This window comes from Uloborus diversus, chromosome 10, assembly GCF_026930045.1.
Source record: "Uloborus diversus isolate 005 chromosome 10, Udiv.v.3.1, whole genome shotgun sequence".
Lineage (NCBI taxonomy): Eukaryota > Metazoa > Arthropoda > Arachnida > Araneae > Uloboridae > Uloborus > Uloborus diversus.
The window spans coordinates 75327413-75399501 of NC_072740.1; the positions used below are offsets into that span (position 1 = coordinate 75327413).

Here is a 72089-nt window from a genome sequence, read left to right on the forward strand (position 1 = left end):
AAATACCAAATCAACAACTAAAATTTATTACTGGAACTGAGTATCACTTTACATCAACATTTGGAGGGATGCTTAGTCTATCATTTGGGATACTTTTTAAGTTGTGAAAAAATGTAATTTTCAACAAGACTCAGCAACTTGTCAGGTGACAAAAACTATTAAGAAAGGGCAGATAAGTTTGCTACAGCAGCAAACACTTTATTATTAATTCTTGATTTTCTTTGTCAACTTTTCTGTCCCAAAGTGGGATCAAATATTACATTTTAAACTATCAGAGTTAGTAAGTGTGCTGGTTAAGAACTCTTAATTTTTCTTTAGGAAAGACATTGTACCTGAGGAGAAAGGTAACATACGTCCTATTCAAAATATGTACCATCACTAGCAATACAGTTTGTTCAATGGTCTTTTGAGTTGCTGTGACTTCATGCAAAAAATGCTCCTGTTTTAAGGTGACTTGGTAATGGAAACAAGTGTTATTTATATTGGGCTAAGCCTGATGAACATTGGGTTGGGCTAGAGTTTTCAGCCAGTGACATGTTGATGGTAGCTAGCAATTTTTGTTCGCACAAGCGATTTTTGTAATTCATGTGGAAATCACCACTTTAGAATTATGTTAACTAACACAAACATGTTTAAATTTATTAGACTGTCATCCTAAATTTCTAAAAGAATATGGTGCCTGACATGTGGTTTTTTCTCGAAAAACAAAATAAGTGCCACAAATGGTTTTATTTAGTTAGAAACTAGAAATGTTAGCAAGAGATATATACCATCATACTAAATCGAACTCTGGCTTATTAATTGCAAGTTATCAGTTAGAGCAACAAACTGATAAAGCTTTTGAGATTAAACTTGCAATTGCTTAGAGCATCATTCAGCAAGAATTATGAGCTGATTATTTGTACACCTAGTAAAAGTAACTAGGTATTTCATTAAACATTGTGTACAAAATCTTGATATTGTTACATTATAAGAACCAATTTGATATAACAAATTACTCAAATGCAGGTATTTTCTTCTTTTCTTTCTTTTTTGTCCATCGCTGTATCTTACTAAATTTCAAGATAGAAGCTCTAAAATGGAAACACTTAAAAAGCAAATAACAATCAGATCATAGCTTTTATTCATAGCTAAATACTTTCATAATATAGCACAAGCCAGAATGGCAGAATCACAAGGAACATGACCCCAATATCTTTTGAAGTTGTATACAAAACTTTTGTTACATAATATCACAATCTTATGCCAAAGAAGTGCCAAAAAATTAACAAAATACCAAGCAAGGCTTTTCAATGCGCCGCATCAATACTGGTTTCAATACTGAGAAGAAAAGAAAATTTTGAAAGCCAAATTAAATCAACATTGATAACTATATTTACAAAAAGAATCCAAAATAAAATATAAGATGATCCAACAATAAAAAGACTAGTTCAAGAAATGTAAATAGGATTTTAAATGCAGAAAGGAAGACAGAACATAGTATTAAAATTTGGAAATAAAGAAATGAAAAGATCAAACTATCCACTAAAAACCAAATGAGCACACAAGCTTAAATGCAAACTAATGAAAAACAAAGCATAATAAAGATTTAAAAAGGATAAGCTTTAACGTGTTTACTATGCACACTGATAATTCCACATAGGAAAAAGTTAAATATGAATTCAAACTGTACACATTTGACACGAGCTGTTAAAAATATGACAGTAAAAAAACTATATAAGACAATGAAAATGTAACAAGTCACATAAAATTAGTCTTTCATTATTATACAGCTGAATATTTCAATCTAAAGTAGAACTTAAAATAATAAAATTTAATGAATAAAAATTAAAAATACACATTATATGGAGAGCTAAAAAATGATTATTATATTTGAAGAGTACTAAAAATATGAAAGCCCAAAAAAATTAAAAAGCGGCACAATATTGCAAGAAAAAGGGTTTAAATAAACTTAAAGGCACTGTAAAAATGTGCTAACATATGTAATAACATATTGCAGCTATATTTTCTTTTTTGTTTCTGTAATATGGTAACTTTAAACAATTGATTGAAATCCTATATATGCCACTCATTCATTTAGTAAATCTTTGTTTTGTGTCAAGGACTTAAAATGAATAGCACTTGAAAAAAATAATAAAAAATAAAAAATTCATGTTTAAAATGAGTCAAAGAATTATTAAAATCAATAACATGTTTTATGTACAATCACATACATAATGAGGCAATTTTATATGAGGTGTAAATATAGATATCTATACAGTTATGCCTGATGTTTGAGTATATATAAATTCCAGTTAGAACACAGACAATATGATACTTTCAATCAATATTACATTTCCACTTTTTGCTAGCTTTAAAATAAAGTCTAAGAAAATGAATAAAATCACATTCAGTTACTGTATCACGTAATTAGCACTGAGATGGATAATACATCCACATACCATAATAGCTTTATGCTATTTATATATTAATTTATTTGCACAAAAAATACTTGATGTTTTCTAGTGATATGATAGCTGTGAAAAGGAAAAAGGATTATATTACACAGTTTCATACGAGACTCATACAGATGAATATTTACAATATTCTAAAAATAAATCTCATGTAATCTACATAAATCTCATATGCAAAACATTTTATGATTAACCATATTACTTGACAAAGAATTTACATCCCTCTCCTATCATGAATTTACAGAATACAACTACAAGGGATTATGGACACAAAGGGTTATTATGATTACCAAACTGTTGCATTGCACAGGAAGGAGATGATATAATATTTATCTAATTAGACATTATTTCATAATTCATCGTTTAAAGAAAATATCAATAAATGGACCGCCTAACATAAGAAATTCATTCTGTGCAAGTTGAGTTCTGCTGGGAACATATGAATGAATCTACAAGGTTTTACCTTATTTATACACAAACAAATATGTAAATAAGCATGATAAATAAATTTGAAAATTCATATTAAAAAGAGCAATATTCAAATGACCTTAAAATAACATTTAAATGAATTCATAAAGACCATTATGCAAATGTTCATCTTAGGTATACAATCATGATAGTCCAAAAATTTACATTTTGATGACACTCACTTTGAAGATCAAGTACGATAATTATAAATAAAAACTAAATTCAAACTTAGTTCGTAGTATCACATTTTTTTCCCTACAACATAAACATATAATTGCTTTCCCTAAAAACAGGTTATAAACAATTACAACCTATTAATAAAGGTAACTTAAATGAAGACAATATCAGTACATATTACTGTTAATGTTTTTTAAAATTTACACCATAGCAACATGCAATGACACTTGTTGCAGAGGCAAAGACATAGCCATGTTGAGGCACACAATTGTTTAATGGAAGCATTTATAAATTAAAACATCACTCTTTTACAGAAATGGATTGTTAGCTTGAGGGCTAGAGGAAAATGCAGTGACATTAGGAATAGATACTACAGGAGTAGGCATGACTGTAGGCGGAACCACAATACCAGGTTGCATTGGTGGGACAAACTGCATTTGAGCTCTAAGTTGGTTTATAGTTGGAGGTGGCGGTCTAATTGCTTGAAACGGATTGTTTACAGGTGGTGGATTTCCAAATGGATTTCCAGACCCAATCTCTGAAATGGTAGATTATTGATTACTTTTCATAATTATTTACAAGACATACATTTTTAAAGAATTATAATGCAATTCCTAATTCATTAAAGCAAAGGACTTTAATGTAAAAAAACATGTTTACCAATTGCAAACAATAGTCAACTAACAAAATCTATTCAACCTAAAATAGTTACTCATTTTTTCAATAAAACAGTCTCATAAAGAAGAAACATTTGACTGTTGCTAATGCAAGAAATCGTTTAACATAACACAATTTGAAATTAATTATTGGTGGTTATTTGAGAATTTGGTATTCATATATATTTCAGTTAGACATTGTACAATGAATTTACAATAATATTATTGATGAAAACTTAAAACAGTAAACCATATACATATTTTTAATTACACTATTTTGCATTCAAACACTGATTGATATAAATATGCATGATATATACAGGCTAATTAGTATGCTACTGTTAGCAATGTGATAGGTGCCAAATATAATCTTGGATTTTTTTAAATATTCAACTAAAGCAGGATTAAGTAACTAACCATCTCATGCTTATACCTTTTATAACAAAAAAAAAAATTACGCACAAAGGAGCTGTCAGATTAAAATGAAATATTACGTACTTGAGGACAAAAAAAAAAAAACTAAAATGAATGGAGGTTTTAGTACTATTTGTCCAAAACATGTCACAAATATACCCTTTAGCCATAATTGAAGATTATTGTTTTGGGTGACCATGTTTCCTATACAAAAGCATCACATGACACATGACATCACACCAACTGTGGGTGTGGAGTGCAGCTGAAATGAAAAAGCACTATTAGGGCATTTACAACAGTTCTCCACAAGCATATATGAGTGTCATCATTGTTCAAATTGAACCTGGATTCACAGCTAACAATGATCCAGATCCATGAGACACTACTTCAAATAGAGGCGAGGGAGTCAAGACACTAATCCTACCTTTGTTTTTAGAGGGCATGCCACACCTGTCATAGTGACACAATCAGATATCATAGCATGTTATAAAAAGTCACGACTAATATCAATTCAAAACACCATGACAGCCAAGCAGCATATTTGTGCCATGCTTCAGTCATTGGCACTCATGGAAGGGTTCCAAGGAGCCTTTTTTAAAACAGGACAATGTTCAGTCACACATAGGAAGGGTGTCAGAAGACTTCTACCACATTATCCACATTATCACCTTCTCTGACCTTCTTGAACCTAATTTCTCACATATCAAGCATATCTAGGATCATTTGAGACACCAATTGGACAGCCTAGAAGTTAGATCTAGTGAATTATGCATTTACAGTAACAATAGTACAAGATCATGCAAGACATTTCACCAGACTAATCAGGTAAAATCTTCAGGATTTTTTCATTAATAAATGACCATTTTGCCTTCATTTTGTAATCACTTTCTAACTTTAATGTTGCCCTTAAGTATGTAAAATTTCATTTCATTCAGACAACTCTGTCCAGGTGCATTGGCTTTTTTTTTATATAGAGCAATAGTTGGCAATTCTAGATCACGACCAGAATCGGTCAAAATTGGACCTCCAAAACTATTTCGAAAGTGAAACTTACACAAACAGATTACTTTAAAATATTCTTCTTCAGATAACAATACTTTTGGGAGCCACATGCATAATTTCAATCATTTATTTTATAAATTTTTAATTGACTGACAAAAGCCTCCCCTTACGAAAATGGTTGATAGAGCTTAATAGAATTCTATAGAAAATTATATAGAAGTCTATAAAGTTCCTACTGAAATTATTTCTATATAATTCTATAGATATCCATATAGAACTTGAGAATGAAGTTTCTATAGAGAATTTTTTTCTATACAGATCTATAGAAACTGCTATAGAATTTGAGCATAAGGTTTCTATAGATAATAAATTCTATAAAATTCTATAGAATTTGATCAGAAAACTTCCGTTAATGTAGAATTTTGTCAAAAGTTGAGAATTCATTCATTTTGTTTACAATTATAGCTTTCATTAGTGTTCATATAATACTTCTAGTTTGGAAAGGCTAAAAAGCCCTAAGTAATTAGGAAGTTTAATCCCTAAAATGAAATAGTTTAATTCCTAATTAATCAATTTAATTTGAAGAATAATTATTTTAACAATTAATTATTTGTTAAGGTCATATTTTTTATTATAATCGCGTATTGTAGTATAATCTTTAATAATAATACTGTTGCATTTTGTCATAGTTCGAAGAGAAAATCAAACTTAATTAAATAAAAAAATATACTCATAAAAGATGAAAATTATTTATTATTTACAATGTTTAAGTTATTTTATAGTAATAATAAAACTTCTAAACATTGAAATTATTTCTAAGTGTGTGAGAAATCGTATAACTTCTTGTCATTGTTTAGTAAATAAAATAATCAAAATTCCAAGATGCAATCTCCGTATTTTGTCACGAGAGCTTGCCAGCAATATTCCTCTCAATCTCTTTGCGCACGCGCCAGTCTGTTTTCCCTTTTCTGCCCTGTACGGAATCGTCCATTTTGCACGTGCGATCGTCAAAGCGTTGCACAGAAATGGCCGAACCTTGCCGAGTTCGTTAGGAAGTATGTATTATTTTTGTGTTATTCTTATATATTTATATTTTTATTGTTATATTAAACCAATTGGGAATGAAAAAAATTATGAATTGTAGTTATAAAACAAAAATTGAATTTTAAATCCAGAATGAACTTCATTATGCATCAGAAATAGCATTTGATTTTACTAAATAAATAAAGCTCATGACTGAGTAATGACATTAATTTACAAGCAATTTTTGCAATATTAATTTATATGTAAGTAACAATAACCAAAAGTTAGGAAGTGTTAACATTGTTTTTTTATACTGATAGGGGTTTTAATATTTAATTAGCACTCCCAAATGGTACCACTGTCCACTTTTATGAAGTGTCTTTATCTAACAATAATGTGTAATCGTTGTAGTCAATTGCAGCACCTAATATTTTTAGGCATAATTTGGCTTTATCAAACGTATATTAATTGTGTAAAGCATTGTCATTGTGTTTTATGAGGCTCTTAATAGGATCTAGAGGCTGTATAGGAAGATCTATAGAGGCTCTATAAGAAATACCAGTATAGAGTTTTATAAAATTATGGTCCAATTTTCTATAGGACATTTCTGTAGGATTCTATAAAAATAACTCTATAGAATTTTGTAAGAAGTATATAGAATTCTATAGAACTAATTTTTATAGAAACCTATAGAATTTTTCACTATAGAATTCTATAGAAAACGGCCTATAGAAAATTGGGCCATAATTCTTTAAGACTCTATATAGGTATTTCTAAAGGTTTGTTTTATAGAATTCTATAGACCATTTTCATAAGGGCCCTTAAATGGCTATTTTGTAAGGTTCACATACAGTTGGGAAACTTTTGAAGAACAAACATTACTCAAAATTTACGGTGACCACTTGAACAATCTCTTTGCACGAAAAAAGTGCTCCTTTCATGAGCTTTACTTTCAAAATCTCAAGACAGTAAATGCAATTTCTCCCGTTGATTTTTAAATACAATTATGTTAATTTAATATTAATTTGTCAGTGAAAATTAAAATAAAATTTTTTATAAGGAATATGATTTTTCCTTCTGAATCTTGATGAAAATTTTTTCAAAAACATCTGGATCCCACTTATAATTACTTGTCAAACCCTGCATCAGTGTAGTTCACCTTACTTTTAGTCTGATTTCTCAAAATCAAAATATGAATTTATTCTTTCCTGTACTGTATCTATTTTAAAGAGTTAAAATGAAAAAGGTCTGGTTCAGGTGCATTTTACTATGCTTAACTATACTAAACTTATTACTAAGGCACCAACATTTACCTCGATCAGATCCTTGGGTGCTAACTAAAGCATCTAAATTTACCAAGTTTGAATTTGGACCCAAGAAAGTTTCAGGTGTTTTTCTCACATTAGCAAAAGAGTGACCATTTTCTTTCACTTGAGATGCACAAGCAGCAAATGATTCCTTTAACTCAGCCATATCAAATGGATTTGGGGTCCCTCGTTGAATACTTGTATCTAAAAGAACAAAAAACATTTTTAACTCTTCAAAACTTTGACTTAATTAGCAGAACCTTTTTTTTAATCAATAAGGATTTGAGGTTATCTCCATACATTTTCAGAAATAAGTTCAACATTCAACACCATAACTGATAAGAAAAAAAATGACAAAAACTTTTGTAGCTAGTGGAAACAAAACATTTCTATAAGTAAACAGATTCAGTAGAGTTCAAGATTTAAAGATCACACTACAACAGGAGTCCCCAACCTTTCTGTACCTAAGAGCATACTCTAGAATACCGGAGGGAGGGTGGGCACCATTAATTTTTTCGAGGAACTATTGATAGTTGGACCTGGTTAATAATACATGCACACTGCAGATAATGCTTTATAAAAAGTTACTCTAAAAGAATGAATTAGTACTTAAAAGATGATATTAATACTCTTGGGTTAAATAAACAAATACTAAATAATGAATATATTACATTCACAGTCCAAAGTTCAGCCAGTTCAGGAATCAGTCAGTCATTCGCATTTTGGCGAAGAGGTTTGGCCAGAGTACGAAATACTTGCAATTAATATTGTATGTTTTACTTCAGCTGGCCATTTTGAGAAGTAGCTGGGAATATGTGGCCGAAATCCGAAGTGATAAAGGTAGTTTGACCGGTAGGCAGCATATTTCGGGAGACAATGTGGACTGGGATCTTTATCATTAGGGCTATTGAGCAGAAAATTGACTAAGGATTACCCTTAAACATAGTTGACAGATTGAGAACTCAGTTTGCCTTTAAATTCGGACACAATACACTCAAGATATAACTTGTCATTTTGAAAGGCGCAAATCTAATCTTCTACATGTAATCATGTTGTTACATAATTTTCGTTCACTGAATCATTTTTATTGTGGCTTTAATACTAGAATGGAATAACACAAGATCATATTTTTATAGATTACAAGCTTATTTTTAACCCTGAGGTGTCAATTATATTTTAACTTGTTTCTTAATCAATTGTACTTTTAAAAAGTTAAAAAAAAAAAACAATGCGGAAGTACATATTTTTAAGTACTTCATTTTCAACAGTGTGCTCAAACAATCTGCTCTTGATTTTATTCTTCCTACTTTTGTCTATCAACCCAAGTCACTTCGGGAATTGGCCAGTCAAAAACTGAAATAAAGAAAAGATCGGACATTGATTGGTAAGTTTACAGCAATATCGACCAAAACATGAATTGACTGGCCAATTCATGAACAGGCCGATTTTGGACTTCGGACATAACCCCATAACAGATTCAAAATCAATGAAGCAAAATGTTCTAAAATAAATTTCAAAGTCAATGTGGTTTTCGGAAATACATTTTACTGGCGATCTCTTCATAATTAGGCGAGTATTACCAGACCTAAGCAATCGTCAAACTGCTCATTTATAAGATGTGATTTGCAGTTTAGTTTTATGATACTTACACACACAAAATCTCTGATTCACAATTATATGGAACCAATATGAGATCTTATTTTATATGCTGCATTTTTAAGAAAGGCAGTATGATTTTCTTAACTATTTTCTAGAAATTCTTATCTGATACAATGAATTTCCACACAATGTTGTTTTGAATACCCAAAATTTCCATCACCAGTTCTTCAGTAAATGGGAACAATTTTTGGAATGTATATGGTTGGATCGGTTACATTTACTTGGTCTTTAAAATTATTGATATAAACGTAAACACCTGAATGCATCTTCAGAGGTGGTATCCTCAAAACCATTGAATTAATGTACCTACTTCAGAACATGGATCGAGAACAGAACGTTCAGGATTTTACGATGGATTCTTGAAAGACAGATTTTCACAAGAGAGGCGAGAATTAAGTACATATTTCTTTTTTTGTATTTATTTTCATGATGTGCTTAAAAATAGTATTCAAAGTCACAAAACTTCCTAGTCAGAATTACAGTGATAGTATGACATAAAGTTCCCAAAAAATTGATATTTTATGCCAAGAGGGCCATATAAAGAAATACTTACAATCCATTGCTGGCACCCAATTAGTGATCATTGCAGCCAGCTTCGGGAGAAGCATATCTATCGGTTTTACATATGTACAAATATTTTATAGATGTACTCTTGTTTTCATGGGTTACATTATAGGGAAACATTTTTAGTAGATCTTAGTTTACAGTAAACACATTAAATACCATTCTTACAAAATTGCTTACTGTGTTCTGTCTGATATGTTTGTAAAGTAGAATTCGTCAAACTCACATACTTCTACGTCATTTTTTAACCGAGTTTGGATGCCCTTTAAAGTATTTTCTTTTATTCTCTCTGTAAAGTCGTCACTAAACAACTCCAATTCTTGTATTACTGTTATAGTCTAAGTTTGTTAAAAAACTCTTGCAAATGTGTCACAAAAGTTTAAAGAAGCAATTGTTGCATTTTTAAATTGAGGTCTATTAAAACACTGTCGAACGGACACTTTTGCGTTTAGGGTTTTTTTTTTCTGATTTGAGGTTTAAATAGAACGTTTGCATTAAAAGTAGCATGAATTGTCAGAAAATAATGCTCAATGTTATGATCTCCTTTATATTCTCCATGCAGTGATAAAATTTGGTGATAATTGGGTTAAGTTAAAGTCCATTGCCTTTTACTATTCCACACATATTAAAGTAAAAATAAGAATATCTTTTAAAAATATTGAATGGAGAAAATTAAGTCCACTATATTAGGAAAGCCGACTCATCCAACATTTTGGCTCCAAAAGTAAACGGGTGATAACACTAGTATGTGTACAAAAATCACATTGAAGAAAACTGGTACCTAAGCTTTAGAATGTGTCACTTGATAGATGTTTGGGTTGAGAATAACAATGCATTTGATGCATTAGAGACACCAAAATGTCTGTAGTGCCTCTAATACTTCAAATGTAACTCATAATTATTACAGGATTTTATTAGATGATCAGCTGGTTTATCTCAACATTTATTCACCATTACAGGGGACACATTTCCATTTGAAAAACAAAAGCAGGAAGCAGTGCGTGTTCCTCTTCCAGAGTCAATCAGGACAAGGAGGATGGTAGTCAGCGCAAAAAAGAAGAAATCCATTTTTTTTTTTTGAGAAAATCATGTGGAAAAAGGATGATATCCAAACTTTATCAAAATAGCCACTGGAAGGCACAATATCCAAAAACTCAAAAATAAAAATTTTTTTTACAAATTTTGAAGGTAAAAGGAAATTTTTCCCGCACTAATTATGCTTCAAATATTTAGGTAGAAATTGATATACAGCACATATTCTTCTTGATATGTCGGGAGACAGAAGAAAAGAGCTATGCATCAGAGTGCGTGACATAACAAGGGGTTACTGTACTATGCATTCTTGAGAAAATTAGTAATTCCTGGAAATTCCAGCTTTTAACCAATACATGATTTTGGGAGAACTGTAGCTAGAAAGTTACTATATTTATTAGTTGTATATTTAGGTATTGTTATAAATTTTTTAGCATAATTCTTAGCATATATTATTGGAGCGTTCGGCAAATTGAAGGACGGAAAGTTAAATCTCTTTCTATCAAGATATTTAACTTTTTCTCTGTCCCCCGTTTATGCTTTTTATTTGTTACTAACATGCCAATTCGTACAAATTTGTTGCAATTGCACACTGTGATTTCTTAATAAATTTAAATTTTGCAAGAGAACAACATAAGGGCACCAATCCTCTTAGCCTTCAAATAAAGGACAGAGGGAGTTAGAGCAGTCTTGCCAGTATCACTTAAGAGTGCCAATTTTTCATATTTTTAGAGAAAAATATCTGGGTTTTAATTTAAAATATTTTTATTTATGGTGTTGAGAATGAAAACATACCTTTTAAAATTAGGTTCATTTGTAAAGCAAGAAATTAGAACAGAGTGAAAAATTAAGAGTTTTCCTTGCATGTATAGCAAGAATAGAAAAGAAAACTATAAGATTGGTTATCCAAGTCCATTTATTGATATTCCAATCAGATTGGAACTCTATAATTGGATAAAAACATTTCATAATACTATTTCAGAATCAAAATAAAAAATTTTAGTTGCCTCATTTAATCACAAAAACCATAAATTCCACAAAATTTTAAGAAGCAGAAAAACCTAAACCATTTTTTATTCGCAAAAAATGGTTTTTATTCTTACTTTAGATACACAAAAAGAGTTACCAAACCAAGTTCCTTTAAAACCCAAAACTGTGGGTGTCAGACCATTTTTTATAGGCTTCGCATAGAAGGTACCAACAACTAAAATACATTTTATAAATACATTAATTATTAAAACCAAGAACAAAACAAGCAGATATACATTAAAACCTTCCTACATTAAAAAAAAATTAAAATCTCAAACAAGGCAGGCAATTTTTGGTGTTTGACAATAGCAGGCTTCCTAAACATAAATTTTTGGCAGAAATTACAGGATGGATTCAAGGGGGTGAAATCAAAAATAAGAAAACAAGGATCAAAAACTAAGAAAAATCAGAATATTTTCACATTTTTAGGAAAAATAGCTGTGAAGCCTGAAAGAGGCAAAAACAAGAGGATATATTTTTCAAGTCCACAGAGAAAGGGAGAACTCCAGCCAAAGGTGGAAAAATCTCTTCCTAGAAACAGGATCTTTTTAAAGCAATGGCATAGACCAGCTACATCAATACACATACAATGCATATACTTGAACCTCGTTAATGCCAAACCCAGTAGCAGAAACTGCGTAACGCTGCAACATATGTCTCAGATTCTAGAGAAAGTCTGCAGACTAACTCTTAGTTGGAGAGGGAATGCAAAATTTTTAAGGGAAATAACTCTCCTGAAAGAGGCAAAAAAAGGAGAAAGGAACCAGAGAAAGGTCGGAACTCCGGCCAAAGGTAGAAAAATCTTTACCCAGAAACAGGATCTTTCTACAGCAATGGCATAGACGAGCTACCTCAATGAAGGAACCAGTGTTACAATGCATATATACTCGAACTTTGCTAATGCCATATTTAGTAGCAGAAACTACATAACATAGCGACGTATGCTGCAGATTATTGAGAAAGTCTGCAGACTATATCTTGGCTGTGTGTGTGTGGGGGGGGGGGGGGACAACCAAAACTTTTAAGGGCGAGAACTCTTAGAAATTTCAGTGAATGAAGATTTTTACTATATTTTTTTGGTTTTGAGATTTAATCCACAGGTAGCATCTCCCTGTACTTTTAAGATTAGCATCTTATTTTTATGCATCTACAATTTATCTAATTTTCATACATATTGAAGACTATTTTTGGGGTTTTCAATCTGCGTTGCAGACAGAGCCATGCAAAAAATTTTGGGACCCGTCACAAATCCCTTTTATGGTTCCCCTCCACATTGTTTACCTTTACGTCTTTTACATATATTTCACCCTTCATTTTAAAAATCTCAGGCTCTCATCAGGCTCGGGCTCGGGCCAACAGGAGTCTTTCTCCCCACACCTTTTCCTTTTTCACTCCAGGGTCCCCCATACCTATCACTATTTGTGGTTAAACCAGTTGGATGGGACTGAAGACAGCTCTGATTTTTGATCCAGATCAGAAACTGGTCTAGCACCTCCAGAGGTATCGTTTCACTTGGAGGACTTTGTGACCACGAGCATATTTATTGTCCCCTCAGTCAGCGTGAATGAGAACTGGATCTTCAACCGGCTGGGATTGAGCCCGGGACCCTACGGTCACAAAATCGATGCCTTACCGATCAGGCCACCACGGCCTTGCGCACGCTCCTGGTTGCATCCTGCTGAAAAAATCAGCTTCTTGATTGCCAAATTGTTTAACATGGAATATACTTTAGCAGGAAATGCTCGTTTGGGAGCAAACAATCATTTAATTTATTAGATAAGTTGAAATCCAGTTAACATAAAATAATTATCATGGTTCCATAAACTTGGTGTTTAACGAGGTTTACTGTGATTATATATATATATATATAGTATATATATATATATAGAATATTATTGGATTTTATTCCTCCAACCAGTCCGACTTTTCATGTTTTATTCTGTAAATAACCGTTTCTTAATATTAGAATCTACTCCATTCCAAACTCTACATAAATAGAATATATTTCACCTGGAGAGCTCATTGCTGATCTTTTGTTCATGAAATCATAATCATCTAATTCGCCATTGGAGCGACCTAAGAGCTTCAAACGAAACACTGGCTGATGTAGACATCCGAGGAGCCCAAGGTTTAGTGGCTAAAATGAATAGAAGAACATTTTACTAAAATCATAAGTTTTAATCCCTTAAAATTACAATGCTACAAGCAAACTTGCAACTAAAAATTTGGTTGGCTTACATTTTTTAAAAAATTTTGTAAAGCAAAAACACAAGCAAGAAAGAACATGATACAAGTTGATAGCACTTAAGCCAAACTTACACGAGGAATATCATGGCACATGTCAATTACAAATAAAAACAGACTTGCATTTGTAAAATGTACAAAAATAATTGTAGATCTTGAGCTTAAAGATGTAGTAGTTTTCTGTAACATAAACACAAATTTTAGTCAAAATTGCTTGAAACTATGTTATTACAAACAGAGAGTAAGATGAGATTTAAGTGAAGATAGCCACAATCTCTCTGTCCTTTTCCACAACTGGCAGGACATATGCATGCAAGTTGTCTTACATTGTGCCCATTTCTACTGTAAGTCTTTTGTGTCAGTTGTTACAACAATGAGTAACAGCCAACAGCTCATAGAATCATCATGGCAACAACCCTGATAATATCCAATGCAAATATGATCTTGTATTATGCCCTTAAATGCATAAAAAGATGCATACCCTGAAATTTTGCGAAAGGGCTAAAGGAGAAGGTTCTAATTACTGGAATAGCTACTAACCAGCTTCCCTAAGCCTCAAATATCACAAAAGCTGAGTATCTTGGGATATGTTATGCTGTCTTTAGTAGTACTTATGAAAGATATAGGAAGTCTAAAGAGCAGCTACAAGCCTTTGAGACTGGTTAACTCTTGTTATGGTTACATATTTTTTGTTCCTCTCTTTCTGTTATCAATTCGTAATTTCTCTCTGAGTGTTTGTGCTGAGTATACTTGTGAATGAATCAGTTTTATTTTATTTACTGCTGCAAAATTACGCCATTAAGTTAACCGAAAATGATATCAAAAATTATTACCTGGAACTGATGGAGGAGATGAAGCACCACCCCACGGGTCACCCTTTCCCATTGCAGCAGCCCCCTTAGTCTGCCAAGGATCTGATTCCTAGTGCAAAAAATAATAATTAATGATAATAGTTATCTTTAAAAAGCAGTTTAAAGGAAATATTTTTAGTTTCTACAAAGATAACATGCAGTAAAAGATAAACTACAAAAAAATAGAAACCTATATTTGGAGCAAACCTATCTTGGCAGCATTTCAAAGGCTACACAAATTCTAATCACAGCCTTACGATGCTGTAAGGCTAGGTTTGCCCAAACTATAAACCTTTCAACATTATGTATCAAATGAAGATGTATTAAGATATGCCTATATATAATACACTTTTAGAAATCCAACTAATTGGTGCTTTCAAAACTTCTCCCCAGTTAAGGTGGGATTAAAAACACCATCTATAATTTTAGCTACCTACAACTATGGGGAAGGATTGATTCTTTCAACATGTTACTTGAATTATACAGTGTTTGTCTGAAAAGTAGTGTATGAGTGATTCTCTCCAGATAGGCCAAATTAATGTCCCAAGCCTGTATCTGATTAGTTTATTGTTGTTTTCAAAATAAACTCAATAGGCATGCATAATTTGATATTTAGAAGGTTTTTTGGTATTTTTTATAATTTAGATACTGTCAGCCCCGCTTAATTGAATATCGTCGGTTCCAAGAAAATTTATTCCATTAAGCAGGGTATTTGATTAAGCGGGGAAATTTTCCTTACCTTTCTAAATTGACAACATTTGTCTCGAAAAGAAATAATAAATAAATAGTTCTATAAAGGAAATATTATTAATGTTATTAACAAAAAGGTTTTGAAATAAGTTAAATAAAAAACAAAATAGTTTAAAAATTAGATAATTAGTACTAGTATATTACCAGAATGTATGAAAATGGGGGAGAGGAGAAATTAACTTACAACTTGAGTATGAAATCTGTTTTAGTACCTTTTTTCAAAACATTCTTTTTTGAAAAATTCCATAATAGTGGATTGCTTGCTCAAGGTCTTTTGAGAACACTTTTCGTACTTGCTTTTTCCCCCCTCCTCATCTACCGTGTTTTAGATTTAATATTTATAATTTGTTATCCTAGCGTAAAATGTGTATTGTGTTATTGAATTTAATTATCAAATGCATTACCTATTGTTTTCTTTTTCCTTTTGTAATGGCAAAGACAAAAGAAATTTTATATAAAATTTTGAAAATGTTTTGACAGAATATGAATGTAGATTTTCTCACCGGTCGTCGGCGAAAAATATTGCTTTATATTTTACATCAGTAATTGATCCTTCTTAATTTACTTCTAATTTATTTACAAAAAATTTTCAGCAAACATATTTGCGAAAGCTGATTAATATTATTCGATTATCCGGGGAAACTATTAAATTAAGCGAGGATCTTTAACATTGAGTCTGTGGGGAAATATTCGGTTCCAGGAGATTTTATTCGTATAAGTGGGGTATTTGTTTATAGTTTGCCCGATTAAGGGGGGCAGACAATATTTATAAATTAATTATTACTATAATTAAAATTAATCATTCATCACTCCCACATGAGGTCCCCACACAACATTTAACTTTTAAAATTGATTTTTGCAATATTGAAATAAGTATAAATGTGCTATTTGTTTTTTAATGATTTGATTTAATTTTCAAATAGGGACTAAAATATGACATTCCAATAATTTATTATTAAAAATATTAACTTTAATATCATTATTGAATGTTGTCCCCACCTTCTTACATCACTCCCTTACTGACCTACCAAAGTTCCCCCAAGCATAACTAGAGGGCACATAAAGCTAGTGGTTGGAATGAGAATGTTGGAAAATGACCAGAAAAAAGATCAGAAAACACTCAGAAAAAATAAATGGAAAAGTGTCATATAGAAAAGACCCTTTGGAATATGGAGAAGTAAATAGCAAGTAAATTTCTATCAAAATCAAGACATTTATAGAAGTTTTCATTGAGTAAAAAACTTTGTTTAATAATAGATCAAGAATGAGCTACTATATATGGAGCTTAGAAATCACTATAAATTAAAATTATAAAAATGCATTCTTACCTTAGGAACAGGCATTCCCCATGGATCAGTATTTAGTTTTGGAGCAGAATGGCTGGTAGGAGATGTACAAATGCCCAAAAGATCTGGAGAAGGATTTTCTTCTGAATTTGATCTGTGATAGTTTTCCTGACTCTCTGTAAGAGCCATTTGAAGCCTGAGATCATCATTTCGCCGTAGTCGTTCCTCTTGCTCAGCTTCTTCCTTACTCATAGCCAATGCCAACTGCAATTGCAACTCTTCTTCACCAGCAGTTTGAGGACGAGCATTTTCTAGCTCAGTGCAAACAGCACCTGTCACGAAATTTTTCATTTTTCTCAATTTACACTAAATAGTGCTTTAAAAAAATGCTAACAAACAGAAAAATATAATATCTTATACCACTAAATGGATAATAAAAAATAGAGTGCACTTCTGTGGCATATATGTTTTATTTCCTCATTTTTTATTTCTTTTCATTTGATTCAACTTATTTTATAATCTAGTTTCCAAATGCTGGTTCAAAGCACATAAACATTTAAAAGTTCAATACTGATTGAGAAATCAGAATAAAATATACATCAACAGATCAAAATTCCAAGCACGTTTTTCCACAGGAATGAAGAGATAATAAAGTAACTATTTACAATTCGTTCAACTTACGATTAAAAATATTGTTTAAAAGTTTCCGAAGCGATGGCTTAAAAAGGCTGTACACATACAATAAAGTCCTCAAACCAACTGGTGTAGTCGTTACACCATTGCAGAAATGATTATCTTTTTATGTTTGCCGTATCATTAAACTTTTCAATAAACTTAACCGGGTCATTTTCTCAAAACAGCACAGTTTGAAAATGGCAGTGAATGGCACACACTGTGGCAGGGCGCCGACATCCCAACAACACATATATGCTTTCTCGAAATGGGATGATTGAATTGAATATTTAAACGATAATAGATGGCGCTAAATGGCTATAATTTTCATCATATTCGAGTCGCATGGTATTTGACCTTCATATACAGGCATCAGTTCCTTATTTGGGCCTCTCAATAAGATAGATTTATTTATGTAGAGAGACAGTGAATCACTGCTTTGTGCATATGATTTATAAGGTCTCAATTGCTCTTGTTTATATCTTTGCTTGTTCTTTTTTTGTTACAAGTAATTGAAAGAGATATACATTGAGACAAATAAATTATGGGAGAGGGGAGGAAGGTTAAAATATTTTTGCGTATGTGTTCCAGACTATTGGGAACTCAATGAAAGTACATGAATGATTTAAAGGAGCACTGAAGTTCACGATTATTTTTTAATCTTTTCTGATTTTGTTCTTTATTTATTCTTTTTCATTTGGAGACTGGAAAACTAAAATGTAAATGGTTAGTGAAGTGAATGAAGGGGAATGTTTTCGAGTGCATTATGAAGTAATTTTGAGACTTGTCGCGTGGGAATTTAACTAATTTTAAATTCGTTGACATAAGTTCTTTTAGTTAAAATTACATTATGTACAGAGTATTATTGCTGCATTTCTTTTTCTTTAATTTCACACTCACAATGTCCAACTTTGTTTTGTGTGCATAGTTAAAATTTTAGTATTCTACTTATTTCAATCCCTTCCAATATTGTTATATTCTTTATATTAATAACTAGTAATCAGTAGTACATTGTTTATGCAATTAAAAAATTCAAAATCATTATTTTGAGATGCTGATTTTATATGAATATTTTTGTAAAGTTCCTGTCCGTTCTCGAAAGCGAAGACTACCACTCAGGAAAGATTCCATTTCAAAAAGAGGCGATAGGTTGAGGATGGGCACTTACCGCTCGCACTTGCTGTCTTTGAACACCTTATTTTGCACTTTTACTTCCGGGTTTCCCTCCCTATTTTGATAAAATCACAGCAGACCTGACGCATGCGCAAATTGGTGCTTAGTCTTGGTTTAGGAAAACAAACCTTAGGCTTAACTGCTGCAAATGCTTGGGCCGAGGCGGCCTTCCATTTCGGAACGTTTGGTCCTGTGGCTGCGTTTTGTTTTCCGTGCGCTGGTCCTCAAGGAGTTAATGCTTACCATGTGTTATTAAAAGCAAAACAAATAACATTTATTTTTATTTTTAATAAAATTACAAAATTTAAAGGGTTTTTTTAACCTTTAAAGTTTTAAGGGTTTTTACACCCCTTTTAAAACGAAATTCTGTGCAAAAAGTTAAATACTGAACCGCTGTCTAAATTTTATTTTCGTTTCAATTCTTTTAAGTTTTTACTCCCCATTTTACACCATCAGTTAATATTTCAACAATGATATTCTCATCAGAAAACAGGAAAAATACCACAAAAATCCCAACTAATTATTTCAATGCTGCAGTTTGTGCCATGACCCCCCCCCCCACCTTTTCCCCCCAAATATATAAATTATTTTACACATTTTGATATTTTGTTTTTACAAAATTTTGAATTTTCAAAAAAATTTTGAATTTTCAAATTTTTGTTTTTTTTTTACAAAATTATTTAGTTTTTCACAAAATTATTTGATATTTCACAAAAAATGGACCCTGTAAAAAATCCTGCACAGACTCCTGTATTAAAGCATTCTACCATCAGTTTGATTTTTATACAAGTTAATTTGTCATTTTTGGAGCACAGGCAAGAATGTCACAGTTTAGAGTAAATGAACCAACAACAGATGACTCTTGCTGAGTGATATATGTAGGTCAGTTGTTGGTGAAGAGAAGAAAACATCTGAGAAAGTCTGAAAATTGAACTACAGAAACTAGAAGTGTTCTGCATACATCATATTTGCTGAATGTTTTTAAGTGCGAAAAATTATATTCAATTTGCGATAACTCGAACTCCAATAACTCAAATATTACTATAACTTGAAGTTTTTATCAAGTCCCGATCCCTTTGTCTTTAATTCCATGCTAATCATTCTCAATATCTTGAAGTTAACTTCCTTTAACTCAAAGGTTTTTCAAAGATGACTCGAAATTTATTTCGGAAGAGTGAAAAAAAAAAGAAAGAACTATGAGAGAAAAATTCATTTACCTTCACTTTAGACCTTTAAAGCAACACCTGTTGAGCCAATGTGCGATAAAGGAGTTACACATGTGGAAATAAGTATAGATTGTTTTCTTTTGTTCTACTGTACTGTTTTCACTTAGACATGTTGCTGGACTATGAATCTGCTATTAAGCTGTCAAGTTGTCAACTCAACTGATTGTACCTTTATTTAAAGGCTAACCTAAGTAAAGATGCGTTCTCCTTCATTCTTTAATTGGATCATTTGCTGATAAGTTTGAGAGAGAGAGATTTGTCTTCAAAAAAAAAAAAAAAAAAACTATTAAAGATGAGAAAGCGAAAGCTAAAAACCTTAGATTTAGAAAGGAAAAGTAAATCTTATTTATGACATTGAAAGGAATCCAGTAATTAAAAAGAAAGATTCCTCAAAAGCGGTACACATCTATGAATCCGAATTTGAAACAAATGAAGATATCCATCTTTCCTGAAGTAGAATCAGCTCTATTCAAGTGGTTCCAGAAGTATCGAAATCAAGACCATGCTATTCCTATAAGTGGGTCTTTGCTGCATGAGAAAGGAACGAATTTTGCTATATTACTGCACATAGAAAATTTCCATGCCAGTGCTGGATGGAGAAGTTCAAGACCAGACACAACTTTGTCTTCAGAACTCTTCACCGAGAAACAACATACCGTGTGAAAAAACTTTCAAGTTCTGTAATTCTGTCTGTTATATGTGCATATTAATTAAAATATTTGATGGTTTTTAATACTAAAATGTCGAAACCGAAAATAGCAGTAAGTCTAATTTCCCATCAGTCGATGTTTTTGGTCAGTCCCTTTAGATTCGAGTTATTGTGAATTGACTACTTTGTAAAGTAATGATGAAAGAGACATAGAGCAAGCACTTGAATTTTTGGTATCTTAATGAAAGATTTAATGTAAGTTGTTTAATGCCAAATTTAAGTGCATTTCATTTATTGTAACACATAGTTACCGCATTATCATACAAAACAGTAACATTTTTGCCTAGAAATTTATAATCTTATGGAGTAGAAAATACATCATATAGGACAATTTGCTGGGTGAACTGGCACGAATAGTTCAAGGTTGAATAAGCATAAGTTACTGCACTAAAAGTTGACAAGGCTTCAGATGCAATTATAAAATTATGAATAAAAATCCAAATAAAACATAATAAGCTTGACACTAGCACAAATTTTAGTACCAAACATTGTAAAAGCCTGTAGTGCTAAACAACTTATTGAGTAAACTATACTACTCATAGATAAAAATGAAGTAAAAAATCCATCTCAAATAACAATCATTCATGCATTTCAATTTGTTGTTTTTGTTTCCAAAAAGTTATTTGTAATTTAAATGAACTATAAAATCCTATACAAAGATCAAAATACATGTACTGTGTGAGTATTTAGTAAAATAATAAAATACCTCTAGCAGCTGAACCATCAGGGGAAGATTCAACGGAATCCTTGCCTCCAGGAGAGCCCTAGATAGAAAAAATCATATTTTACATTTCTAAAAAGGGATTAAGAATGACCATCAATAGAGTATTTCTCACAACTCATAAAAATTAGTACTCATAAGTTAAATATTTTTGAAGTTATTTAAAATTCTTGTTACTACCAACAATTCTAACCAGGGGTGAAAGTTGCAAAATTTGTTTAGTAAAAAGATTAAAGTAAATAAAAAATACGTATATATATAATGATTTTTTTTCTCCTGTTCTTCATTTTTAGTTATGTTTGCCTTGTATCAATTTGTCAAGTTCTCTGCCATATGAAATAAATATATCGAAGAAAAAAAAGAAATACTATAAAATATACTAAGAATAAAAAGAATAATAAATGAACACTTTGAAAAAAATAAATAAAACTTCTATTCTACATTAAGTGTTCAAAAAAAGAGAATATTAACAAATACAATGAAAAATGATTTTTTAAGAAGCAAATAAGAAATTATTTCAATTAATTCAAAAAAGATTTATGTTTCATTATTAGGTAAGGAGAAGCAGTTTTTTCATAAACATGATCACAAAATACAGATTAAGGGGTGGGACCAGATTAGAAGGCCGAAATTTTAGTATTTATTGTGATTTTTTTTCGGCTAATTTAGATAATTATTATTAGAATTATAGGAAAAAAAACCCAGTTAGTTATAAATATTTGATAACCGCCAAATCAACAAACTATGTCCTTATTACCCCTGTTAGCTACCACTTACAAAATTTTTGTACTGGCTAATGTTGAGCACCCCAACAAAATGAAGCTACTAACGGAAAATTAGCTTGTTAGTAATGAATGACGAAAAAGAGCGAGGGATCCCGGTCTATTCTCTCTTCTTAGTGTTAATTTTTGATTGCGGAAGAGTTATATCTTTTTATACTCTAACCAGCTTTTGAGCCAGGCGCCAACAAGCCCAAACTCATGCATTAACTTTTTGTGGCATTCGCTCAAAAAATTTATGCATCCCTTAAACTATCTACTTTTCCTTCCTTTCCTCAGAAAACAACAATCACTACCCCACCACCCCCCCAGAGGCACGGAAGAAAAAGCTATGTCCGTAAGGTTAGTTGCCCCCCCCCCCGGAAGAAAAATGTTTTTGATTAAAAAGCGTTTTAAATAAGCTTGGACGTTTTGTCCCTCGGATGTTTTGGACCTGGTCGTTTTGTCCATGGACGTTTTGGATTTGGACAGGAAAGAAATAATCAGATATTGTTTAAACTTGGATGATATTTTATTATTCATCTTTTGAAGTGCACCTCGTAATTTTTTCAAGTTATTTCCACTAGAAATGGTGGAGCTATTGTTCATGGGCAGTCGCCATCAGAGCTTGTTGCTGGAGGGCATTACCGACAGGGGCGTGCAAAAGAGGGGAGTGGAGAAGGGACACCTGTTGGCCTAGGCTCGAGCCTGAAAAGGTGCCGAGATTTGTAAAATGAGGGATAAAATATACGTGGAAGTAGGGGTAAACAATATGGAGGGGGGCCTTGTAAAAGTCATTTGTGACGAGCCCCAAAATTTCTGTGCAGGCCCGATTACCGAAGACACAATTTTTATCTGCAATCATTACAATTTTTCTTTCTAGTAAACAACATATTTCCTTAGAATATGAACCTAATTGTGATCAAAAAAGTTAAATTTTGAATCTTATAAAATGCATCTCTACTTATACACACTACTGGCCAAAAGTATTTAGTAATTTTCAAAAATTCACATTTTTAAGAATTTCTACAGAAATAAGATATTAATTTTTCTGTAATGTTCATTACATAAAAAGTATGCTTTAGCTCAGTGATTCTCAACCAGTGGTATGGTCTAAACGACTATACATCAATTAGGAAAATTGTGTTCTTTCAGACCCTCCATTGACCAAACAAATACACAATGCGGAACTAGAGAAAATGCCTATACAACCGGGAAAAGTTATTGGAAGTGAGTTTAGTACTTACACAAGTTAATGACACATCTTCATCTATTCGGAGCAGCAAGTTGTGATGGCTTTATACGCACAACATTGCCTTCAAGAAAATGCCAAACTCGAAAATAAAGTGAAGTATAATGTGTAAAATTTCTGTATTACAAAAAAAAAAAACCTTCACCTAAATTTGGGGGATCTGTGAATTCAAATGCAGCCACTTTTTCAAGGTGAATACTAAGTTATTTTCCACTAATTTCAGGAAAATAAGCAAAAGAGGTTCTATAAAACAACCTAAACTGGATTCAAAAAAGAACAAAAGTAGCACGTCAAACTGAAACAGGAGAACAACGTCTTTTGACTATTCACAAAGGAGTAAAAAGAATAAGAGAAACTCCAGAACAAGGCGGATTTACAGCTAAAATTAAAATTAGAGGTAATGAGGAAATTCAAGTAAATAATCAATGGGTAGTACCATATAATCCACTTTTATCTAAAATGTTCAATGCCCATATTAATGTTAAATGTTACAGTTCTGTTAAATCGATAAAATATGTATGCAAATATATTAATAAAGGCAGTGATATGGCTGTTTTTATGGTAACTAATGAAAACCAGCATGATGAAATAGTACAGTATCAAATGGGTCGTTACATTAATACCAACGAAGCAATTTGGTGAATTTTAAGTTTTCCAATACACGATCGAGATCCACCAGTTCTCCATCTATCCATACACCTGGAAAATGGACAACGTGTCTTTTTCACAACAGAAACTGCACAAAAAGTTGCAACGGAACCACCAACTCGAAAAACTTTAACAACGTTTTTTGAATTATGCCAGAAAGACCAATTCGCTAAAACTTTACTTTACTCAGAAGTACCCAGCTATTATACATGGGATACAGCAAATAAACAATTTAATCCTCGAAAACGTGGAATGCCAGTAGAAGGGTACGATGGAATGTTCAAAAGTAACACAATAGGACGAGTCTACACAGTACATCCAAAAAACGCCGAATGTTTCTATCTACGATTATTACTTCACAGTATTCGTGGTCCAACGTGTTTTGAAGATCTAAAAACTCTTGATGGTTACATTTGTGAGACATATCGAGAAGCATGTCAAACATTGGGTCTGCTAGAAAACGACAATCATTGGGAATTAGCTATGAATGAAGCAGCCCAAATGGCAACAGCAAGTCAAATTCGTGAGCTATTTGCAATCATTTTAACTACATGTAATCCTTCAAATCCAAATCGACTATGGCTTAAATATCGAGAATATATGAGTGATGACATCTTAGCTGACTTACGACATCAAAATTCGGACTTAGAAATTAATTTTAATGAAGAAATTTTTAACAAAGCTTTGATATTGATAGAAGACAAATGTTTAGCAATATCTAACCAAACTTTAATACAATTAGGTATTCAATCTCCTAAACAAAGTCATTTGGATGTTATGAACAGTGAATTTTTTAGAGAAACAAATTATAATATCGACGAATTGAGGCTTTACATCCAACAAAACAAACCCTTATTAATTGAAAATCAAAAACAAGCATATGATATAATAATGGATTACTAAAAAAAACAGCAAGGTGGTATAATATTTTTAGATGCGCCTGGTGGAACTGGAAAATTTTTTTTAAATCAATTTAATTCTAGCTGAAATCTGTGCAAATAAAGAAATTGTTCTCGCCTTAGTATCAACCGGGATAGCGGCAACACTTATGGATGGTGGACGAACAGCACATTCTGGTTTAAAATTACCTTTAAATGTAGCTGACTATGAATTTCCGGTATAAGACATCACAAAATCATCAGCACGTGGACAAATATTGAAACAGTGTAAAGCCATTATATGGGACGAAAGCACAATGGCAAATAGAAAATCACTAGAAGCAATCAATAGAACACTTCAAGATTTACGCGACAACACGAATATAATGGGAGGTGTATTGTTAATACTATCAGGCGATTTTCGTCAAACGCTACCTGTAATTCCGAAATCGACACCGGCAGATGAAATTAACGCTTGCTTAAAGAAGTCAATCATATGAGAACATGTGAAAATAATTAAATTAACGACAAATATGAGAGCACGAATTTCAGGAGATGAAAAGGCACAACAATTTTCTGAAACACTTTTACAAATAGGAGAGGGCACCTATCCAATAGACAAAAGTACTGGCCAAATTACATTAACTAATGAGTTATGTAATGTTGTTGAAACACTGGAACAACTTATAAATGAAGTATATTCAAATATTGCTGAGAATTATACCAATTCAGAATGGTTACGCGAACGAATAATTTTAGCAACAAAGAACGACATTGTTAATGGCATTAACAACATTATTCAGGAAATGATTCCGGGAGAAGGGAAAATTTACATGTCAATTGATACAATGATTGATGAACAAGAGAGCGTTAATTTCCCTACTGAATTTTTAAATTCATTAAATGTTCCAGGAATGCCATTACACTGCCTTAAGTTAAAAGTTGGTTCACCAATTATTTTATTACGAAATCTGAATTCACCAAAGTTGTGTAATGGTACAAGACTTTGCATCAAACAGCTACAAAATAACATCATCGAAACCAGTATAATGACTGGTAAAGACAAAGGACAAATAGTATTTATACCACGGATACCTTTAATATCAAATGGATTGCCTTATACTTTTAAACGCTTACAATTCCCGGTGAAGTTGGCTTACAGCATGTCTATCAACAAAGCACAGGGTCAAACATTTCAAATCTGTGGCGTTGACTTAAAGGAACCATGCTTTACACACGGCCAATTATACGTTGCATGCTCACGAGTAGGATCACCTCGAAATTTGTTCATTTACAGTCTGGACAATAAAACTATAAATGTAGTCTATAAACAAGTATTGTAAAAAGAAACTAAAAAGTGCGAATGTATAATAGTATGTAATAATAATAGTATGTAATATATATATATATATATTTGTCATATGTTGTATGTTCAATATAGTATGTAAATAATTATGAAAATAAAACCTAACTTTTCAATTTACTAAGATGTTTCGTATTTTAACTTATAATTATTTCAATTTCAATTAATTAATTAGTTAATAAATTTGTTATACTCTCAATACATCGCATGTTTAAAGGTCGACTAAGTCTCTCAATATTTAAAATAGAAATCTATATTTTCTACATTAAAAAGATAATTCTTAAATATTTTATGTACCATTAAACATGCAATGTATTTTAACCCGAGCAACGCCGGGTTTTGCAGCTAGTTTAATCAAATAAAATTATTTTTTCCAAAAGAACTAGGTGCCTTGAGTATTAAAAAAAACTGCGGTTATTTATGATGGTTTTAGATTTCTTTTTTTTTTTAAATATGACCACTTTACTCCAACCCCATCAAGTCATTAACACACATGAAAAAAAGAAAATGACATTCAGATATTTAAATATTTTTTTTTTCCTTCCAAAAATTTAGTGCAACGTCTTCATTATTAATGAAATGTGAAATAACGACAAAAAAATTTGAAGTTAAGACAAATTTTTGCTTTTTTTAATTACCTAAGTTTCAAAATTCGGATTTTATGACGACTTTACCCCATCAGACCCTACTTTTTACAATTTTAAGTATAAACATTAAATTTTATAAGGAAAACTAATGCTTTAATTTAGGCTAAAATGATGGTTTGGTTAAGATTACTAATGGCTAAAGTTTGAATGTAGTAGAATAAGCTATAAATTTACCATTTTTAAATGGTTATGTAATTGAACACAGGTCAATTCATACATTCAGAAAATTGTGATCAAACTGAAAAAGACATAAAAATATTTGACTTACACTTCCACTAGCTTCATTTCCAGCATGTGAAGTAGCCTGGGCAAATCTTTCTTTTGCTTTTAATGCTCTTGATCTTTCACTTTTTAATCTCTCATCATCCCTCAAAAGTGATACTAATTGCCTTGATTTTTCTCGAACATTCATTCCCTGGTCCTTATTTTCTTCAACATATTGAAAGTCTTTTAATGTTTGTATTGCAAAAATATTTTCCTTGCACTGCTGAGCAACCTTAAAAAACATTTTCATATTATTTTCCAAACATTATTTTAAAAAAAAAAACTTGATACAAAAAACGTAAATAATCTGAATATATGGCATGTCCTTGTTAAACCTGTGAAACCTCTATTTTCCCAACCGTAAGTCCTAGATGCATACTTATAGTTGCAAAAAATGTCCAAATAAGGTGCAGAATTAAGATATTGAAAGTTTGAAGCAAAAAGGAAAATTAGCAAAAATATACGAAATTTAACCTTTTATATGGACCCTAGGTCCCCAAACTTATATTTTGGAAAATAATCTCTATTATAAACGAGCTGATGTGTGCATCACATGACTTCCTTTCACGCCAGTTTAATGATGATAGTGCCTTGGAGTAAGCAAAGAAACTTTAAATATTTTGGCCCCAAGTTTGTAGCGAACTTAAGCAAAAAAAAAAACGTTTTACAGATTATTTTTCCCAATATTAAACATTTTAATGTTATTCAATGGTTAACTCTCTAAATATTGCCAATAGTGGCCAAAATGAAACCAGAATTTTAAAAACAAATGCCAAATTTGTCGTCAAGTCGGCGAAAAAACTTGGCGACCAAAAGCTTGACGATATATTGCCAAGTGTTTGCCAAATTATAACACTACTTGAGTTTGCATTGAAATTAATAATGATTTCCCAAAGAAAGAGGTGTAAAAGACCCCTTTAGAACATAAAAATGCAACCAAAAGGGGAGGTGCACAACTAGACCCCACTAGGTATCTACGTATCAAATTTCAACTTTCTAGGACATACGGTTTTTGAGTTATGCGCGATAAATACGCACACATACGTTCATACAAACGTCACGAGAAAACTCGTTGTAATTAATTCGGGGATTTTCAAAATGGACATTTTGGGTGTTTATACATTCTTAGGCATATATCCATGCATGGCGGGTTGAAAAAAAAATTCAATATTTTTTCGGAGGTGAGCAAAATAAAAATTAAGGCTGATTTTTGGGAGAAAATTTTTTTATGAATACAATACTTCCTTTCCTTCATAAAAGGAAGTAATTAATTCCAACACAAAAAATATGAAACTTTTGCAACAAAAACTGGAGGAGATATTAGAGTTCAAAATTTAAAGGGACAATACAAAAGATGAGATTGAAACTTATTACCCTTTTAGAAGAATGACACATTTTCGATGTTAGAAAGACCAAATATTTATATTTTTCAATGGTATTGAAAACTAAATACAAATGTTATGCTATGATACGTAAAAACACATAGTAACAGCTTGTACAATTTGAAAATATACCCTATGCACACAGATAATTTTACAACCGTTGTTAGTCACTATATTTCCCCCAAAAGACGTTATCGTTTGCGAGTGTAAAGTGCTGTAAGTTATAAAACACTGTGTTTCATATCTTGGTGAATAAATTTTTGTGTTTGAATTATTTATTCATGCCTTTGATTTTCTTAAATGAAATGTATTGGATTTAGGGACCATATAAAAATTTAGACTTCACATTTTTCACTAAATAATTTCGTTGCTTCAAACTTTTCATATCTTGACTCAATATCAAATTTTGACCATTTTTGCAATTGGAAGTGCATGCATCTAAGAGAATATAGAAGTCTTGTAGGTTAAATGGGGACAAGATATATTTAGTACTTACTTTTTTTTTTTTAGATAAAAGTAAACCCATATGTAGTAAACTAGGACATAGCTTTAACCCTCCCCCCCCCCCCTCTAAGTACGCTGTCTATTTTTCAGAAATGGGTCAATAAATTTAACTTTTCTCCAACAATTCCACACCTTTCAACATGAAGCCTTAGACTTACCATGCAGTATGGGAAAAGTTTTAGGTTCTTTCCATGCTGGGAATCAAGCCTGGGTTGTATGTATTAAAGACAGTGACCTTTAACCATATCTTTTTATTCAGGGTTTCATACTTTTTAATACATTGACCCCTTATATATCTATGCCATCAAACCCTGATAAGACTTGAACTGTATTTTTTTCCTTTGCAATCAAAAACTATAGAAATTCGAAACACTAAACATGACAACTGTAATTGATATAGTGAACTGGATGAAATCACTTAGCAGTTAGCACAGAGGGAGGCGGAGGGGAGTGTTTTTTTAACTCGGTATTTAATTAGTTATATGAAAAGAAGTTGAAATTCAATAACTAATTTTTAAAAAATTGAAATCTTACCTTTTCTGATCCAGTTTTGATAAGATATTCTAGCAAGACCAATGCTTTATAAACATGCCTCCAATTCTTTCCATGATCATTAAGACGTTTCCAAATCATTTGCATTATTTCTGAAAAAGCTACAACATTGTAGGTTAAATCTGCAATTTCGCTCATTAGAGTACTAGAAGGTCCCCATGGATCATTAGAAGTTGCTTCACGAACTTTTACTTGGGCATCCGTATAGTTCCTGACAACATTCTTTACATTTCTTCTTAATCCCTGAACATTAAGCATGTTTATTTTGCACTATTCAGTAGGTTTTTCAGAAATCCAGTAGTTTTTAAATTGTAAAGAATGACATCACTAAACTGTCAAACATCAGCCATGATGTACCTAAAAAAACAAGAAAATAAGCATTAAAAAGAAGTGAAATACAATTAATATATTAAATTAAAAACTAAAACTAGTTTTTGCTGTGATCTTCATTACACGTTTTTGCTTTGATCTCAAATCTTTAAAGAAAGTTTAATCAGCAACTATTTTACTAGCAGCAATTCTATATATTTTTTTTTTCTTTTAAGCATTTAAGAACACATTACAGTAAACACAGGCTACTTTGGCCCCAAGGTCCTTCTCCGTCCCAAATTGAGAAAATTATACAATGTTTTTTCTGTAAACCTTCAGGAAGCAATTTTTAAACATATTTTCACAGAATCCGTTAGAGAGCAACCTCAAGGACTCAATGTATTCCAAGCAGTTTGATAGCTCTCCACAAGGAGAAACACTGCTGGTTTTGTGTTCCTTATTCTAACATTTGTTTTTATAACAAGACTTTTATAAGGAGAAGCACTTCTACATCAGCTAAGATTTTGTTAGGTACTTATTTACGAACACCATTTAATACTTTATGTAGTAGCATAGTTGTACTTCTCATTGCTGTTAAGGTTTTTCTTTAAAAATTTCAATTACAATATATCTCCTCCCCTAAAAAATTACGAATTACTTTGGCTCAACATAAAAATTTGAAAAAAAAAAAACTGTCAGAGAGATTTGGAAAACAAAAGAAAAGCTAAAAGTAGAACTTATAACAGGAGAACCACAAGAAAAACCAGGAATGCTCAGCAACAGATTAAAAGAGCTATTACAGACTCAACTCCCCAAGGTTCAGTTACATGTCTTTTATGAAGAAGAACTAAAAGTTGCAGGAGGTTTAGAAAATATTGACCTAGTTGCATTCTACTTCTTACAAATATTGTTGGAAAGTATATGGAATTTTGTTAGAATGGAATGATCTCAGGTTTCCAGGGATAGCTGTTTATGCGGGAGAAGAAGGAGCAAATGTTGAGATCGCGATACAGACCAAAAAGTTTTGGATGTGACCGAAAATTTAAGATCCTTTGTTTTGCGAACGGTATTATCTTAATAAAATTATTAAACCTCCAAAACTGATGAAAAACTGTTCTCATGATGTTTTCTGAACATTTTTTGAAGGTCATAGCAAACAAAAGGAAACATATCCTAATTGAATCTCTTGAACGATATTTTTTTTCAAAAGAGCACATATCCAAAATCTCTGAATTGCTACCTGGTATTTCAGCTTTGAATTCGAAAAGTGACAAAATATCTGAGAGATGGCAGTATGATCCATAGAAAGCACAAGATTTTCTACTGGGGGCCATTTTGATTGCCCACATTACCAAAAATCTCTATTAGTGACATTTTTACAGGAGATAAATAGCAACATTTTTTCATGTTTTGCGGTACCCTCCCAAGCTGAAGAGACCCTGCATTCTACACTTGGACAGAAGTACAAAGTGAAATAGGGGCTGTGGAGATTGGTTTTGCCATACTTTCTCACCTACAAAGCCAAGATTTCAGTGGCCTTGACACTCTTCATCCTTTTTGCGAAGGACGTGGGATCATAACAAAAATGCTTCCATGATTCATGTTCTCTTCTGTTGGCTGAAGAAAAGTTCTCCACCTAATATTGATTCCCTCAATACTACATTCACTGTTAGATCATACTGCTGATCACACCTTTGGTAGAGTGGGAAAAAATTGTTAAGAAACGCCCAGAAATCAAAAATCGTGAAGAATATGAGGAATCATATTGAAGTGGAAAAAAGCATGGCTGGGAAACGGAATGTATATTATATAAAGCACTTAGCTATGTTTTATAATGAATTAGCCAGGAAAAGAAATGCAAAAATGATTAAAATTTAAAAAAAATCCAACCAACTTGAAAGAATTTTGATCATGAGTCAAATGCAGGTTGCATTATTGCTTTGAAGTCTTCCGTTCGATATTGAAAACAGGCAAGAGTGAGGACTAGCTCCATGGAGATGATTGAATTGAGATTCCTGGATTATCTTGGTTCCAACCCATTATCTTCTGTAAAGGTGAAAACCAAGCAATGGATACTATTCATACCCATGAGGACATGAAATCAATAGAGAATGTGACTGTTTAGATTAAAAAAAAGACATTGACATGCATGTCTAGTTTAACCACAAACTGTTTTTTAACAATTTGAACTCCATCTTTTATTCTTACCCCATATAATTTGATAGTTTCAACAGGGATGCCATGCTTAAAAAATTATCCCCTCATTGGCGAGAAAATATTTCAATTTTGTGCAAAAAATCAGATGTGTCGCCAAATGGGGGGTATATCACATCTGTACCCAAAAACATGATTTTCTGTACATTTTATGTTAGCTTCAATAGTTTCTATTGAGGTAAACATCCAATTCTGTTTTTGGAAATTTAGGCAATAGTCTCGTCTATTTCCATCTTGCGAATGACCAAACTTGGCGTTAACGCGAAAAATTCATGATTATAAATAGATTTTTGAATTTGTTATGTAAAAGTAGTAATAAATGCAAAATTGAGAAGAAATAGTCAGTTTTTAGCACATTAGCCTCTAAAGCAATGAAGATAATATTCTAAAGATAAAATTTTGCAAATCTCAAGAATAATTAAGAATTATCCAAAAAAATGGCACATTTTGCATAATTTTACACAGGTTGCATTCCAATAAACATCCAATTCCGTTTATGAAAACATAGGCACTTAAAGAGTACCAACATTTTGGAAATGACCAGGGTTGTAGTTTTGGCCGGACAAAACTGATTTTATCCAAACCACTGGCTGAAACCAGTTAAAACTGGATTTAACCACCATAGAACTGGTCAAAACTAAATTACATGAAAATACACTTCTAATTTGTATGTATGTGAAAGCTGTGTGTTTTGCAACTAATAAATCTGTTAGTTGGAAGTTTTTTAATCAAGCACAGCGATTTTAGTTAAATATAATATTAGTGAAGTAATTTAATAGGACTGTATAAATTACAACTTTCTTCAAAATTAATAACTAAAATTGCTCACAACTAAAACAAAAGACATAAGGAATGCAAAATAGCGTGTAACAAAAATATAGTAACTTTTCAACGGTGTTGCTTTTTAATTTTCAAAAGTGTTTCCCCCCTACCTTTAGTTTTGTTTGAAAAAAATGGCTATATATCTTGCTAAAAGAAGTTTTTTTTCTCTCTCATTTATTCTTCAAAATTACTTGAAATACTTTCAAATACTTTGTACATTTGTGTGTGAGAATTAAAATCTATATGTTCAACTTACAATGTTTCACTCTTTTTTTTTTTTTTAAATGTTACAGCACATTTTTCATGTAAACCTTATCTTCTAAACATGCTGTAATTGCTACAAACTGTAAAACATACTATTTAGATAAATAATGAAAGATAATTGATTATGGTTTGTTTTGCATTTCATTTTAATAAATTATTTGGTTTTCATATAAAATTTGATAATTATCTAAGTGACCAAAACTGGATAAAACTGATTTTATCCCGGCCGGTTTAAACCGGTTTTATCCATAGTTAAAACCACCACTGGCCGAAACTCTTACAATCCTGGGAATGACCGAACATGGCGACTACCACAAAAATTAAGATATAAATTTCTGAATCAGGCATGTAAATAATTTTAAAATCCTCATGAGACTACACTTTGGTTGAAAACTTTTTAGCTCTTTTACGTCCAAAGCAATAAGGATCAAGTGAAAAATTTTAAATATAAAATTCTTTATTTCTCAAAAAAATTATTTAAAAAAAAAAAAAAGAAGAAATGATTTGCTGCACATTTTAAGTTATTTTCCTTAGTCTGCAGTTAAATAAAACATCCAATTCTGCCTTGTTATTCAAAACTTACACACAAAAGCATCTTATATACTTCGATCTTGTGAATGACCAAATATGGCGACTATGTTTCCGGCTGAAATGCTGGAATTATCCATCGCCTTTCCGGTCGAAAAACGATCTCCAAACGATCTTTGCCCAGTTGTATTTATTTTTTTTTTATTCTTTGGTAAAATTGTCTGCATGTCGCTGAAAAATCTGTAACGCACATCTCGCAGGTCGCAGTTTCTGCTACTGGGATTCACTAGATGCTGAATTAATCAGCATGGGAAGTAAACAAATTTCGTCTCTTAGCCTCAGAGCTAACACTCATCAATGACTGACTTAATAATCAAGATTAGTTAAAAATTGAACCAAATTGATTAATTTCAGTAGTTCAACTCCATAACATTGAACTTTCTCCTTTAATTGAAATACTAACGTGGAAGGATTCAATTTACTGCTTGTTAGAAACATTTTATTAAATCAAATGAAACTCTTTATTGGCGTTAAGAGTAGGTATTCAATATCTTTTTGGAGTACCTATCCATTTTTGATGGGGCTCTTACAATCAGTAATTGCTAATGAAACAAAGTTCAAAAAATTATGAGTTTTTCTCAATGTGAGATTAAAAAAACTCATTTGATTGTGCTACATATTGAAAAAGAATGCAGGAGCTGAATTACATGATGGTATTGAATATTTTATGATTGATATCTCGTTTATCCTAACATGTGCAATTAGACACTCTTAAAATGTAAATATATCAGAAATTCTGACAGTGGAATTCAACATATCTACAAATTATGACTTGAACAATTTATAGAGCTAAAATCTGGCATGACCAAAATCCCAAAAACTTGTAATGTTTGAATTGAATTTGATAATAGTTAATTAGTTTATTTATTAAATTATCATTGTAATTAGAGATGCACATAATACCATTTATTGCGAAGCACCAAGTATTTGGTTCAAGTTTGTTCTGAATATTCAGTCGATTACCCAATATTTGTTTAAAAAATTTTAACTGAATATTTGAATTTTACACCAATTTAAAATAGAAAACAATCTGTTTTGGAAAATGAAAATGCATTAAAATTTAGCATTGTTAATTTATCTACATTGAATTTAATCAATGCAAATACCACATTGAATTTAATTAATGTTAATAACACATTGAATTTAATGAAATAATTGAATGAATGGCAACTCTGCATAAATCGGTAATTAATTTCTTCTTGATATATGATTTGATGACTGATAATCATGGAAACATGTTATGTCATTAAAGAATGTTGCATTAACCTTACTTATACAAATCCAAGTTGCTTAAAATATCATTACAAATTACAACTTTTTCATGTAATTTCCTGCTATGGTAATCTCTTTGATAATGTGACCAGATTTTTTCAAGCTAAAATCAGGACACATGACGCGGGGGGGGGGGGGGGGGGGGAGTAGTTTTTTTTTTTTTCACAGGCTTAATATTTTACATAACAGAAAAATGCCAAGAAATAACTCAAATGAACTAATAAAGAACTCAAGTTGAAAATAATTTAATAGTATTGATGTAAAGAATATTGCATCACACAACAAATTTATTAATCAAAATTATTATTTTCAGTTGTACTTGCTGTTAGAAGCAATTTTAAGAAGCAAATTCTTGTTGCCATCATGGTGGAGGTAGTTCAGCGTATTAAACATTAAAGAATAACATTTTACATGGCGTTCTTTTTCGACATGGCGGGACTTTTTCGACAAAGAGGGACACTTTGGCAGGACATTCCGGCAGCGGGATGTCTGGTCACATTACTCTTTGGTAACTGATAAATTGTATCATTTTATTAAAATTAAGGAATGAATTCTAATTTTGCCAGATTTTTTTTTTTTTTTTTTGCTTCATGTGCAAAAAGTTATTAAATTATGAATACAATGATTAATTTTAATTAGGCTGCTTTTAAAAAATAATACTTCATATGGTCTAACGATTTAGAAATTAAAGTGCTGTGAAATAATCTGTGCTGGATGACATTTTGATGAGGTATAAACATTGGGATGTATTTAACGTTGATGAATGTGGACTTTTTTATCAAGTCTTGCCCAACAAAACTCTTACTTTTAAAAATGAAAAATTTGTGGGAGGGGAAAAAAGTAAAGAGAGACTGACAGTTCGTTTAGGAGCTAACATGGATGGTTCTGAAAAACTAAAATCACTAGCTATTGAAAAATTTCACAAGCCACATTGTTTTAAAAACATGAAACCTTTACCTTTAGGTTATGATGCAAACAAGTCAGCATGGATGAGTGTGAACATATGGGAGAAAACTACGACATGTCGATCGACACTTTTTAAAAAAGAAAAGTTGTTTTCATTGCGAACAATTAAGCTGCTCATAGCAACATCCCTCAATTGAAAGTCAAGGAACTGTATTTTTTACACCCAAATGTCACCATGGCAACCTTTGGATCAAGGAATGATTCAAAATTTCAAAATGAACTACAGAAAGCTTCTTCTGAAAAACTCGATTTCAGAAACTGATGAGAAAAAAGACTCACGCTTCTGTGCTTGATGCCATTTTTTACATTGATAAAAGTTGGAACTTGGTGTCAAACACATGCATTTCCTATTGGGTCGTTCCACGTCAAATCAACCACAAAAATGGGATTTTAACACCCACCGTCTCGGAATTTGATCAAACTTGGTAGACTTCATCCCTTTATGGTTACAAGCAACCCCCTAATTTTTTTTCTTTCAGTATCAATGCGTTTTGATTTTACAGCCTTTTGAAATTTGGCGATTTTACATTTTTTGTCATTTTCCAGACACTCAAACTGAGATGTTGTTGTTTACAAAAAAAATTATTTCTTGGTAACTAATGCTATAATCTTTTTGAAAATTTTTACACAAAATAGGAAGACTTTGAACATGTTGATAAAAAATATTTCAATAATCTTAGTTTGCACAATTTTTTTTTTAAAAATTAGAAAATTGAAAATTTTGAATTTTTTTTTCAAAAAAAGATGTTGGCAAAAAACTGAATTTCAACAAAAGGGTCAGTTTTAAAAATCAGGATTTTTTGAAAAAAATGATCATGAATATGTACTCTAACTTATCCAATGAAAAACATTAGGGGACTTTAAGGGATTCTGCCTCCCCCCCCCCCGATTCTGGAAAAAAAAAGCATAAAACATCATACAATCTCTTCCATATTCTTAAAAACAGAATTGTCAACAATTATGACAAAAATTCAAATATAATGTGTTGAATATGGAATTCAAATATAAAAAAAATATACTTAAGCTTCTATTTTATTTGAAATAGTTTAAAATTTGTCAAATCAACCACAAAAATGGGATTTCAACACCTACCATCTAGATTTTGATGAAACTTGGTATACTTCCTTATTTTGTGGTTAAAAGCAACCCCCTAGTTTCTTTTGTTTCAATCTCAATGTATTTTAATTTTATAGACTTTTGAAATTTTTCGATTTTGCATTTTTTTGTCATTTTCAAAGACACTAACTGAGCTGTTGTTAATGGGGGAAAAAATGTTTCTCAGCAACTAATGATATTACCTTCTTGAAAATTTTCATAAAAAATGTTAAGACTTTAAATACTTTTATAAAAAATATTATAATAATCTTAGTTTATACAAAGAATTTTTTAAAAATCAGAAAGTTAAACATTTTGATTTTTTTTGGTCAAAAAAACCATTGTTGAAATTCTAAATTTTTAACATCAGAGTCAGTTTTAAAAATCATGATTTAAAGAAAAAATGATCATGAGTATGTGCTTTAACTTTTCCTATGAAAAAAGTTATGGGTCTTTTAGGGATTCTGTCCCCTCCGCCCTAGAAACAACAAAAGCATCATAGAAGAAAAGTTTTTCCATGTCTTTGAAACAAGAGTTCCCAGCAATTATTTAAAAAATTTAAATATGAAGTGTGTTAAATATTGAACTCAAACATATAAATTTAATATTCAAGCTATTTTTTTATTTGAAATAGTTAAAAATTATTACAATTATATTAAATATAGACACTCTGAAAATAAGATATCATGAAATTCAAAAGTTGCAAACAACAATATCTGCATATGGATTACTGCATTTTAGTCCAGACAAGTTAAAACAAAAGTAAAGTTTTAACACCAATTCATAATCATGCAGTTTCTAGTACTTTCAGGATCCCCCCCCCCCTACGTTTGAGAAAAATTGCTATCGTGGAACTGCTTTTCCATTATAGTTTTACTGCTATACAATGACAAATTCATCCTTTTAATTTCTTGAAATTACATTTAACACCCCTTAAAAAATAATGGCCTGATTGTTTAGTAATAATATGACTAAATAAAGTAAATTACCTTTCCCCCCTCCCCTCAAAGCAAATGAAGAAATAAGTTAGTATTTATGCACCTCTCGTATTCAATGGATTTTTATATTTTTTAATGACAATTGGAAAACAAATTATTATTTGCATGGAATTTTTTTTGTCCAGAATCCCCCCCCCCCCCCCAGTTTAATGACATAACTCGCAACTTTTCCTCAACTTACTGGGGTTCCAAAATTTTGTATCACTTATGCTTATTAATGCTTAACATTCACATTATAAAAATTAATTCCAGTAAATGAATTTTCTATTATTTTTGTTTTCTTTCTTTTTTAAAAACAATAATAGATTTGAATATCTTGTGAGGAATAAATACATAATTGTTGAAAAGAGATAAAAGCTTCTTGTTAGTGAGGTCTGCTAAAAAAAACAAGTCCTGCTCACACTTGTTTAGAAAACAAGTAATGGTGCCTTCTTTCTCTACACCCCTCCCATGGAGTACATTTTATCCTACCCTATCAAAATTGCACTAACAGCACAGAGTGGTTGCTGACTCCCCTGGATAAAAGATAGAATTCTCAGAAAGAACTTTTCTAAAATTTTGAGAAAAGGTCAATATGAAAGAATGAATTGAACTAGAATAACTAGAGTAACAGAATAGTTGACTTATAGGAGTTCTAGCAATATGTGTGTCAAGCTAGAAAGCTTTTCAACCATTGAAGTTAGCATTGGGCAGACCCTAAGAAAAATAAATGTCGAGTTACCTGGATTATCAGTGTGTCCAGTTACTGAAGTTTCACCGTATTTAAACTGGAATATATATAAGGTTTATAAATCATTTGTAGAAAATAAAAAGTGGCTTAAAAGAACATACTGCCCTTGATAAAACTAATGCAGCAGTTGAAAGAGGGATCAAGAAAAAGAAAGTGTATTTTAAATAAAAAATAGTTACCAATCTCACAGTCATAATATAAACAACTAACTATAAACGTAAACCATACAGCTTGCTGATCAGCCGTCATCTAATACCAGCTGTTCCTTTTTTGGGGCTAGTAAAGCAACCAAAGTTAGGGAGGTGACAGGCCAATATATTAAAAAGAAAACAAAACATCTAAAAAAATTACTAATGAAGTGTAAAATAAAAATACCTGTCATTTGTACAAATGCCAGGTTATTAGGATCCATTTATGATCATGGAAACACTCAAGATAACAAAACACACTTTTAGGGTCAAATGAGATCATGGGCGCCCATATGCAAAGTCGCAAGGGGGGGCTCAAATATTTTCCCGTGGTTTAGCTGGATATTTTCCCTGTAGAAAACAATTTCAGGACAGATTAGAGTCATTAAAATTAGACATTTTTAATAACTTATTCATTAAAAGGGGTGGAGAAGAAATATTTTTACATTGTGTGCAAAGAAAAAAGTACTAAAAGCAAGGAAGTTCTAATTTGAAAAGGGGGGCTTGAGCCCCCCTTGCCCCCCTATATGGGCGTCCTTGAATGAGATTGTTGCAAAGCCTTAATTATAAACATTTTGGGTAATGGTAACCATGTTAAACTCATGCCCAATAAATTGCTATGTTAAACCAAATCCAAGTTTCAGTTTGATATTGCATTCGATTAATGAATCAAGTTAAAAGCTCTGAGCTGGTATTTATAAGATTTTTAATACTTTGTAAAAACTGCCTAATTATAAATTAGAATTAAATAAAAAGTTTTAATTTCTATGTTGCCCTAAGTTTAACAATAATTTTTACCATGCATAAATTGTTGTAGGAAAATTTCGAATTTTGCGATATCTTATTTTTATTGTTTATTATTAATTAATTTAATTAATTATTTACAATTCAAAAAATCTTGAGTATTTAAATGTTGACATTTAAGTTCAAACACCAATGTATTTCAATATTGAAATTTTCTTTAATGCAATTATTAACTTAGCTTGTAATATTGTGATCAACTTTTTTTCATTAATCAAAATAAGGGGCAGGGGGGCAGAAGTCCCTCAAAGTCCCCCTAAAGATTTTCATTTTATATGTTAGCACACATGTTAATGATCATTAAAAAAAATATATAAATTATTTTAATTTATACCCTCATGCCAAAATTTTAAAATTTTGACTATCATTTTTTTATTGAAAAAATTAAAAAATTTTCAGTTTGTTAATTTTTTTTAATTGCTGAATATAAATTTAGATTTTTGACATATTTTTTTTCTGAAATACTTGAAATCTTAATATTTAATATAAAAAATTTCCAATTTTTTTTATTTTTAGTTATTGAGAAATAATTTTTTTTGCAAACAGCTGCTGTTCATTCTCAGAGAACTGTAAATGACAACTAACGCAAAATCGCAAAACTTTGAAGGGCCAAAAAATAAAAACTATTTTTAATAGAGAAGAAATACTTTAGGAGGTTACTTAGGACTATGAAAAGTAGAAGTATACAAAGTTTCATTGGAATCTGAGATGGTGGGTGTTGGGGTGTGGTTGAACTGACATGGAATGACCCTATTGCTACAAACATGCTGGATTTCAAGCTTCTTTGAATATTGTGGATGTGGATGAAGTAAGAAATGAAGATGATGTTCTTTTGGACCTTATATCGAAGTCCGACTATATATCTATATATTTGCGCTTCAGAATAAGAATTATCTGCAATGAATACAAAAGCACCAAAACAATATATTACAGGATATATATTGACTCTCGCAAATATGTTTCACAATCAAAAGAAAGTGAACTAATCCTGCACTTCTACTAGCTTCATGGTTTGTATAATAACTGCATTTTTTTCCTTTTAACTGTGAATATTAATTTTTATTTAAAAGCTTTGCAATGGACAGATGAAAAAATGTTTCAAAATTTAATTTGCTTAACAATTTTTATGTTTGTAAGGTAGGAACAAAGATCTTTTTTAACCACAAAACTTATTGCTTACTTCTGAAAAATTGATGGATTCATAGATAATTGCATTACATAGGTCAGCATTATAAAAGTATTGGTCTGTATACATATATATTATTAAATAAAGCATACAAACACGTCAAAATATTGCTCATAATGGATAGCACAAACTAATAGTTACAAGAAAAATAAATTGCACATTATGATTTATAAAATCACTCTCAGTACCAAATCTTTTGTTTTGCACATATCAAATTAATACAATAAATCATCCTTGACTTTAACACAATCAAACTTTATAGAGGTGCTCATATCAGTAAATATGAATAACTGTATAAAAAATAACTAGCTGTAATTTGATGAGAAAATATTTTGAAAAACAACTTTATTACACTAGCTTAATCAAAAACAAAATAAAAAAAGGAGGTATACCTTTAATTGCTCAGAAAATGTCTAATATGAATGCATAAACTGTTTATCTAAAATTAAACATTTTTTACGTAAGAGGATGACATTAAAAAATAATGATGACATAACATTTGCGATAAACAATCAAACTAGACTCGCACATCAAGTACAACTATGGTTTTCTTTCCTACATCGATATTGAATGAAGTACAATTCTTACTGATAGCAATTTTTAAATAAGGAAAACTAAACAAAATCATCACTCCATTATATGTATTGTCATCGATGGATCAGCAATTCAAAAAATATATATACCACCTGCATTACTAAGCGATGATATTTAAAACAGAAGAAAATCTATTTCATGGATTAATCCACTTTTAAAACAAGAAAATAACCACATAATGAATCAGTGTCCATTATGCGTAACTAAGTTCATACCAATAAGGACACTCACCTCACTCTCAAAAAGCAGATGAGAAAGCTCTATTGTGTCGTAAAAATCGATTAATAACATGAAAACACATCAGAAATCATTAAAATACATGCCTCGGCTTATGTGCAGAACACTGTCTAAATGAACAATAACATTAAAAACTAAAAATTCAAAATACTAGACAATGCAACACGGCCGGATATCGGATATCAGCAGTGCTACTGACGGAATCATTTAATTGTTGCCATCCACAAAACACATTGCTGCCATCGCGGATAAAGTTCGTGATATTTTCACTTCAATTTTTTTCCACGCGAAATATTCAGACGTTCATCAAAACACTGGAGTAACAATGATTTCCATTATTGAACACGATAACAAACTAGAAAGTCCTCTGAATGGATTGTTTTGTTTTGGCAGAACCGAAGTGGTTCATTCAAGATTCAAGTGAAAAAATATTGCATTTAAAGGACCAACAACAAAAAAAAAGACAGAAAAGAACTTTTTTCTATCGTCCTTCATCGTAAAGAATATAGAATGAACTGAAAAGTTCAGCATTAAGTTAACTTACTATGTACAATAATTATATAGATTTTTTTTTAATTGAAAGTATCTACTATATTCAAGACGCTATAAGCATATCTTTCTAAAATATAAATTTTGTTCGCATCTTTTTGGCTCATAAAACACAGTTTTCCGTGAAAGGTAGCAATTTCTAACTTACAAAATTTCATAACCAAATAGATTTGGCATCTTATTTTTAAAAAATCTAGTTGAATATCATAAAAACAAACAAAGATATCTGCCACCTATGGGATCATTCGAAAATTTGCAACACTTGCAATCGCTCAGTTTAAGTCATGATATCTAAGAATAATTGAAATGCGGCTCATTTAAGAGGTCACCGATATCTTTTTTTTTTTTTTTTTAGTTTTTCTGATATTCAGCTGGGTTTTTTTTTTAATATACGTTGCCAAATTTATTTAGGCTATGAAATTTTGAGAGTTATAAATTGCTATCTTTCGCGCATGAGCAGGGAGATATTACTTGCTTTAAATGCACACATTTAATTATATTTTCTAAAAGTTTATTCAAAATTTTATTATAATTATTCTCTGGTATGCTGTCAAGTTTTCTGAAAGTTTGGTAAGCTAGGACGTAAAAACAGCGCGTTTTATTAGCCATAGACATGAGAACAAGATTTATATTTTTGAAAGAAATGCTTTTGCTTATAGCTATGTGAATATAGATGATACTTTTACGAAAACCTCTAAAATTATTGTATATGTTAAGTAAACTAATTGCTGAAATGTGAAATTTACTGCTTATTCCATGCTCTTTACGATGAAATATGCCAAAAAAAAATTTCGGGAGCTTCTTTAATTTGTCGCTCATTTCCTTAGTGCATGGGTGATATAAATTTTATTAAAACTTGTGAGCTGAAGCATTACCTTTTATGTGACCACAGTTACTGAACAATTGGTGCTTTATTTCTAATGAAATTTGCAACAATTAATTTTTGCAAGTGATGTAGTTTTTTCGTTCGCTACTGTACCTTCCAAGAATAATGATAAATTATAAATAGTTCAGGAGGAAGATGGGCGACTGACTTCAGATCTGCCTATGTGCAGAATAGAGCTACATTCAGCTCCTGTCAAAGAGTTCTATAATAGGGTAGAGACTGAATCTGGCAACAGTTCCATGTTCCAGTAAGGGGAAAAATTAGAGTGGCAGAATACAAAACATTGTATTGAGTTCGAGTCGACTAAAAGATTTTAATTCTGTTTTTCTCCTTTGTTTATGTTTTTAAAATGGTGAAATCTTGTTCATATGGACGACAGAGCAACCGCATTCAATCAAAGTTTAAAAAATTTTTAGATAAATAATTTTAAAAAAAACTTTATTCATGCTTGTGTTAGTGTTTACAAAAATGAATAATTTTGCATTTGATTAAAAAAAATTTTGCAATTAACTTTTTATTGGTGTTGTGATTTAGTAAATCTGTTCGAAGTTTACTCAAAAGCAAAACAGTATTCTTGTTGGATACAACATACAGCAATAATAAATAGTGCAAATAAATTTGTTTCATGTTATTAAAATTAAAGGATCATCTTACAGATAGACCGGGATCCCTCGCCCTTTTTCGTTTTTCATTACTAACAAGCTAATTTTCCGTTAGCAGCTTCATTTTGTCGAGACGCCCAACATTAGCCAGTACAAAAATTTTGTAAGTGGTAGCTTACAGGAGTAATAAAGGACATAGTTTGTTAATTTGGCGGTTATCAAATATTTATAACTAACTGTTTTTGTTTTTTTATAATTCTCATAATAATTATCTAAACTAGTCGAAAAAAAATTGTCCTACAAAATGCACGATTTGATTCAAAAATGTCCCACTTTTGCAATATGTACTATTTACGAAGACGTGAAATATAATTACTAACCAGCTGAATTTTTTGGGGGGCAGTTAGTTAATATTTATATAAGTTAAGACACACAATGTCCTACAAATTGCGTGATATGCTTTTCTGGTCCGACACTCCAAAGTTGTAATACAAATCCCAAATATAAAAATAATTACTATCAAGTTGAATCTTCGTGAGTAGTTTTGTTTCAATGAGGACGCCCAACAATTTCCTTTGCAAAAATGCTCGATTGTGGTAACTAAGAGGAGGAGCAGGTATATAATATGTTGATTTGATGATAATAAAAAATTTATTACTAACTGGGTTTTTTTTTTCTAATTCTCAAAATAATTATTGATATTAGAGGAAAAAATATTTTGTCCTACCAAAATTCAAGATTTTATCAATGAGGTCCCCCCTTTCTAACATGTATCTTAAACGAGGTCATGAAATATAATTACTAACCAGCTGTATTTTATTTGATTAGTTAGTTAAATATTTATATGATTTAACACCCACATTGTCCTACAAATTGCGTGGTATGTTTTGCCGATCCTCCAATGTAATTTGAAATTCATTCAACTGAAAATAGATTCATTTCACAGCAATTTTCTATTGGAGTTCAGGTACATTAGTACGCATGCGCACATAATTTGTTTACTGTGTATTAGGTATTTTCACGTTGGAGCCGACCATAATCGTGCTAAGTTATTTTATGTTGACCACGTGTTTATCACTCTGAAATAATTTCAATTACTTTATGAATTGCTACAAAATAATGGAGTGTTTTTTATGCAATATATTGTGCGACAACCCTCGCTTTCGAGAGAAACGCGAAGAAATCAAGAAATTTTCTCAAGATATTTTGCTTTCTTGTCGAAATTTTCTATCAGCTCGAAAGCATCATAATCACAAAGATTTGTAATGTCGTATATTCAGTAAATTACCGCCCGATTAACCAGGGCTATAGCAGAAATACATAAAATACACCGCCAGCTCAGTCATTTCCAGCGCGAGGACTGCAGTTTCGTGCTTATTAGCACTCATCAGCATAGGAGAGGGAAGTGAACTGAGAAAGTCATAGGAAAGTGACTGAGCTTAAGAGGTTTTCCATCTCTAGTTAAGTCACTTTCCTATGCCGATTTGATGAGTGCTAATAAGCACGAAACTGCAGTGCTCGGCTGGAAATGACTGAGCTGCGGTGTATTTCATGTATTGTAATGTCGTACTACCGGAAAATTGGAATGACGACATAGTCGGATATCATACTTCTTGCTATAAAGAATTTTGAGTGAAATCAAAATATTTATGTTATGAAAGGTAAGTCGATTCACTATTTTTTTCGTTTTATTTTTAAGATATATGAAAAATAATTTATTAAGTAGAAATTTTCGCGCAATTATGTAAAAAAATGGAGTATTTCCATGATAAAATTATTGCTATTGTTATTTTTAACAACCATTTTAGTAAGTACATTATACTTTACATATTTTTCTAAAAAATGTGGAGTATAATGCATATAGTACAGTAATATTAGGTCAAAAAATGGCCAAACCCAAACATCCAAAAAAAAAAAAAAAAAGTTGAAACCTGTTGCAAATTACTTCTTACCCTTCCAGCAAAAAGGGGTAAAAAGTTCCAGCACTTTGCGCGTCAGGTTTTGAGGGAAGGGGGAGGGGAGAAATAATCCTCTTTTTATATAAATACTTTTTAACCAAAAAATTGAACCGCCGAAAAAACTGAAAAGCAAAAAATAATAAACCATTTTAATTAAACCTTAATAACTAAGTTCTTAAACTGATGTAAGTATACCTAAGTATATATTTTTGTAATAATTTAGAGTTTTTAATTAACCTTAATAACTCAGTTCTTAAATTAATGTAAGTATAACCTAAGTAGTTTTGAGTGGGTGCCAAACAATCAAATTAATTATTTTTGTAAAGCGGGTGGCGCAGCGGTGGCGTATGGCGACACGCCCCTTCGCCGGAAAATGCCGAGCGTTCACGAAGTTAAACCCGAACGTCGTCGAGTGGTCTCGAAGAAGCACGTGTCGAGTATTTGGCTGCTACTGAGCTTTTGCCTCATATACAACAGTCAAAATGTTTATATCATTGTTCATCATACTGAAGAAGGATTTCTCATCTTGTTAAAAGCTCAAATAAATGGTTTTGTGGGTCATAGTATTATTCAGCGTAAGTATGGCATAACAACTGTAGCCGTTAATTGCATACATGATCCTGAAGATTTTTCTCACTGGTTGTTTGCCTCTCTCGTGCGAGGTTCCAAAGGTTTCAAAGCTCCAACGAGAGGTACTTTTTGTTGCATACGATCTACTAGTATTCATGATTTAATGATGGCGTGTGGAGGGAGCATTTTTTGAAACATTTATGTTTATCGCCGGACATTTCACATTACATTGCTAATTTTATTTGGTTATTTCTTTAAATTTAGGTAATTTAGGGATCTTTGTTTATTTATTGTTTGGCACCGACTCAAAACTACTTAGGTATACTTACATTAATTTAAGTACTGAGTTATTAAGGTTAATTAAAAACTCTAAATTATTACAAAAATATACACTTAGGTATACTTACATCAGTTTAAGAACTTAGTTATTAAGGTTTAATTAAAATGGTTTATTATTTTTTGCTTTTCAGTTTTTCGGCGGTTCAATTTTTTTGTTAAAAAGTTTTTATTTTATAATTTTTTGTGGCCATAAGCTACTAATATGGCTATAATCTGTATGCTTATATTTTTGATTACTTTTAAAATAGCTACCTACCTTACTTTAGCTATTAACATATATATATATATATATATATATATATATATATATATAATCGTATTTTAACAATTATCTGTTGTGTTACATAAATAATTTTAAAAAAGCAGGCTTTATATACTAACATGGGTAGGCCTACAAAAAATGCTGCTCGGATGAGGGAAAGATGTTTAGAAGAATCTATTAATGAGAAAGAAAAAAAGATTGGAAGCAAACAGAAAGAGAATTACATTAACACGTTCACAGGAGAGTTTAGGTCAGCGCGAGGAAAGACTGTCGAGAATGAGAAGCTACAATAACGATAGGTTATTGCAAGAAGGTGATAAGCAGCGCGCTCGTCGCTTAGATATGATAAGAGAGCGACTTTCAAATGAGAGTGAAGAGCAACGCGCTCATCGTTTAGATCTGATAAGAGAGCGACTTTCAAATGAGAGTGAAGAGCAACGCGCTCATCGTTTAGATCTGATAAGAGAGCGAGTTTCAAATGAAATTGAGGACGAACGTATGCTGCGTTTGGATGCTGCTCGTAACCGTTCAGCAATGGTGGTACTTCACGAATCTTCCGAGGAGAGAACTAATCGTCTGAACGCCATGCGACAAGCAGCTCGCGAGCGAAGAAACCAGTGTAACGCAGAAAAGTATGTCACGAAAAAATAGTATGTCACCATCACTAAACTTCGCCCTATTTTTTCATACAAATCCTGAATATAAAAAATGTTTGACGACTGGCACTGAAAACTAACCCTAATCACAAGTACCAGAGATTGAGAGGTCTACACTGCCGTGTGCAGGTAAAGGGCTATAACTGCAATTTTATCTTTTTTTTTTTTTTTTTTTTTTTTGCATTTTGTCATCATTGTTTGTACGTTAGCTTTGTTGTACAAACTAACTTATTTGGTTTCCGCTAAAAAAAAAATATAATTCCAACATTTCCCAGTTGATAGTACTGAATCCAGCGCACAATTCTTCAAATATCTCGAAAACTCATTTCTGCAGATACTGTCGTTTACCTGCTCAAGACAATACACACGAGAGACATACAAGTCTGCATCTCATTCATAGTGAGGTTTTTTTTTTTTTTTTGTTATGCCCAATTCAGCATCAAAAAATCTTAGAGTGAACTACTAATCGCCCCCCTTTCCCCACCCTTAGGGTAGGATTTTTTCTCTCAAATTTATATAGGAACAACTTCAGGCTATACCCTTTCCAATAAAAAAAAGAATATTCTAAATCGGACTATTCTGTAAAAAGTTATGTGTGGTCATATATAAAAAAAATCTGTGAGTGAACAACAAATCTCCCTCTTTTCCCACCCTTAGGGTAGGAATTTTTTCTCCAAATTTATATGAGACCAGCTTCAGGGTATAACCTTTCCAATAAAAAAAGAATTATCAAAATCGGATTATTTTGTAAAAAGTTATGTGTGGTCATACATTAAAAATCTGTGAGTGAACAACAAATCTCCCCCTTTTCCCACCCTTAGGGTAGGAATTTTTTCTCCAAATTTATATGAGACCAACTTCAGGGTATAACCTTTCCAATAAAAAAAGAATTATCAAAATCGGACTATTTTGTAAAAAGTTATGTGTGGTCATACATTAAAAATCTGTGAGTGAACAACAAATCAACCCCCTTTTCCCACCCTTAGGGTAGGAATTTTTTTTCATAATTTTTATGGGACCACCTTCGGGGTATACCCTTTCCAATAAAAAAAAAAAAGAATTATCAAAATCAGACTGTTCTGTAAAAAGTTATGCGTGGTCATACATTAAAAAAATATATATACGTGTCGAATTGAGAACCTCCTCCGTTTTTTCGTCGGTTAAAAATAATTTCTATTACTTAAAAAAATACTCAAAACTCGCAGAAACCACACTCTAATAGTAAAATAATAAACTCTCACAGAAAAAAAATTCTAATTAACTGGAGTGCACAGACGGGGGGGGGGGGGGGGTCCATGGCGCAAATTGCGTCATTGGAATTGGTCCACAAGCAGACATTCACTTACTTGATGGATTTTATTTATTACATACGCTGAAGAACGTTCCAAATAGTTATGGTAAAATCTCTATGCATATATTAAAAATACATATAATAAAAATAATTACATATTATATTTGACAAGTACGAAAAGCCCAGTATTAAAGATTTTGAACATGATCTGAAACGTGAAGAGGATACATAGTATGACCTCATACGTAGGGACAATAATCGCCCTGCAGATTTCTGCAAATTATTGAGAAGTAGCAACTTTAAAGAAAAATTTGTCGAATTTTTAATTGAAAATTGGACAAGGGATGAATTTTTTACATTGATTGAAGGAAAGACTTAAACTTAATTATGATCAATGTTACATTTATGAGATATCTAGTGATAATAAAATAAAAAGAACTATTGATTATAATCTTTCTTGTTATCATGAAGAAGCTGACACCAAAATTGTGTACCACGTTTGTCAATTCAATTGTAACTATTGTGTGCAGATACATTGTACATATTCTGATATACCAATAATAATGTTGGTAAATTTCAAGTATTTAAAAGATGAAATACAAGTAATAATTTAAGCAGAAATAAAAAAAAAATATACTTGAGCATAAATGAAATTTAATGCCAAGCTTGGAGATCAATTATCGTGTTCACTTGCTATATGCCATGTTTTTAAAGGAAATGACTACAATCCTGTTTTTTTTTTTTTTTTTTTTTTTTTTTTTTCATAAAGGGAAAAAATACCTTTCAGTATTTTAAAGAAAAATAAAAATTTTCAAGGGACTTTTAACTCCTACGAAGTGAACATACAGCATTAACAACTTCCAATGAAGTAGTTCGAGTTATTGAAGAGTATGTATGTAGAGTGTACTCATTAAAAACAAAAAATGATATCAACAAAGGACAGTATGAGCTATATGAAAAAGGCTATAAATCAAAAAAAGGGAATGAAGAAGTATTTAAAAAAATATCGTCTGAAAATTATGGATGGACAAAAATTGATGGTAAATATGAATATTATTAGTTTGATGACCCTCAAAGCCCATCTTTTGAAGAATTATCTTCCGAATTGCAAGGTACCCTATCAGGGGCGTAGCTAAGGGGGGGGGTTTTGGGGACAAACCCCCCCCCCCCCCCGAAAAGTTAGTCTCAAAAAAAAAAGAGAAAAAGAAGAGAGGAGAAAGAAAAAAAAAGGAAGAAAAGGGAAAAATTCCAAGCGATTATACATACATACATATATATATATATACATATATATATATATATATATATATATATATATATATATATATATATATATATATATATATATATATATATATATATATATATATATATATATATATATATATATATAAAAGAAGTAACCCCCCCCGAAAGTCGGGTCTAGCTACGCCACTGTACCCTATTAATATTATTGAAATTTATTTTTTAATTATTCGGCGACTCATTAATTTTTTTATGTTATTACAGATTTAGATATCACAGACGAACAAAATGAAGAAGATACTGATGAAGATGAGAGTGATACTATCAGCGACGATGACGAGTATTTGTCTGATGAGTCTGATGAAAATTAATTAATTTTTTTTGTGTAAAAGTAAAAAAAAAAAAAAATTGTTTATATAAGATAATAAATTTGATTCATTTCAATAAATATATTTTCACTTTACGTTATGTTTCACATAGGAAAACGAAAATAACAATTATTGTAGGACTAGGGATATATACCTGTTTTCTCGTAGGACATTGTTTTATTTGGACACAAAACACCCTAATCTATCACGTGATATTAGTGTCCTACGGCTACTAAAAAAAATGGTCCTGTGGTATTGACAACTTTGGAGTGTCGGGTGTCGGACCAGAAAAGCATACCACGCAATATGTAGGACTGTCTTAAATTATATAAATATTGACCAACAAAATTAAGCTGGTTAGTAATTATATTTCATGTCTTCGTAAATAGTACATGTTGCGAAAGTGGGGCAATTTTGATCAAATCGTGCATTTTGGTGGACAATTTTTTTTCGGCTAATTTAGATAATTATTATGAGAATTATAAAAAACAGAACAGTTAGTTATAAATATTTGATAACCACCAAATCAACAAACTATGCCCTTCTTACCCCTGTTAGCTACCACTTACAAAATTTTTGCACTGGTTAATGTTCGGCGTCTCGACAAAATGAAACTTCTAACGGAAAATTAGTTTGTTAGTAATGAATAACGAAAAAAAGCCAAAAGTGAACGCGCTGCTATTTCTCGAATATAGAGACTGCTAGATTGCTAGGATTGCTATTCGACTCTGAAGTTCGTTGTAAATGCTGCCATCTGTTGGCTTGATGTAAAAATAGTCAAAAAATTAAAAAAAAAAAAAGAAAGAAGAAAAAAAAAAGCTCCCAACTCAAAATTATCGGGGTGGGGGGGGGGGGGGGAGGGAATTCATTTGTTTTGGGAAGGGGAGGGGGGGGGGGATAAGTTTCCCCAATATATTTAGAAAAAGAAAGAAAATGATAATTATGACGCTTATTAATCTTACCACAGTACAAAACACAAAGCACTATCTGAATAAAAAATATTGATGCACAAAGATTTTGCAAAAGTATCTTCCTTCGATACAACTCCGAAAAAGAAAATGATTAAAAAATATTCTCTTGCTTCCCTTGTCTGACTCATTGACTGAATTTCTGCATTTTTCTTTTTTCATTTCAATCCCATAAAAAGTTTACCTATAAACATCAAAGTTCTCATAATTTTTTTTTTTTTTAATGTTTACTTATATAAATAAAAATCTTTTACTGCCTTACACAAAAGAGTAACAACAATCTTTCCGAATTCTAAAAATGAAAATGTCCTTAAGTGTTCATTCAGTGGTCAGACTGCCTAATAGAGCTACAAATTGCATGAATGTAGACTTTTCGGTTGTAAAAATTATGACATAATCCGCTTCTTTATTATTCTGGGAAAAAAGTTCTAAACGTAATTGATTATTTCCGTGGAATGCTTCAGGATTTCTCAGATTTTCATCAGTTTCCTGTGAAAATCAAGTTTCTTTGTCAAAACGTTTCTTGAATTGCTGCAGATTGCTCGAATGCAAACTGCTCACTGTTGTGAACCGTATTTTAGTAACCAGTTTAAAGATTAACTGAGCGTATTTATTAAGTGCATCGGCTTCAATTCGAATACGGCCAGTCCGAACTGACTAAGCTGAAGCTCCCACCGACAGAGAATAATTCTCTGGATTCCGAAGCTGTACTAGGTTTGTAGGTAAGTAAGACGCTTGGTGCTCACTTGAAATTCTGTCTTAGCTTTGGCCATGGTTGCAATTGAGCTTTTCGTGTAAATCAAGAAAGTGCCAAGATATTATTTTACACCTACCTAAGGTTTCTCTGAAGGTTACTGAGACATGTCTGGCTGTAACCGGGAAGGTTTCTGAACTCTTCCAGAATGATGCCACTGTATAAGGGGAGCTGACTTATCCAACATTTTGGTTCCAAAAGTGCAGGAGCACAAAATTAGTTTTTATAAAAAAGTCTCGTTGCAGAAAACTGATGTTCAAGCTTTAGCTGAGTTGCCTGATTGATGTTTGATTATTTTATTCTGTGAATAAAAAAGATTTAATTAATACAAGTTAAAAAACTAATTAAGGGTGGAAATGACGTCCATTAAAATAAAAGTTTCAAGAAACTTTTTTGTTGAATTTGTGAATTAAATTATCTTTCTAGATTGGCTTTAAGTGACATTTTACTCAACTAAACATCAATTGTTTTACGACATTGCAACCAGCAAATGTTATACCGTATTTATAAATACCAGAAACAGCGTTGGATCCAAAGCTGTCTTAAAACCAAAATGTCGGATAAATCGGCCTATCCTCTTATAGGGGGTTCTATTCTAGAAATATTTCAGGATAATTTCAGCAAGGTTACTGAATTTTGGCGGAAGACATTCCTGTTTATTGCAAGATATGTTACTGCCACTGCCACAAATTGGGCACATTAGCTGTCCATTATTTTCCAGGAACATTTCTAAACGGTTTTACAGTGTAGGTGTTCTGCTTTCAGTTTTGTTACTGCCTCTACAGCTGCTGAACCCCAAGAGAGGGCAAAATGTAATGTCTGTACGTTTTCATCTTCTAAGAATTTCCGCAAAATAAACTGCTTGATATTAACTTGCAATTCTGCTTTAATTTCGCCATCATTTGCTAAAATGCCTCAGCTACCTTCTTGGTAAATCAGGAAGGTGTGAGGTTTCATTGAAAACCTTTGAGTTTTCTTTGAAGGTTCCTGATTTATACCTGAAACGTGATTGACCTTTAGTAAGAAAGTTTCTGAGTTCTCCAGACGGACTTCTGCTGATTAATTTCAAGAAGGTTACTGACTTTCAGCGGAAAAATTCCGGGTTTTATCCAGATACGTCACTGAGAGAAATTAGGCATATGCCTAAGGAGTTTGACTCAAATCACTCCTTTGATTTTAACTCTTATAAAATTATCCACAAATGTCCAAATTCGTCACATCTTGATTTAGGAGTTTTTCCACATTCTGAAAAATTGTTCTAATTTAGTTAACGATCTTAAAGCCATTCCGTATTTTTCTGCAGTTTGGCATACATTCATTTAATTGGTAGTCTTTTTCCGCCCTCTTCTTTGAACTACTATGGTTTTTTGTGTTGCAGGTGTTTATTGTTTTGTCTTTCTTAATTACTTTTTATTTGCCTTTACGTTTCCATTTCTTGTTTTATTTTGTACATGTTTTGCTTTTTGTTGTTTTTCCAGCATTTTTTCTGTTTTCCCTCACTATGTTTATTCTTCCTTTTGCTAAATGTGACAACTGATTCGATACAACATTTTTGTAACATGAATTTTATTGCTAATTCATTAATTAGTGGTTTCGCTTTGACAACAAAATGTATTTTATGGGATGTTTTTAGAGAAATTTATTGCTTAACGGTTTTTACTTCCTTTTACAAAAAAGGAAGTATTTCATTCGCGAAAAAATTTTCACTCAAAATCGGCCTTAATTTCCATTTTGCTCGCCCCCGAATGAATATTGATTTTTTTTTCAACCCGACCACACGTGGATACATGCCTAAGAACGTATAGACACCTGAAGAATCCATTTTGACGATCCCCGAGTTAATTACAACGATTTTTCTCGTGACGTCTGTATGTACGTGCGTATGTGTGTATGTATCTCGCATAACTCAAGAACGGTATGTCCTAGAAAGTTGAAATTTGGTACATAGACTCCAAGTGGGGTCTAGTTGTGCACCTTCTCTTTTGGTTGCATTCGGATGCTCAAAAGGGGGTCTTTTACACCTTTTTGGGGTAAAATCATTGTTAATTTCAATGTAAACTCAAGCGATGCTATAATTTGACCAACACTTGGCAATATATCGCCAAGCTTTTGGTCGCCAAGTTTTGTCGCCAACTTGGTGACGAATTTGGCGGGTTTTTTTTTTTAATTTGGTTTCAATTTAGCCATATTTAGAGAGTTAACCATTGAAGCACATTAAAACTCCCAATATTGGGAAAATTTATCTGTATAAAACGTTTTCTTTGCTTCGGTTCGTAACAGTCTTGGAATGAAAATATATAAAGTGTTTTTTTGCTCACTCTGAGACACTATTATCTTTAAATTGGAGTAAAAGGAAGTCATGTGACGCACACATCAGCTCGTTTTCTGAAGGGAATCCCGCAATAAATTTTGAATCTGAGCTCTATTTTGTCTTGTTTGTTTGTGTTGATTGCTATTTTGCTATTTAAGTTGTCTGCTGTTCATTTTCGTTGCTTTTACCGGATGTCTTAACATTCAAAAGTTCAAAACTTTGAATTGAAAAAGGGGGGGGGGGGGCTGGAAACCCAGAAACACTTGTTTTCAATAATTTGTTTATTTGTGCTAAACAACGCTGGATATTTCCTGTTATTTCTCAGCAGAAAGGTATTTATTTATTTTTCAATTAGTCGCCAGATTCCACCTCAAAAGCTGTAATTGAATACGAGTGGTAAGAGGCATGAGACACAAAACGCTGCGTTTTAATCCTCGGTAAATATTGATCGGACTAATGTCTTTTTTTTGTTATTATTGATTTTCCATGTTTATGATTTTCCTAAACGTAACTTTGAAAATCCGGGAACTTTATAAAAAGTTAGGTTTCGCATTTTTTCTCCTTTTTTTTTACATCAAACTTTTCGTATCTTAACTCTGCATCTTATTTCAACTATTTTTGCAATTCAAAGTATGTATCTAGGGCTAACGATTGCGGAATTAGAGGTCTTGGATGTTAAACAGGGAGCGGGGACCTGCTCTTTATACACTGAAGAGTCAAAATAACTGGTATATACCTTCTTAACATCGTGTTGCACTCATAGATGTAGTATTATCAAGGAGTGGGGAAGCCCATGATGTTAAATGGGGATTTACGCGAGCGTCTTCGGGACTTATTAAATTTTGTAGTTTTAGTTACAAGAAGATTTCCTTCAGTGGTGGGGAAAGTGCTATAGATATTCAAAAAAAAAAAAAAAGTTACGATGGATTTACTTGAGTGTATCAGATAGTGATAGTTTTTAGATGCTCCAGCGTGTCTTTGATGCTAAAGTTATGTTCATCTGCCGACTTGCATGATGGGGGGGTTGCCATCCAGAAGGATAGAAAATAAAAATTAAAAAATATCTGCTCGAGCATGTCAGATACTCAGAGTGGATGTTAAGTGAACCTTAAAAATGCTTCCATTGAAAAGACTGGCGTTTCAGAAGTGACGAAATCTCGTAACAAATTTGTGAAATGCAAAAAAAAAAAAAAAAAGAAGTCATATTGAAATGCTCCAGCGTGTCATGTTTTTGCACAGAAGGTTCAGCTTGGTATTTTAGTCATCGTAGCCAAAAATCTGACGGTTATTTAGAGGGGTTATATTGTTAATCTAACAGCTAGGGGAAAAAAATCGCCAATCATACCAACTACCAGGGCATGATTACTGAATATGTTGACTAGGCCGTGACCTATGTCCCTTACTATTTAGGGGAAACCCAAACCCTAATGACAAAAATTGTTTTAGTCAATGGCTAAAATTTTTATCCAATGGCTAAAACTAAAATTTGAATACAGGGGACCCAAAATGTTCAAGAAGGTTTCAATTTGTTACTTTTAATCGAACAAATCACTATGCTATTTTACTCAGATAGGGAGTGTGAGTGCTTTCTCCAGAGCCGGCTCTAGTAGTTCTGCCGTCCTAGGCGATAATGACAAGTGCCGCGCCCCCCTCCCATTGAATAATAATAATAATAATAATAATAATAATAATATAAAATAATATGTTAATGAAATAGAAAATATTAAAGTGAGTTTCTAGTTAAATTCCAAACTGGGTTTTGCATATCCAAGCATTGGTACACATAAAACTTTTTTAACATTAAAGTTGTGCATCTTATGTCATTGTAACACAAGGTAATATTTTCAAAAGACTTTCAAATCACGCAATTTGCCGCTGCTAAAATTAAACTGAATTTCTAATTAAATTCCGAACTATGCTTTGTATGTCCAAGCACTGATACACACTCTAAATTATTATTATTATTATTATTATTAGCATTGAAGAAATGAATCTTATGGCGCTGAAACTGCTTAAGAAAAAACTATTTCAACTTCGAAATTTACCGCTCCTAAAATCTGCCGGTTAGCGACCGCCTAGGTCACCTACCCCAGGAACCAGGCCTGACTTTTTCACTTCCTATCAAATCGCTTTTTTAAAGCAAATTTATGAGAGGGAAATATTGAATTGAAACGTTTGTTTCAATATAAACCTAAAGATGGCAGCACCAAATATTCTATTAAAAGTGGAAAATTTCCTGACATTGTGCTATCAAAATTCAAGAATAATTTATACAACCAACAAGTATTAAATTATTATTACATACAAAAAACTGCTCAACGGGAGAGATCAATAATTCATTTTCAAAAAGAAAAGAACACGTAAAAACGAGGAAGATTTTTTTTAATCCAAAAAACGTATTATTTACTTTATTCTAACGTAATACTTGCAAGTGCAAACTTAATTCAAACTTCAATTATTTTCATTAAGTCCTGCCTGCTTTTCGAAAATTTCTGAATGTCAACGGGACGTGAAGAAAAATGTCTCCCTACTCCTCAAAAAGTTCGTGTTCGTAAAATGGCTCTCAATTTCATAAACCTCCCCTCCCCCTCCAAAAAAAAAAAAGAAGCCTTGACCGTCCCCCCTCCCCCCCCCCCCAAAAAAAGAAAAATCTCTTTAATCAATCAGATTTTCAGTTTTTGTTGAATTGAATTTGTGAAACAGCTTGCAATGTAGAGAATGCTAAAGTTTTTAGAAACAATTAAAAAAAGTATTATGCAATTATATTTTGGACCTAATAACAACTTGTAAAAGGCTACAGCTTGTTTTCTCTAAAAGTTAACCCTTTCTCAAATATCTACGAGTTTCATTGTTGATGACGTCAGGAGCGACACTCGGTCAGTGAATTCACTATTATATATATGAGGATTTTACTTGTTTTTTGACTAGTTCTCCAGTTGATATTATATTTGCATTCGTTTGTGTCACTTTCTGTGTTTTTTTTCTTCAAGTTTGATTGAAGGCAATAACCACAATTTGTGCGTCGTTTGCACATAAATAAAGGGTTACTACTTATTAGGGTCAGTCAATAAATAACGAGGCAGATGCTATAAAACAGATTTTATTCGACATTTTTCAAAAATACTGACCGACATTGTTTAAACACTTATCCTTCTGGGAAATTAGTCGCATAATTCCGTGTCCATAAAAGTCTTTTGGCTGCTGCTGGAACCAATTACACACGCACTCCTTTACTTCTTCGTCCGAATGAAATCGTTGTCCCCGAAGTGCCTTCTTGAGTTTTTCCGAAGCTGTGGGATCATATGGGGATAGGTCTGGACTATAAGGAGGGGGGGGGGGGGTCAAGACTTCCCTTTTAAATTTTCGCAAAAGTTCATTTTTTGCATTGACTGTGTGTAGTTCCGGTAAACTTTCACGTGCTGTCATCCTGTTGCATGATAACGCTAGACCAGACAACCAATTCAACTGAGGAACTTTTGCAGAAATTTAAGTGGTAAGTCTTGAACCACACCCTTATAGTCCAGATATATCCCGATATGACCCCACATCTTTGGAAAACTCAGTAATTCACTTCGGGGACAACGATTTCATTCGGACGATGAAGTAAAGGAGTGCGTGCGTAATTCGTTCCAGCAGCAGCCAAAGCACTTTTATGAGCACGGAATTATGCGACTAATTTCCCAGTGGGATAAGTGTTTAATCAATTTCGGTTAAAATTTTTAAAGAATGTCGAATAAAGTCTGTTTTATAGCCTCTGCTTCGTTATTTATTGACTGACCCTCATATATTAGCCCAGGTCCGACGTCGTTTCGGTAGACACACATGCACACGCACATACAAGCAAATATGTTATATCTTCATTGTAAATGATATAAGAAGTAAGAAACAAAAAATATGACTACATAAAAATAAAATAAATAAATGTAAATAAAAAAAATTATTAGATAAAAACAAAAAACCCGACTGCGTAAAAACCAAAAAAACTAAGAAGAAAAATGTTTAAGCCCAGTAGTTTAGAATGTATAAAGTACTACTGAATAACAACACTGTTGAAATAGTTTTATAAAGGAGTTCCTTTCTGATTCAAGGAACCCCGTAAATGGACCCCGACTGTTGATCCTTCTATTCTGCTTTTGAATCTATGATTTGTCTTATCTGTGTACGGTTATAAAACTATTTCAACAGTGTTGTTATTCAGTAGTACTTAAAACATTCTAAACTACTGGGCTTAAACATTTTTCTTTTTAGTTTTTTGGTTTTTACGCAGTCGGGTTTTTTGTTTTTATTTAATATTTTTTTATTTTACACTTTTAAGTAAATTTTCATTGACTTAGTTATTATGATTATAAGACGGTACATTTCGCAACCTTGTTATTTCATTGAGAGAGTTTGTTTGTATCGTGAGGTTTATTAAGTAACTTACGGTGGTCTAAATTACTGATAATTAGTCCCTCTAGGGACCTAACTCGGCTTAAAGCTACATATGCTTGACCTTCGGCAAAAATGTGCGAACTTATGTCAACCACAGCACAGCTATATAAACAGCCTGTATAACTCATGATGACGCGAAATCGGAAACGTCCGTCAGTCAAATCTTTCTCGCAAAACTAAAAAAGCCTCTCAAGAAAGTACACGTCGCGACACTCAGTCCCTTGAATCAAAGAATAAACAAATGCAACATGTTAGAGATGAAAATCGAATTAGTAAACTTTCTTTCTTTTGGTGCTTATTGCACGGGTTTATTTAGATGAGGACTACAATCTGAGTGTCTTGCCTTCCTTACGCATAATATTCTTTTTTTATGACAGTACAGAATACATATAAAGAACACATGAAAGAATTTACATCAGAAAGAGGGGAAAGTACATCCGGAGCAAAGGTGTCTTGACCCACCGCCTCAAGCGGAAGAAGCAATCGCTTAGACCACTCGGCCACTGAGACCCCAATTAGTAGACTTAGTAAACAAAAAATACAGGCAGTGAAAACTACCTGCATTTGTTGCGCGCAGGTAGCGTCCGACACAGAGTGCGACACCCAGCGTGCGCCGATCTCAAACTGACAAAATGACAACTGGTTTTTGAAATGGTACTTTTGATTACTGTCATCTGTTTAGTGACAGTCCCAAGGTTAAGACAAATCGATTGACGTAAGAATTATCAAAAGTGGCCGAGGCGTTTAGCCTGTAGAACGCCACATAGGAACAGACATACATACATAGACTGATAAACACATTACCTTCCTTTGCGTCGCGCACGCGCAGTCGGGTAAAAAGAGATGCTGTCGTACTAGACAGCATTAAAAGAGAGGTGGTTTTTTCTCTTTATATTTCATGCATTTTGAAATCAATATCCCATTTTTCCTTCCCTAAACTCTTAGAATCACGCCCTTATCTACGTTCCCGTAGATCCCGCAGTGCGGGGAGTAGGGGGCATAGCACTAAGAAGCCCACTGCCCAAGCCCTGTCCCCCTCAAAAAAAATCAAAGAACCTATACTCAAATTTTAAAAATTGAAAATATTTTTGTAATGTTATAGTAAAAATTTAAGAAAAAATAGAAACTCAATACATGTTATGTAAGAACAGCAGAGAATCTTAAGTAATAGAAATAACTTACTAGAAACTGCCATAGTTTTAATTTTTTGAAAACTTGGATTGAAATTTCAAGATTTTTTGAATTTTGGTTTAGGGTAACAGTGTACAGTAATGGGAGACTTGTTTTCCTGCAATAATAAATTAATTAAAAGATTTAAACCAGAGGTTCTCAAACTTTTAGACATTGAGACCCCTTTTTTAGACTAAGTATCTTGGCGACCCCTCCCCTCCAAGTTTTAACTATGTTTAAACCCTAAAACAATAACTAAAAGGACTACACAAATGGTTAAGTTTTATCCTTCGAAACATAAGTAACTAGTAAAAAAAAAACATGAATTTTTGTCTTTTTGTAAGAACATGCCAAATGATTTACGACAAGTTTTAAATGAAGCTGTCAGGATAGTGAACTACATAACAAGTCTTCCGCTGCAGAGTAGGTTGCTTGAGAACTTGTATGAAGAGGTAGGAGCTTTGCACAAACGTCTTCTCTTTCACACTGAAGTACGGTGGTTATCCCGTGGTAATTGAATGGGTAGTCAATCCGTTCAGTGAGCAAGCCGTAACAAAAGCTGATCTAAGTGCCCGTCCTCATGATCAACTGATTGAGATTTCAATTGATCAGTCACCTAAAGTAACTTTTAACACAGCTTATATCGACAAATTTTGAATAGGTATTAAAAATTAATATCCAGAACTGCAGGCTGTTTAAATTAAAATCAGAAAGGTTGTTATTTTTGGTTGATAGTGAACTCGAACTTTCTCATTTTTTCTGTGATGAAAAGTGGTTGGTAAAGCTTGCTTATTGAGCAAACATCTTCTCCCATCTTGACGTTTTGAACTTATACCTATACAAGGACCAGACGGAACTGTTTTGTATGTTCAAGACAAGATAAATGCGTTTGTTAAAAACACTTAGTGTTTGGAACGCAAAAGTTAAGAAGGAAGATTTTGAAAATTTTACGCTTAGTCAAGAGTTCGTAGAGTATGAGTCGGGGATTGGCACCACATCCCTTGACACTTCATGTTTCTTCTTACTAGGGTAGACCGACCAGTGAATGAACAGTTAAGCACAATTTCATTTTTTAAAATCCTAGTAATTTTAAATTCTATACTATACAGATCATGATAGTTAAAACATTTTAATTGATCTATGTAAATATCTCTAAAAAATCCCGGGAACCTAAATGGTACCGCTTCCGACCTTTTTAGGTGTTTAAAGATAAAATGGCACAACGATCCAGTGAATGAACACCTCGAACCAGTAAATGAACACAAATTGGTCCAGTGAATGAACATGATAAATTTTGATTCAAAAAGAAACGAAGTTTCTTTGAGATCTATCTATCTATCTATATAACTATCTATATCTATTTATCTATCTATCTATTTATATAACTATATCTATCTATCTATCTATCTATCTATATCTATCTATCTATCTATCTATATCTATCTTTTTATATCTCTATCCATCTATCAATATACCTTTCTATCTATTTTTCTAAATACACATCTATCGGTCTATCTCTATGTCTATTTACCTATTTATCAATGTACTTATCTATTTTTCTATCTATCTATCTATTTATTTATTTATCCAGCTACTTATCTATCTATCTATCTATATATATACTCATCTATCGATCTATCTATCTACTTATGTATCTATCCACTTATCTATATATCTACTTATCTATCTATCAACTTATTTATCTATCTATCTATTTGTCTAATTACCTACTTATCTATCTATTTATCTACTTATCTATATATCTATCCATATATCTATCTACTTATCTATCTATATATTTACTTATCTATATACTTATCTATCTACTTATCTATATATCTGTCTATCTACCTAACTATCTACCAATTTATCTGTCTGTACATCTAAATATCTACCAATCCATTATCCTAATCAATCTATTTATCAATCTATCTACCTGCTTTTTTACCTGTCTATTTATCTACTTATCTATCTATCTCCTTATCAATATATCTATTTATATTTATCCACCTATCTATATCTATCGGTCTATCTACCTGTCTATATATCTACTATACATCTCTATATCAGTCTCTCTACCTAGCGATCTATCTCTATATTAGTCTCTCTATCTACCTATCTATTAACCACTACCTATCTATTTATCTATCAATAAATCTATCGATCTATCTATCTACCTACCTATTCTATCTCGATATTTATCTACCTATATATCTATTTACCTCCCATTTTTATATATCTATCTCTATATCTTCCTCCATCTATTTATCTATCTATCTATATACAAACATACATATCTACCTATCTATTCTCTTTCTTTGTATATATGTTTCTATTTCTCTATCTCTAAATAAATAAGCATATAAAACTATCTGCATTACAAAAAAGTACGAAAATGAAAATATCTCAAAGAAACTTCACATTTCTTTTTAAATCAAGAGAAATTTTGCCATTGTTCATTCACTGGGTTTTCGCAATTTTTCGTACCCAGTGACTGAACACCCCTCTACCTGAAAATCTACGCATTCTGCATTGACTGAAACAATTTAAATCCATAGCCTAAATATGTATACTTAATTTTTCTTTCGTAGAGTTAAAAAATAAAATTTATCGATAAAAATAATATGTATCAAAATAATTGCTAACACGAAACCAGCCTTATTATTTTGAAAGAGAGAAAGAACGATTCACGGCAGTAAAAATTTCAAATTTTTTCCAGGAAAAAAATACGTATCCAAAATAACCAATCAGGTGTCAGATAGCTTAGAATATCAATAAAGAACGCTTTTGTAGTGAATTTATTCAGAAAAAAAAAATTTGGAGCTTATTTTTTTACAAAATATTAAGGCGCTCTTCATTCACTGGGTGGTGTTCACTCACTGGTCGGTCTACCCTAGTATCATCTCTTCTCGAAGCTTTGATTGAACAGTTTACAGATTACATTCCAGTTAAGGGTATGAGTGGGGTTGTATGGGAAGTCAATCCGTTCAGTGAGCAAGCCGTAACAAAGGCTGATCTAAGTGCCCGTCCTCATAATCAACTGATTGAGATTTCAAGTGATCCGTCACCTAAAGTAACTTTTAACACAGCTTATATCGACAAATTTTGAATAGGTATTAAAAAAGAATATCCAGAACTATCCACAACAGCATTAACATATTTGATGCCATTTTCTACATCTTACAACTGTGAACAAGGATTTTCCATAATGATGAACTTAAAAACAAATCAAGAAATCGTTTGACACTGTAAAATGACATTGTTTTGTGTGTTACAAAGCTCATTCCACACATTAAAAAATTGGTTGATTCCAAATAAGCTCACGTATCCCACTAACTAGTAGAACACGAAAACCAACTTGTATGTGCACTAAAAGCTCTAAAAGTAATCTTTTTTTTAAATAAAAGCACAGCAAGAAATTAATTTTCTTTAAACTTTTATTTCCGATCTCGCGACTCCCCTGGGAGTCGCGACCCACATTTTGAGAACCCCTGATTCAAACAAATGAATTCAAAATATAAGTAGAAATATTAAAGCAGTTAAAAACGAACAACAATCACTCTTTTAAAAATTCATTTGTCGGGGATGGGAGGAGGGGGCTGAGATCAAAATTTATAGATCCCTGCCTGGTTAGAATCATAAGACACTAAAAAGAAACTCTTCTCATATTACTTTAATATACATATATGAAGCAACTAATTTTAATTGTATAAATTAATTTTCTGTGACCAATATGAAACACACAAACAAGTGACTCTACGCGGTTAAAAAAAAAAAAAAAAAAAAAGTGTCAGGTGAATCGGTTCCGACATGGTAGTGATCTTAATTCACCGCCGTTCTAAAGGGTTATAAGTTATAACTAATAATTTCATTGGAATTTCCATCGATCAACAAAAGCTGTCAGTCAACGGGTATTCAATTGGGTAATGGGAATCGAATTTTAATTCGATCACCCGAACTTCATTTGATGGCACAATGTGAATAGAGTATTGAAATCAAGGTTGAGGAATGCTGTTTCATGTGTTTGGTTGTTTAGCTTGTATCTGCTTTTTGTAATCTTTTCTTTAAGACAATATTTCCGTGAGTATTTTCACTATTTGTGCGTATACCTGTGTGGGGATAATGACACATGAACATAAAAGAGATTTTCTTTCGTGGGGGCAAGTTTTTGTCAAGGTTACCACGTGCGGAATTTCTTCAGGTCGAAAAGCAGTTCAGGAAGCCAACATTTTAGTGTTTTTTGTGAATTTTTCAACAAGAAAGAAATAATCAGAACTTCTTTAAACTTGAAGGATATTTTTTTCATCTTATGAATTAAATCTTGTAATTTTTTTCAATTAATTTCCATGAGAAATAGTGGAGTTAGAAGCTGATGTCCATTGGCGGTTGCCATCAGAGCGTGTTGCTGGTAGGCATTACCGAAACCACAATTTTTATCTGTAATCATTGCAATTTTTCTTCCTCGTAAACAACATATTTCCTAATAATATAAAAACCTAATGGTGATTTTAAAAAAAAAGTTAAAAATTGATTGTTTTTGAGGTGTTTGATTACAATGTCATGTTTTTCTCCCCCCTTTTTTTTTCACATTTCTTGCATTAAAAAGAATATTTTAATTAATATTATCATTTCAGAGTTAAGTTCATGTAGAGTATAATTAAATAAATAATATTCACACAAATTTTCAGAACGATAGGTCAATAACTCTTGGAACTATAGAATGCCCACCAGTAGGAAAAAAGTTGTTTCGAGAAAAACGCGTTTGAAAAGAACTGCTGTGAACATTTTCGAATCTCCACAGTCACTTAAGTGTCCATAGCTTCGGTACTAATCGGAATTTTTCACCGAAATTTCGGCAACATATTCTTGAATAATTTTCCAAACCTTTATGACATAAGAAAAAGTGAATTTTTTGACCCGGTTAAACTAGTTTTCCCCCTTAAATTAATTTTAGATCAACAGGTCGATATTGCAAAGATTGTGAAACATGTAAATTTTTATGCGTCTTACACGGGCGATTTTGTATTTCACGTTAGATCATCTCTAGTGTTCGTCTGCAATTCCGTTTTAGTAAAAATAGATATGGTGGTGCATTTTGATGTTCACTTAAAACTTGTTAGGAGTTCTTTGTAATAAAGCAGTTGTTTGATGCTGAAAAGGTAAAATATCCATCTTTATTGCATTAAATATAATAAAAATAAGCAGTTGACCACAAATTAATTTTTAACAAATGTTTTTTTTTAATTTGTTTAGAAAATGTTAGTAGATTAATGGGCGATCCTGATGATTTTGAATGTGCCAATTTATCAGAACGTTTCAGCGATGAAACTGATGATCGTTTACACTTAGTTAGTAAAACACCATTTGAAAATTTTTACCCTACTACATGTTCTTTATTCACATTTTCCACGAATTGAAATTGCAAAAAAATAACTTACACTGTACCTATATATTCGTTTTCTGTCAAAAAAACTCAATAATTTTTTACCAGTTTTGCCGAAAAATAACTTGCGTTTTAAAAAGCTAACAAAATAAAATTAACAGAATAATGTTGATTGTTAGAGTGAAAAAAAAAAAAACATAAGAATTTAATTCATTATTAACGCCAAAATAGACCAAGTACCTTTTAAGCATTTTGTTTTTAGATTAAATATGTTACCATTGAATTCTTTTTATCAAGTTACTACTTGGACGTTTTGTGTTTTTGTTCATTTTGTTATTAGTCAAAATTATCTTGCAGTACATTGTTTCGACCAGTTTTTCTAAACTTAAAACTTTGTTACATGTTTATTTTGGCTAAATATTTAAAAATTCTAGAAGTTTTAGGTCCTATCAAAATACCCCCTTTTGGTTCAATTTTTCGTCATTCAATACTTCTTTTCGAAAAACCGTTTGGCGCATTATAACCTATAAAGGCTCTTGCGCCATTCAACCTAATGAAACCAACCAACCATGTAATTATCTGAACTAACACTAATATTTGCTCATGTCGATCGAAAGGTCATTTTCTTCTGGAATGTATCGTTACACTGTGCGAGTATATTATTTATTTTATTGTTAAACAAGATATGAAAATCTAGAGGATGCCAGATCGCTGATAGCTAAAACAAAAGATCATGTTCCTTGGCGACCTTCCAAAAATAATTTAAAAATACGTTTTTATTTAAATTGTCGGTATCATTTTAGTAACGACCCCAGTTGCTGTCTGTGCCCGGTCTCCACTTGTCTAAATCTGTCTCTGGTAAAGACATTCGAGTTGCAAAAATGTGTTTCGAGGTTACAAGGAACCTTTTTTTTTTCATTGCAAAAAGGTGTGATATTATGAGCGTGAAGACATCCGACAAAAGCCTAATATTGTTACGCAGTAGAATGCCTTTACATCCATAATGCCATTTCTTTTTGCAATGAAAACTGAGTTTCTTGTAACCTCGAAACACGTGTCTGCAATTTCGTTCTCAATTTTGTGGTTTTTACTCCGTTGTTTTTATTTTTACGTGGGCATCATGTCCTTGTTACTATTGATCTTTTAATTCACTCGTGGTCACATTCCTCATTTTTGCATTTTTGTCAATATCACCCACTGAATGAAGTTACTCTCCTCGATAGAGACATCTTCCACCAATGAATCACCATTCGTTACCAAAGTAAGAGAACTGGACGCCATGTTCAATGTCTAATTGAAATGCTCCCTAAATAACTGCTCTGAAGTTTTCGTATCTTCAGTCAGCCTTCAAGGATTGAATTTTCCACGACGTTGTTTTACTGAAAATCTATAAGGTTGAACCCCCCCCCCCCCCCCCGAAATACAATCCCGAATGCGACCCTTGCATTCGAGAGGCATGTACGTAGATCTGTTACAATTATTAATAGAATCCCTGCCCCCTACTCCGGGCTGAGTTCGAGTTGAGATAATATTTCAACCCATTTAATTACCCCACGAGGAGAAAAGGGAGTTGCAGGGCTGAGATTGAGGCGGGGCGGTTTGTCATAACCGGTTTCTGAGAGCATAAACCATCACTAGGCATCATGATTTTCATAAACGCAATCATAAGGACGAGATCGTGGGAAAGTGCGTCAGCTTTGGTAGTCGTCGCGTGCCTTTTGTCTCTAAAGGCAGTTAACATGATAGATTGGGTCGACTCTTATTTCATTAGGTGCTAAGTGGTCTGACCGCAAAGCCGCGAGTTTGCCTTTTGGTCACGCGACTCGCGGTAAGTGATTCACCCCTCAGTTTCTTTTCCCGGGGAGTTTTCCCCCGAGATGCTCTCGGAGAAGTGATCGGAGATCGGAGCTCTGCTGATCCGTTTATTAGAACGACTGAGGGGTTAATACTGTTAGGGACATCGTGCAATAAAACTACGCAGAGAATCAGTTTAAGGGGAAAAGGTTTGGTGCGAACAATTGCCATGTAGGGGAAATACCAAAGTAGTTTATTTACACATCCTTGTGTGAATTCATTTGCAGTCTCTCCTCATACGCAAGTAGTTTTGTTATAAACACGTGCTCTAAGCATAAAGACCAGGTACTAAGAAAAACGTTGTTAAATCTTCATTCGGATTGGTTACTTTTAAGCAACGGATTAAAAAAAAACAACTGGTTAACAGTTATTTATTTGATTATAAACCCGATGAAAACACTTGTTTGAAAACAACGAAGTGTTGATGACTGCTGGTTGTTCATTAATGTATGAAAAAGAAAAAATACCCCAAGAAAAATAACGTAATAACCATACAAACGTGCAACAAACTGCAGATACATATTTTAGGGTTTCAATATTTTTGTTTTGTTGAAAATTGGGAGCTTTTGTATGGAAAGTCATACTTGGTATCCTAAGGCATTTTTTCTGTATTTTAAAAGGGATTCTGTGAAACCCCGAAACAAGAATCTGAAATTTGCAGCACATTTGAGGTAGTAAAAAGCAAAGGGATGTGGCAAAATTAAAAATTTGGAGATAACCAGTACAAATGGTAGGTGAACCTTTCCTCTGTCTTGGGGCAAGAGATAGTACTAGTAGCAGTGGTAGATTCTATTACACAACATGATTTGGAAAAACTTTTCAATATAAGTCTACCAAGGACCTTATCCTTAAACGCGTTTTACTCAAAACTTGAAAATGTCCACTTACATCCCTTTGCTTCTCGCTGCTTCATTTGTGCTTTAATTAGGTTGCTTTTTTTTAATGGTTAGTTTATAGCACAAAGGTTTATATATATATATATATATATATATATATATATATTCATCTCTTTATCATTAACATACTGAATAATTTTATGGTGTCTAGGGGAAATAACACCGGGGCGGGTAATAACGCCAAGTGCTAATATTTCGCAAAATTATGAATTAATTCGGGAAATCTCACTATTAGCTTTACTCAGAGAGTCATTTGAAGTACAAGCAACGGCTGAAAAAATTATTGTTTTATTTTTAGACTCAATCAATGTAATAAGCAATTAAGAATTAACACCTGATTTAAAATTTGCGAAGTAAACTCTATGATGCGCAGACTATTTATTTATTACAATAATGGTTTGCTCATTGCATAAATTTAGTGTATTTCATGTGCTTTCAAAATCTTATGAGGAGCTTTGGATGTGTTCACGAGGTCGCTTGTAGTTAGAAATGTACTGCGAAATAAGTATAACAAGGTAACCGATTGATTATATTTTCAGTTGCGGAGCTAATACAACTGAGGAGGGTTTATTTTTCATTTTATTTATTTATTTAGTCATTTTATGAACGAGAGAGCATTATTGTCGCTGTTAGTTGTAGATTAAGGGGTGTAACACCTAAAACTGATTTATTTATTTATTTAGGGTAGGTGCACCGGCTGTAGCTACGGAACTAGTTTTGTCCAGTTTCACAATCGAACCAGAAAAACTAAGAATATTGACCAGTCTAACTAATCTTAAGGCTTGTTTCATAGTCTGAGCAGCATTTCTCAAAACTTTCGCTGTGAGAGGTCCAGAATTTTTCCTCTGTCTAAATATAGTATGCACTAGTCCGAGGATTAGTATATTTGTAACTGCTTATTGTTAAGAGAGTGTTTCTTCTTAATCTACTTACAGCAGCAATAGTTATGCATGTTTTTATCGATTGTAAAGTTTTTCTTATCAAGCTAAGATCAAGTTTTAATGTGAGTTCCTTACTTTTCTTTATTTTTTAACTTAGCTGCATAAAATAGTCTGACCAAAACTGGATCGCGAATCCATGGATTTTCTAGTTGTTGCCATAGTTATAGCCACAACTAGATTACATACTGCTCCAGTTGTGGCCATGCAGAATATTTTAAGTATACTGTGAAAATCTATTACAACGTTATCCAAGAACCCACAATACTTATGTCAAGTGTAAAAAGTTAAAAATATAGCCAAGTTACACTACACTATAAAACAATTCCGAAACGTTACTGAGTATTTCCGTGTAACTTTTCGGGATTTGAATGGTTTTTATCCACTTCCTGGAAAAATCAAGTATTATTGTCAAAAAGTTTCCTGAATTCGACAAGTCACACGACATCAGACTTCTCACTGTTGAGAAAAATATTTTAACTCCCAGTTTAAAAATTAACTTAGCGTGTTCATAAAGAGTATCGGCTTCTGATCGGTTTTGGCTCGTTCATGTTCTTAAAAGGAGCCGAAAAGTATGGACTACGTAGCTGTGAAAGAATTCCAGGCGAGTAAAATTCTTGATACTTACTTGCAGTACTGCTTTTGGGACTTAGTTGATAAATCAGAAAGCTGCTAAGCTATACCTTCCTAAATTTACTCTCAAGTTCCACAGCCACGACTGGCTTTAAACGGGAAGATATTTTAATTTTTTAGAAACCTTCCAGGATGATTGCAGGAAGGTTACTGAAATTTAACAGAAAAGGCTCCTGGTTTTTGCAAGATATGTTCCTCGCAGAAATTAAGCATATCAGCTGCCCATTATTTTCCCGGAACGTTTCTAAATCATTTTTACAGTATAAAAGCGATCATTATTTCTGCTAATGGTTGATTGATGGGACGGAAATTTTTTGACGTTGTATCACAGTTGTCACTTTAACCAAGTTTAACTGTATTGAAATAGTGAAACTCATACTGATCTTCATCTATGATTTCCTTTTTCTTCTTGGTGTAAATGTCTGAGCACTTTAAAATGGATATTTTTTACCATTTACGCATTTTTGTTTTGATAAATTTATTAGATTAATCATTTTTTTAGCTTTACTAAACCGAATCATTTTTGTCTACGTTCTATTAGAAACAGAGATATTGGCTTTTGTATAAGCATAATATGTTGCGACAATATGAAAGTTTAAAATCAAAATGCAATTTTTGGAAATGATTTTTTATGTAGCGCGCTTTCAAAAGTGAAAACTCAAAATATTCTCGTTTTATTTATATGACACCTTTGTATGTGTTTATGTGTAGAATATATTGTAAGAGTATGAAGATTTAAACTGAAGATAAATTTTTTCGAAATGAGTTTTCTATGAGAATTGACGGGCTTCAAAATCTCGTATTTATGCAACAGTTTGCAGACTTTTACTTTATACTTGTTTTCAAGAGACGTACCGAAATGTTAATTATAATGTTTCATTAGTTTGTGTGGTCTACTCTTACTATATGTTTAGTAAATTTTCCAATAACATTACAAAAGCTACATCAATGAGCTTTGAATTTTTTTTCGTTCAACATATTTTCAAAATGTTTAGTACATTCATTAAGTGAAAATAAATAGTGTTATTTTATTGGGAATAAATTTTAATAAAATAAACAAATTATTTTGCAGTATTTTTGTAGTTTTTGGAAATTTTTGTACACGTTCTACAAATAATTGCATTTATTTATAAACATTTTCGGAAGCATTTTAAAAAATGACAGTAAATAATTTATTCTTACACAAATTAAATAAAAAAATGTAATTACAGTGCTTATAAACATGGTTCTTCTATAAAAGAGCTTCGAACATATTCAGATTTCTCAATTGTTTGAACGTAAGAAAAAAGAAGGAAAGAAAGAAAGAAAGAAAAAACAACTAGAGAGAGAGATTGATCAAATAAAAAAACATTTTGCATAATTTTTGTTGCACACAATGGCTCCCAAAAAAGCAAGATTTTTTTTTTTTAAACAGAAAAGAATGTTTTATGCTTATTTTCTCACTGAAGTTGAAAATGCCGTAGAGGCTGTAAGAAATGGTTCCATTTTTGTATTGCATACTGATATCACCTGTAAAATACCCAGGACCTTAGAAGGAAACTATCAGACAATCTTAATTTGAGAAACTAACCCTGTACCTGAACTTAAAACAATTAAGAGTTAAAAAATGGAGGACTAGTTCATATTTTACGGAGGAAGTTTAATATTTTACGAAAAATTTAAAAACAAAAGCAATTAAGAAGTAAAGAATAATAAACAGAGTACCAGAAAAGGACACAGAAGACACAGATGCTTTAACTAGTAATTTTATTGAATCAGCTGGGACGATATGGGTAAATTTACTTCAATCGGTGAATATGTTATAGTTTATTATGAAAGCAGTTATTTTTTTTGTTGTAATAGTTGCTGAAATAAACGGTTCTAATTATGATGTGAGTGCTATGATGAAAAGTGGCCCCTTAGGGTGAAAATGGTAAAAAAAAAAGGTGATTTATTGTGGGGAACTTCAGATGGTAGCATGCAGTTGCAGACCATCAGACAACCTAACGCTACAAAGACACGTTGTACAACTATTTTTTTCCTATTATTGCCAAATATTTGTTTACCGTTTACTATTCTATTATTGTACTGATTCATATTCATTGAAATGAATGAACA

The 72089-nt window shown here is 32.0% G+C and overlaps 1 protein-coding gene across 1 annotated transcript; it reads right to left on the reverse strand.

Annotated features, from left to right (window-relative positions):
- Nucleotides 1–3353: 3353 nt before the first annotated feature.
- LOC129231349 (epsin-2-like) lies at nucleotides 3354–42124 on the reverse strand. Its single transcript, XM_054865641.1, is given in 10 exon segments — nucleotides 3354–3636; nucleotides 7507–7704; nucleotides 13795–13862; nucleotides 13864–13921; nucleotides 14862–14949; nucleotides 16958–17247; nucleotides 21402–21459; nucleotides 27231–27458; nucleotides 29647–30021; nucleotides 41923–42124. Coding segments are annotated over 9 exon segments (1494 nt in total). The 5' UTR covers nucleotides 29923–30021; nucleotides 41923–42124; the 3' UTR covers nucleotides 3354–3406.
- Between the last annotated feature and the right edge of the window lie 29965 nt (nucleotides 42125–72089).